We start from the raw sequence: 69,521 nt of genomic DNA on the forward strand, positions 1-69,521 counted from the left end.
AAACAAGTCCTATGGCGACATGGCACCCCAGAAAGAATTGAATCTGATAATGGGACACATTTTAAAAATTCCCTTATAAATACTTGGGCCAAAGATCATGGCATTGAGTGGATTTATCATATTCCCTACCATGCACCAGCTTCTGGTAAAATTGAACGATATAATGGGTTGTTGAAAACTATGTTGAAAGCAATGGGTGGTGGAACATTTAAGCACTGGGAGAAGAATCTGGCAGAAGCCACTTGGTTGGTGAATACTAGAGGATCTGTCAATCGTGATGGTCCTAGTCAATCTAGCCCCCTACACACTGTAGAAGGAGATAAGGTCCCTGTTGTACATGTAAAGAACATGTTGGGAAAAGCTGTTTGGGTCCTTCCAGCTTCTGGAAAGGGCAAACCTATCCGTGGAACTGTCTTTGCACAGGGACCTGGGTGCACTTGGTGGGTAATGCAGAAGGATGGGGATGTTCAATGTGTGCCACAAGGGAATTTAATGCTGGGGGAGTGCAGTCAATAATTTTATGTATTTATATATATATATATGTTTGCATGTGTAGTGTATTTTAGTTATTATAGTTGTACATTTAGTTATGTTACATGTAATTCTACTGTTTAGCTATCATAATTTTACATATGTGTATATATATGTATATATATATTTACCATGATGTAATAATGTAGAATAAGGGGTGGAATGTCATGGTTTTGTAATTTTGTAATTTTGCTATCAGTATTCCACATCATAACATCATGTAAAGTATGGATACTTCTATTGAATGTGCAGTCCACAGAAGAAGACTACATATCCCAGAGAACAACGGGGTTAATGATAAGTCACGGGACCAGGACTCTATATAATCTCGTTTCCAGGCTGGAGTGCCCTCCTTCTTCTCTCGAACTTCTCGGAGAGTGGGAAGCGTTCCAGCCGTGTCGCCTAGAGTTCACAGTAGGCCTCTCGGTTTTCGGGGACTCTCTCTCTCTGTTTCGTTCGATTTGTTAGCCTCAATTATATTATATTGTGTTATCTTGTATTTCGGTATCATATTTAGTAAAATAAGTTTTTCCTCCTTAGATTGTCGCTGTTTTATCCCACTCCCTTTTTCCCCCTCCTTTCCGGGCCCCGGGGGGGGCCCACGGGGTGGCTTCCCCTGTCACGGGCATAGGTAAATCTAAGTAACCCGTGACAGTAATCAATGCTGTTATTTTAAAACCTGTGTTGGCAAGCTGTAAGACAAACAACTGCTGTTGGTAGCTTGGTTACTGCAGAATCAGCTTTCGTGTATCTCATAGATAGGGAAGAGACCCTTAAGGGTCAGCTAGTTGGACTGCCTGGCAATGAACAGGGGCACCGCAGCTCCATCAGGTGCTCTGAGCCCTGTCCAGCCTGACTTTGAACATCCTCAGGCTCACAAATCTTATACCCATGCCACACACTCGCAGTATTTCACCATTCAGCATCGCCACTTGTATCTTCTCTTGCTGTAAACCAGAGCTAGCTGGTAAATCATCTGCTGTGCGGGTCAGCTGTGTCTCTCCCATGGGCATCACGTGGCTGCTGGGAGGCTCTGAAGAGCTGCAGCCAGAGGTGTGTCACCCGCTGGGCCTCGTGCCCAAAGGAGCCCACAGGAAAGTGTTGTTGCAGTTTGTCATGCACTGCACTGCCATGAGACTTGACGTGCCAGACATCCTCTGACACGTGACCTCCTGCATCCAGGCAGGACATCTGAGACGTCTCCTTCAGCCTGACGTGGCTGCAGTTTCACACTGGTTTTACTAAGGAAGGAGAAGGCACGTGGATGAAACTCTTTTCCTGCTCTTCCTGGCATTAGCTCATAGTACAAGTAAAGCTCTGTCAGGTCAAGCCTGGAGGAGTAATGCTTGTCACTGACATGTTCATGTTCAGGGTGGAGCTGGAGGGTAAAATAACACAAGAAATGGTCATTGAAATTCAATATCTGTGAAATTCAGCTGGCTGCATTAACAGAACCTGGCGTTAAGATCTGTTTTCTGGTTTCTATCTTGAGCCTATTTTCCATAACCCAGTCCTCATTTATGAACTGAAGCTCTACTGAAAGCCTTTCGCTGTGTATGCTCATGCTGCAGCGCAGCGCTTGTGACCTTTAACAGCACATTCACATTCCTCTGATCACAGGATCCTTAAGGTTGATTAAGACCCTCTAGTCCGACTGCTCACCCATCACTACCATGATGCTCACCATCAGCTAGCTAAAAACTCAGCAGAGATGATAGATCAAGCACAACACTGGATTTGGGATGGCTAGAGATTCCTAAGATATTGAAGGATTGCTTGCAGGTGGTGTTGGCTCAGGTATTCACCCTGCATCCCACCTCCTGTTCTGTTTGGTTGAGAATCATGCATTCTGCAATTTCACTTTGTAATTCAAAGACCCTGGCTTTATCTGTTGAAAAACTGATCTAAAACAAGCCAAGAAGACTCCGTTGGAACTGGTTGATGCAGAACAAAGGACATCCCCAAAGGACAAGTTGCACTGTTTGATGAACATTATTGGATGAGAGCTAAGCTAAGATTTAAAAAGTTCTGGGGCTGTCTCTGAGCATCAGATACAGAGGAAGCCTGCATGATTCCCTGAGAATGGATACCTCCTACTTTGGTGTAGGGTTAAGGGAACACTAGCAGTAACTCCTATCACAAAATGTCACATGGCTCAGACAAAATGCCATCAAGAGGGCTTAATTAGGAGCACCAAATGGTCACAAGATGGTCTTAGGGCAGGGAAGTAATCTATCTATGTGATATTGATTGATGCTGTTAGTTCTTAACAGCTTGACTCTAGAGGGACTGTTCTTCTTTGGTCACCTAGTTTTAAAAGAATAGATGGCTCCTGTCTATTACAATTTTTAAGGCATTATTTGTTCACTGATGCCATAAATGTGCCTGGCATAGCAATTGGCCTTGGTATATTCAGCTCGGCGTCCAGTCGGATCTTGAATATCTCCACAGAAGGAGACTCCACCACCTCCCTGGGCAGCCTGTTCCAGTGCTACGTCACCCTCACCGTAAAGAAGTTCTTCCGCATCTTCGTGCAGAACTTCCAATGCTGAAGTTTCATCCCATTACCCCTAGACCTGTCCCTACACATTACTGAAAAGAGACCAGCCACGCCACTATGGCACCCACACCTCAGGTATTTATAAACCTGGATCAAATCCCCTCTCAGCCTTCCCTTCTCAAGGCTAAACAGACCCAGCTCGCTAAATCTCTCCTCATAGGGGAAATGCTCCAGGCCCTTCACCATCTTAGTGGCCCTCCGCTGGACTCTTTCCAAGAGATCCCTGTCTTTTTTGTACTGGGGAGCCCAGAACTGGACACAGCACTCCAGAGGAGGCCTCACCGGGGCAGAGTAGAGGAGGAGGATCACCTCCCTCGACCCGCTGGCCATGCTCTTTTTAATACACCCCAGGATGCCATTGGCCTTTTTGGCCACAAGGGCACACTGCTGGCTCATGGTCAATCTGTCGTCCACCAGGACGCCCAGGTCCCACTCAGCAGAGCCCCTCTCCAGCAGCTCTTCCCCCAGCCTGTACTGGTGCATGCAATTATTTCTCCCTAGGTGCAAGACTCTACACTTGCTTTTGTTAAACCTCGTCTGGTTTCTTACTGCTCAGCTCTCCAGGCTGTCCAGGTCTCTCTGAATGGCAGCACAGCCTTCAGGTGTGTCAGCCAATCCTCACAACTTCGTGGCATCAGCAAACTTGCTGAGGGTGGTCACTATCCCCTCATCAAGGTCGTTGATGAAGATGTTGAACAAGACCGGACCCAGCACAGACCCCTGGGGGATGCCGCTAGTTACAGGCCTCCAGCCAGATTCCGCACCACCAACGACAACCCTCTGCACTCGGCCAGTCAGCCAATTCTCGACCCACTTCACCGTCCACTCATCTATCCCATACTTCCTCAGCTTTGTTATAAGGATGTCAAGGGGGACAGCATCAAAAGCCTTACAGAAATCAAGGTAGACTACATCTACCGCTCTCCCCCTGTCCACCCAGCTAGTGACATCTTCATAAAAGGCCTACAGGTTGGTCGAGCACGACCTCCCCTTGGTGAACCCATGCTGAGTACTCCTGATAACCTCCTTTTCTCCCAGTTGTCTGGAGATGGCATCCAGCACAAGCTGTTCCATCACCTTCCCTGGGACAGAGGTGAGGCTGACTGGCCTATAATTACCCGGGTCCTCCTTCTTGCCATTTTGAAGACAGGAGTGACACTGGCCGTCCTCCAGTCTTCAGGCACCTCCCCAGTTCTCCAAGACCTCTGATAGATTACAGAGAGCGGCTCAGCAACGACCTCCAGCAGCTCCCTCAGCACCTGTGGATGCACCCCATCAGGTCCCAAGGATTTATGGACCTTAATGTTTCCTAGGCACTCACAGACCACCTCTTCCCTGACTAAAGGGAAATCTCCCATTCCCCACACTCTCTCATTAACCTCCAGGGCCTGGGATTCCGGAGGGAGAGCCCTTTCACTAAAGACAGAAGCAAAAAAGGCGTTCACTATTTCCACCTCCTCAGCATCCCTCCTCTCCCTGGAAGCACTCAAGGCCAGGCTGGATGTGTTGTGAGCAACCTGGTCTACAGCGAGGTGTCCCTGTCTATAGCAGGTTGGAACGAGGTGATCTTAAGGGTCCCTTCCAACACAAACCATTCTAAGATTCTAGGACAGAAAAACAGGCCAGCTCTCCCACATTGTTTCAGTGTCATTTACTTATAAAACAAGCTCTGGGACAACCCGAGAAGGTATTTGTTCCACGTGCAGCATCACCTGTGATAGAAACCAAGGAAGCCTACAGCAGGCCTCAGGACTCAGCAAGCCTTTTTGGCTCAAAGCAGGGCCAGCTGGAGCAGCTTACCACGAGTGCACCCAGAAGGGCCTCCATGCAGCTGCAGGCTTGCCGCATGTCATTGCATGTCATTGTGATGCAACAGTGGGTGAGCGTGACATAAAGCTGCAGGCTGGAACTCCGGCTGGGGTGGCCTCAGTTCGCTGCTGCTGGAGCGAGAGGTGGTAGCGGAGGGTTGCAGCTCTCAGAGAGTTCCTACCAGGAGCCATGGAGTGCTGTTGCAGTGCTGGATTCCGAAATCCAGATGAATTTCTGAGCAGAGCGGGGAAGAGCGGAAAGGTGAGCGCTGCTACATCAAGAGAGGGCTGAGTGCAGTAGCCTGGGGTATGCAGGGCTGCTCTGGGGCTGTAGATGCTCTCCAGAGGCTGAGGGACACTTCTCCTCATGCTGGTGCTGGAGAAGGCTTGCAGGGAATCGCACCTCTCTGCACATCCCAGCATCGGTTACAGAAGTGGGGAGGGAGCTGCCAAAGGGAGCGGAGGTGGGCTGGAGAGGGGAATGGAGTGTCTGAGTGTCCAAGCGTGTCTTTGTCTTTCTAGCTCCGACCCAGAGGACAGGAAGTTGGAGCAGGAGGTAGCTGGCTGTTGGACCTTCCACTTGGGGTTAAAATCCCTGTGCAGCCCGGCACCAAGCTCCTTTTCGCCAGGAGAAAGCTGGGGGAAAAGGTGAGAGGAGTAAGGAAGCGTCAAAAAGGGCTCTTGTTTCCTGGGGTTGCCGCCATGCCAAGGAGGCCTTGTGTTGGGATGCCAATCCCATGTGTTGGGATGCTGGGGCCAGGCACCCATCAGGCACAGAAATGTGGAGACCGGGTCGTTCCTGGAGGAGGGTGCAACCCTCTGCTCTCCCTCTTGGAGGACTTAGGAAAACCCAGACATGACTGTTTGGGAAAGAGGCAAGAGGCCAGCCTGTGGGTGTGAGCAGCTTGGAAGTGTCTCTGTTTCTTTGCTGCTCTCTCCTTCCCCATTCACACTCTACAACACATCTCTTCCAGCTCCACCAGCCTTCTCCTCAGTTTGACCTGAGAGATCCGTACAGTCGCAATCTGTGCACAGAGTACAACAGCCTGCATGACCCGCATCTGCGGGAGTTCCACAACCGCAAAAACAACCTGCGGAACCTGAAGAAACGGGGCTTGGTCACCGAGGATGGCGACGTAAGTTTGGCTGTTGGGCTGACCAACATGGGTCTCCTCAGGAGGGCTTTCCAGTCTGCCAGGCAGGGGCCTGACACTACAGCCATCTGTCATTGTCTCTTCTGTAGGTTGTCTGCACTCTGAAGGAGTTCAACGAGTACAGGCAGTACCTGACCAGGCTGAAGCTGGAGAAAAAGCAAGCAAAGAGGCGAGAAGAGGTAGGCAAAGCCCAGTATTGGTAGGCACGTGTCAGCAGCATGGCACTGAGGGCACGGGCTTTACTTGATGGATCTGAGGGAGATGGGGAAAGCAGAAAAGGTGAGGGGCGGGCTGGTGGTCTAGGCATTGAGGCATGGAAAGGACAGCTCAGCTCAGAGCTGAGCTAGCACAGCGTGCTGGTGTGAAGGCAGCCTGGAAAGTTGCTTGCTTACAAGCAGAGCACTGTGGCAGCCGTTCTCTTCTGCCCTCATTGCAAGGCTGAAGCAGTGTGCTTGCCCTCTTCTGCGTAAAGCAGCAGTACTTAGGGTGGGAAGCACTCTCTAAGACAAGACCAAGCATAAACCCTCTGTTCCCTTCCAGGATGAGCTTCTTCAGGAGATTTCCAATTTGAAGAAATCGATCCACAGACTACAGATGGCCAGGGACAAGTTCCAGCCCAGTCCCGTGGATTACATTGCGGGTTCGAAAATCAGACCCACAATGCTTCATAAACCAGCTGGCCCCTCTCCTTCATGCTATAATCTTCTGTCTGGACAATGCAGAAGGAATGTGGCTTTGATGGAGCGTGGCCTTCAGGGAGACTCATGGAGCACAGGGCGTGCAATGAAGCTGCCTGAGAAGTCACCCAAACCTGCGTTGGGCAGGGAAGGCTCCAAACTCCCCAGAATCATCCAGACTACTTCTGCGTCAACAACAAACTCCAAACTCCCCAGAAGCATTCGTACTGCTTCTGACCCAACAGCAAACTCCAAACTCCCCAGAATCATCCAGACTACTTCTGCGTCAACAACAAACTCCAAACTCCCCAGAAGCATTCGTACTGCTTCTGACCCAAAAACAAACTCCAGAGTCCCTAGAAGCATCCAGGCCCCAGTGAAGGGAAAAGGAAAAAAAGGGGAAAACAAGTAGAGAGATTGGCCAAAAACCAAAACAGTGGCAACAAATTAGTTTTAATTGGCTTAATTAATTTTAATTTGTTTAATTCGTTTTAATTTGTTTAATTAATTGACCAAAGATGATACCAGAATGCAAGATAACACACTACAGTACAATATATCATAATTAGTATCAGAATTAGAATTAAAACCAATAAAAAAAATTAAAAAAATAACATTACAAAGTGTGTCCGAAAACTGAAGTCCTTATTCTAAAGCCGAGGTGAGACAACCCAGGGAGTTCTCGTGCTGCTGGGATCAAAAAGGAAAGGGGAGATCAAGTGATATACGGATGGCTTTTATCTTTTGCACTGAACATAAAGGGTGACAGAGCAGCAAGCAATCCTCTGGGGGATGTAGTTGTTCTCTGCTGGGGGTACATGCAGTGTTACAGGCTTGGGACAGAATGGCTGGATGACTGTGAAGAGGAAAGGGACCTGGGGCTGTTGGTCGATGCTCTGCTCAACATGAGCCCACAGTGTGCCCAGGTGGCCAAGAAGGCCAAGGGCATCCTGGCCTGTATAAGAAACAGTGTGGCCAGCAGGAGCAGAGAGGTGATCATCCCTCTGTACTCAGCTCTGGTGAGGCCGCATCTCAAGTACTGTGTTCAGTTTTGGGCTCCTCACTACAAGAAGGACATGGAGGATGAGGTCCTCACAGGGGACTTCAACCACCCTGATATCTGTGGGAGGGACAACACAGCATTGCACCAGAAATCAAAGAGGTTTCTGGAATGTGCTGATGATAACTTCCTCTTCCAAGTAGTATGGGAACCTCAAAGATCAGGTTAGGAAAGCTAAAACCCAGGCAGAACTAAATCTAGCTGGGGACAGAAAGGGGAACAGGTATATCAGTGATTAAAAAGAAGGTAAGCGAGGATGTGGGCCCTCTCTGGAAGGCAACTAGAGGCCTGGTCATGAGGAATACAGAGAGAGCTGAGGTGCTCAATGACTTCTTTGCTTCAGGCCTCACTGGCAAGTGCTCTAGGCCCAGAGCCCAAACTGCAGAAAGCAACAGTAAAACTTGGAGAAGGTGGATCTGTAAGTGCTGTAAGTGAAGATGAGGTTCTAGACCATCGAAAGAATCTGAAGCTGCACAAGTCCAAGGGATCCATCCGCAGGTTCTGAGGGAACTGGTGGATGAACTTGCCAAGCCGCTGTGCATCGTATTTGAAAGGTCATGGCAGTCTGGTGAAGTTCCCACTGATCAGAAAAGGGGAAACATAACCCCCCTATTCCGGATCGGGAAAAAAGAAGATCCAGGGAACTACAGGCCAGTCAGTCTCACCTCTGTGCTTGGTAAGATCGCGGGGTAGATCCAACTGAAGGCCCTACTGCACCACACGGAAAAATAAAGACAAGGTGGCTGGTGGTAATCAAAATGGTTTCACCATGGGCAAGTCAGACGTGACAAACTTGGTGGCCCATGTCAACTTCATGAAGTTCAACAAGGACAAGTGCCCTGAGTTGGGGAAATCTCAAGCACAGATAAAGGTTGGGTGGAGAATGGCTTGAGAGCAGCACCGAGGAGAAGGATTTGGGGGTCTCAGATGATTCAGCACGAGGTGGCAGTGTACGCTTGCGGCCTGGAAGGCCAAATATATCCCAGGTTTCATCAAGAGAAGTGTGACCAGCGAGTCGAGGAGGCGACTCTGCCCCTCCGCGCTGCTCCCGTAAGACCCCACATGGAGTACTGCGTCCAGCTCTGGGGACCCCAACACAAGGACACTGTGCTGTTGGAGCAGGTCCAGATGAGGGAAATGGAGATGATCAGAGGGCTGGAGCACCTCCCCTAGAAGGACAGGCTGAGAGAGCTGGGGCTCTTCAGCCTGGAGAAGAGAAGGCTCCAGGGGGACCTTATAGCAACCTCCCAGTATCTGAAGGGAGTGCATAGGAAAGCTTGGGAGGGACTTTTTATAAATGCATGTAGTGACAGGATGAAGGGAAATGGTTTTAAACTGGAAGAGGGTAGATTTAGAATACATACCAGGAAGAACTTTACTGTGAGGGTGGTGAAACACTGGAACAGTCTTCCCAGTGAGGCTGTGGTTGCCTCACAGAATCACAGAATTGCAGGGGTTGGAAGGGACCTCTAGAGATCATCGAGTCCAACCCTCCTGGAAAGCAGGCTCCCTACACCACGTCGCACAGCTCGGTGTCCAGTCGGATCTTGAATATCTCCACAGAAGGAGACTCCACCACCTCCCTGGGCAGCCCGTTCCAGTGCTACGTCACCCTCACCGTAAAGAAGTTCTTCCGCATCTTCGTGCAGAACTTCCAATGCTGAAGTTTCATCCCATTACCCCTAGTCCTGTCCCTACACATTACTGAAAAGAGACCAGCCACGCCACTATGGCACCCACACCTCAGGTATTTATAAACCTGGATCAAATCCCCTCTCAGCCTTCCTTTCTCAAGGCTAAACAGACCCAGTTTGCTAAATCTCTCCTCATAGGGGAAATGCTCCAGGCCCTCCACCATCTTAGTGGCCCTCTGCTGGACTCTTTCCAAGAGATCCCTGTCTTTTTTGTACTGGGGAGCCCAGAACTGGACACAGTACTCCAGAGGAGGCCCCCACCAGGGCAGAGTAGAGGAGGAGGATCACCTCCCTCGACCCGCTGGCCATGCTCTTTTTAATGCACCCCAGGATGCCATTGGCCTTTTTGGCCACAAGGGCACACTGCTGGCTCATGGTCAATCTGTCGTCCACCAGGACGCCCAGGTCCCACTCAGCAGAGCCCCTCTCCAGCAGCTCTTCCCCCAGCCTGTACTGGTGCATGCAATTATTTCTCCCTAGGTGCAAGACTCTACACTTGCTTTTGTTAAACCTCATCTGGTTTCTTACTGCTCAGCTCTCCAGGCTGTCCAGGTCTCTCTGAATGGCAGCACAGCCTTCAGGCGTGTCAGCCAATCCTCCCAACTTCGTGGCATCAGCAAACTTGCTGAGGGTGGTCACTATCCCCTCATCAAGGTCGCTGATGAAGATGTTGAACAAGACCGGACCCAGCACAGACCCCTGGGGGACGCCGCTAGTTACAGGCCTCCAGCCAGATTCCGCACCACCAACGACAACCCTCTGCACTCGGCCAGTCAGCCAATTCTCGACCCACTTCACCGTCCACTCATCTATCCCATACTTCCTCAGCTTTGTTATAAGGATGTCAAGGGGGACAGCATCAAAAGCCTTACAGAAATCAAGGTAGACTACATCTACCGCTCTCCCCCTGTCCACCCAGCTAGTGACATCTTCATAAAAGGCCTACAGGTTGGTCGAGCACGACCTCCCCTTGGTGAACCCATGCTGAATACTCCTGATAACCTCCTTTTCTCCCAGTTGTCTGGAGATGGCATCCAGCACAAGCTGTTCCATCACCTTCCCTGGGACAGAGGTGAGGCTGACCGGCCTATAATTACCCGGGTCTTCCTTCTTGCCATTTTGAAGACAGGAGTGACACTGGCCGTCCTCCAGTCTTCAGGCACCTCCCCAGTTCTCCAAGACCTCTGACAGATTACTGAGAGCGGCTCAGCAATGACCTCCAGCAGCTCCCTCAGCACCTATGGATGCACCTCATCAGGTCCCAAGGATTCATATTCAGTGACTGAAAGCAACAGTTGTTGCTCTAAGAAATGCAATACTAAGCTAGGTCTGCCTGTAGCTGACAGCCATCAGCTTGCTCCTCAGGCAGGTTCTGTCTGGATGGAATGAAGGGCATGAAATACTGATGTGCTCATCAAACGCTGCTTGTTAGCTTAGAGACAAGGTGTTAAATAGGTTTGTTCATGTATTGCAAACATGTTACTTAGCTGCCTTCATTCTAGCTTCAGAAGAACATGTGCAGAATACAGAATTGATTAAAAGAAATAAGAACTGTCTGCATAGAACTTACTCTTTCCTTACACAGGAGAATCAAGCACATGTTTGTATGTGAGTACCTCCAGAGGTGAAACTCGATCACCCAAATGTAATGAGCAGAGACATTACAATCAGTTCTAACTGTATCTTCATGCTGTGCTGAATAAGCCTGAGTCAGGATGTAAACCACTTCCTCTTTTTTTCTTCAGATGAAGCCATTAATTTTGTCAACAAGCCCAAAACAACTCCAGAAATATCAGTCAGTCCTTCTGAAGACCTGGAGCTGGTGTGTGAGGTGTCAGCTGCAAGCGGAGCTTTCATATGGAAGAAAGATCAAACAGAGGTGAAGCAGGACCAGAGGACAACCATCAGCTCCCAGGGGACGCACCGCAAGCTCATGGTCAAAAATGTGACCCTGAAAGACCAAGGGAGCTACAGCTGTGAAACAAAAGATGACAAAGCAACATTCCAGGTGAAAGTCAGAGGTGAGAAAATGCTTGGAAACCCAGAGATAAAGGAACGCTTCATTTGGTGTGTCTTGCATTTGGAGGATCAACTGACAGCCTCTCTGGTGCAAAACACTTTGGCTATAGGACTTTCTTTGTCATCTAGTGTCATAGCAACACTTTTCTACATGTGCTTTTACATCCAGGAATGAATTACTGCAACAAACCATAGGCAAGGAGGGTAACTTGTGCAGCTCTTGTAGTCAGCTGGTGTCTGCAGGGTTACAGTGCAAGAGCACACCAGGCATGCAAGGAGTGAGAAAATGGGAGGTGTTTGAAGAGATCTGGTTACAAAATTTGAATGACACAATGAGGTGGAAAATTCAAATAATCAGACTCATAAATGGCCTGGGTTGCAAAGCCCCACAGTGCTCATCCAGTTCCAAACCCCTCCTATGTGCAGGGTTGCCAACCAGCTGCCCAGGTTGCCCAGAACCACATCCAGCCTGGCCTTGAATGCCTGCAGGGATGGAGCATCCACAGTCTCCTTGGGCAACCTGTTCTAGAGGGCCGTTCCCTTCTGATTTACTGGAAATGTAGAGAGACATGAGAAGAAAAAAAGATAAGGGAGGAGGTTCAGCAGTGCATGCAGGTGTTCTAAATCTCATGTCCAAATCTGCTATCAGACTGCGAAATGTTTAGCTTTGTGATATGATGTGATATGATATGAAATGAAATGATATGCTTATCATTTCCCAAGGCAAAATAGAGGGGAAAGTATTTTCCTGTCTTAATGAGGTATCACAATGCTCCCTGTGAAGGGCAAGTATAGTGAAAACGGGGAACTGGAGTAAGCTCTGCAGCAGACTACAGCAAAACGGTGTGACTGTTGTGATGTCCCTGCAGAGAAAGAAGACGTGTTTACAAACAAGGACAAGGTACAAAAAGAGGTGAAGGCTGTACTGACTCAAAATGCCACGCTGAGCTGCGAGGTGGCCCAGGAGAAGACGGAGGTGAAGTGGTACAAGGAGGGGAAACTGATCACCTCGAGCAAGAAGTTCAAGGTGGAGTCAGAGGGCAAACAGCGTCGGCTGGTGGTGAGCCAGGTGGAGAAGAAAGGTGCAGGGGAGTACAGCTGCGAGGCTGCTGGCCAGAAACTCACCTTCAAGATTCATGTAACTGGTAGGAAACACATTTTGGTTGATATTCTTTGATTATTCCATAGTCTGGCTGTGGAAACGTCTGTGTGAATGTGTCTTGATTCTGCCATGAAACTGTTTTGGGGAGGATGAAAAGAAATGCTTACAAACGTGCAGCTAAAATGATTATTTGTTTTTAACAGTGTTTCATCCAGCTCTTCCCCTACAACTACTTTATCATCAGCTGTCCATGGATGTCCAACTGTGATTTGTACAATGTGAAACACTGCTCTACCAGTTGATATTTCAACAGTAGTAGTTACAGATCTCTACTGTGGCTGCGCTGAGGTTTGGTTGTTGGTGTCCTAAGAACTTTTAGTCAGAGGCATTGCACTTGCCTTTGGTTTGTTGAATCCCACGTTGACAACCATTCATTCCATGTTCTGTAAATGTAATGACCAGTCATGAATCCATTGATACCTTTCTAATTGTACGTTTCTCATTAGTCTGAGGGTTTAGAACAGAGGCAGATCTCTCACTCCAGCTGCAGTAGAGATTGCTCTGGTGTCAGTATATTTTGCACATGATCCGGTAAATTTTAACTTAGACTCCACATAGCCTTGAGCACATCAGCTGCATTCTGAGTGACCATTAGTGAGCTGGCTGATGACGAGGGTTTGTCTTCTGTTTTATTTGTAGCTGCACTCTACTGGTTTTTGCTCATAAGTCAACTTGTTCTCTGTTAACTTTACAGTTCTCGTCTTGTATTCTGAGCTGATCAGGACAGGGAATCTGTTTTCTCCTCTTCTTTCTTATGGCAGTGAACACATTGGAGCTTAATCCTGGTCAAGGTTTGGCATTTGATCAGCTATGTGGAGGAGCAACTGTACTGGGAGTCTACTGCCTTTCTGCTCACACAGACCTGGTGTCCTTGCAGGGCATAGCTTGCGTTCTGTTCCCTTGTAAAGGTTGCAGTCTTTGCTCTCTCCATCTTGGGGCATTCTGCTCCTTCAGTCCCTGGTGTGCAATATATCTCTGCTCCTGTAGTAGACAGTTTTGCTGCTGCCTGTGGTGTAGACTCTAAACTATCAGCTTTTACGTTTCCCACACCACGTGGATGTGATTCTGGGGCCTTTGGATCTGTTCCGTGAGTTGTGTAGCTCATGCTTTTGGCTCAGGAAATTGGCAGTTTCAGCAAATAGTGGATTACAGACAGGGTAGATTTGGGAGGTATCTGTCAGAGAAAATGAAATATGAACGATTACAGAAAGACTATGGCAACAGCTGGAATCAACCAAGCTAATCCTCAGCAGCCAAAGCCAGCCCACATCTTATTGCAGAGGCGTAGGGAGAAAACCCAGCAATGTAGTGCTTTTACACTTGAATTTTGCTAGCTGAGGGCTATTATTAGCTGTTTGCCTCAGAAACCAAAGGTTTTCTGTTCTCTTTCAGACCGGATGAGCTCATGGCTGCACAGGGTAATGTAATACCTCCTCCTCTGCCATATGTGGAGAGTGCTTGCCTAGCTACCGTTGCTGTATTTCTCATGTTTACCACTGTAACATGACGTGCAAGTCCAGCACTCACTGCAAAATGATGTGGTGTGAAAGTCAGGAGGGATTATGAGTACTCTTGGAGTGGTTGGCTCTTTCACTACAGAAATCCTCATCTTACTAGCTTCTCCCAAAGTGCAATGGCTTCCTGAGTCTTAATTTGTCCTCTTACCATTGCACTCAGAAAGCTTTTCAGGGTTCCTCTACCCCAGGGTTCCACTGGTAGCACAGAACAATCCCATTTTAAGGACATGTTGAATGTTAGGTGCTCAGTGTTGAGCGTTATGGGATGCAGATTAGACCTTCTTGCTTAAAAGAAACAAGTGCTGCACACCTTGGAAACCTATAGAAAACTAGAGTAAAAAGGGCTGATTCTGCCATCTCATTATCTCAGTATTTGTGGTGCACGCTGAAATCCTTATTTGAAGTGGGCCAAAGCTCCATTGCATTTGTGAGAAGTTTTGCATCACCTGGTTGGTCTAGGCCATGTTTGTTGTCTTGCTAATAAGCAAGCCTTCTGATCTTCATCAAATCATTGTGGTTGGAAAAGACCACAAAGATCCCCACATCCAGCCTCAACCCATCCCACCATGCACACTGCCCACGTCCCTCAGTGCCACATCTCCATGGTTATTGAACACTCCCAGGGATGGTGACCCCACCACCTCCCTGCAAAGCTGTGCCACCACATCACCATTCCTCTTCAGAAGAAGTTTTTCTTAACATCCAACTTGAACCTTCCCTGAAAATCATCAGTCAGAACAGGGGCTGTTGAAGATGGGCGGAGAGAATGATGCTTCTGCAGTCAATACAAGCAGGGAGGTCAAATGTAGAGTGTATCAACTGCATTCTTGCATTGGCTTGCTGCCCTGCTCCCTCGCCTTCAGTGGACTGCAGTGCTGGTGGTAGAGCTGTGGTGTGAATCCTGGGATTGCACGTACTGCAACGGTCAGCAGCACAGGAACTTGAGCTGAACTTACCCTCCTGGGCAGCTGCTGCCACTCAGAATTCAGACAGCATGCAGAGGAGAAAGTCATGAAGGAAGGGAAAGGGATGGCAGCAGAAGGCTTCACAGAGTGACAGCGGGGAGGAAGGAGATAGGGGACAGGTCCTGGAAGGGTTTGCCATGACTGCTGGGGAGCAGGAGCCTTCCCGGTCACCTGAGCTGGGTATGCCTGAATATGCTTGCATGAATGATCTGAATGAGTGGTCTTCCATGTCTCCACTGCAAATAAAAGGCAATGTCAATCCCCCTCACACCTGCTAGTCCTGCATTCATGCTTGGAGCCTCTGTCTTGGTATCAATATCAGGACCCTGGGATCTTTCCTGGGACCCAAACAAGCATAGGAAGCTTATTCAAAATTGCTCTGCTGTTAGAAGCTGGCTAGCACTAGAGAAGTCCATGATGTAAGTGCATCATAAATATTCTGCACTTCTACAGCCTTTTGTAGGGCAAACCATGGAATAGAAATGGAAGCCCATTTATTTAGGGTTTATCTGTTCTCCCACGCCTCAAATAGGAGCTAGCATGAACGCTCTCAGCGACCAGTTGTTGGTAAAAGGAGAATCAGATAAAACAGTCATTAAAGTAATCAATAAAAGATTCAATGTATCAATCGATCCCACTTAGCAAAGTGATTAACTGAATCCCCTTAACTGAAGTGTGTATGCCTAACTAATTACACTTGCTATCTTTCTGATGCTAACTCCATTTGTTGACACAAAGGGTAAGGTGGGCTTTAAACACTTTATTCTATATGTGTTAGGTATTAAGAGGAGATGACCTCAGCCAGTTCTCTGAAGAATCAGGGGTTGCTGAGAGTAGAAAACCATGCTTTATGCATAAAACCGAGCTACAAAATCTAATGTAGGCCAAGTATTCACAATATTAAGGGCTATATCACTGCCATATGGTAGAGTCAAAAGATGGTTTTCTGCTCTTAAATTTCTATGGTTTCCTGATTTTGAGGTCTTCATAATTGAGCTGTATTTGGCTGCTCTCCAGCGTAGAGTGGAGCAATATCAAAAAGACACACAGATGAAGATCTGTCGTTGTCTTCATTAAAAGAAATCTGAAAATTAGGAGTCCTAGCTGATAGTAAAGACTACCCAGAGGGATGGGATGACCATAGGGACTGTGCTGAGATGCATTATAATGTGTGATAAACACTGTGAAGCAGTGTTGCTCCAGGAAATGGTCCAATACAACATAGAAGCAACTTTTAATGTCTTCCAGTCACAAGTTGTTCATATGTAATGTATATTTTACCCAGTGTTTTCCAGTTCCAGAAGCAGAGGATGCCTTTATCAACAAGCAGAAGGTGCAGAAGGAGGTGAAGGCTGTACTGACTCAAAATGCCACGCTGAGCTGCGAGGTGGCCCAGGAGAAGATGGAGGTGAAGTGGTACAAGGAGGGGAAACTGATCACCTCGAGCAAGAAGTTCAGGGTGGAGTCAGAGGGCAAACAGCGTCGGCTGGTGGTGAGCCAGGTGGAGAAGAAAGATGCAGGGGAGTACAGCTGCGAGGCTGCTGGCCAGAAACTCACCTTCAAGATTGATGTCACAGGTGAGAGAAATTGTTTTGACTGTATTGAACCCCCCAACAAAGAAGGAGGGGAAAGTTAAGTGGTTTGACACATTCAACCCCAGCATTCAGTGATGTAGACGGTGCTTAAATTCTGTTTAATTTGTGTACATTCCTGTTTGCCTTCTGAAGCTATGAACACAGAGGACTTGGGTAGTCTCAGCTTAAGACAGGCTGGACATAATTCGGGAATTTCCCTGGGGATCTCAAGTAGATGCAATGATAGCAAAATGAGAAGTCAATAATTACAGGGGAAATTAAAGAATATTAAAGGTATCTTCAGGGCACAAGCACACCCCTGCAAATGCTTCTTCCTAAATAGTCTCAGAGACAGCATTTGGTCACAATGCTAGACAGCAGCATTGGTGGTTTCTATTAAATTAAAGAAACCTGCAACTAAAAAGGTTTTCCCGTATTTTCTTTTGTTTTCTTCTCTATAGCAGGTACAAAAGAAATGCTTAAAAATAGAAAGGCTTCAAGCTGGTGCTTTTCTTTCCAGAAATGGAGGAAGACAGGCGTTCATTTATTAGGAGAGTCTGATAAGAAAGTGGAAAAAGGCTATTTACCAGGGTCTATAGCAACATAACAAAGGGCAATGGTTTCAAAAGTGAAGAGGGTAGACTCAGTTTGGACATGAGAAAAGTTCTTTATGATGAGGGTAGTGATACACTGGAACAGATTGTCCAGTGAAGGATGTGGGTGACTCATCATTGGGAGTGTCCAAGGCCAGGCTGGATGGGGACCCTGGGCAGCCTCATTTAGTGAATGATGTCCCTGACCACGGCAAGAGGTTGGACTGGATGATCTTTAAAGCTTCCTTCTATACCCAAACCGTTCTATGATTCCATAGGGGAAACCATTTTATTACTGCCTCTGAAAACTCAGGAGATATTAGAATTGTTTTCAGAAATAAGTAGGTGAGAAAAATACATTTCCTCACTATGACTTAATCACAAACAGAATTTAACCTTGACCCTCACCTGGCTTTTGCTGGCAAAGCAACTTACAGCTGTCAGCTTGTTTGGACAATGTAATGCCTGTCCCCTTGTATGAAACAGACTTTTCAATGACTGCGTATGCTGGTGTGCTGCTGGACAGTGGGGAAAGGGGTGTTTTTTAATTTTTGAAGATTTTGGAACATGATACTGGTGGAAATGAAAACAAGTTTAGGGCTATCTAAGCTGTTTTGGTCTGGCAGGGAGGAAGTTCTTCACTGGCAATTGATATAGTTCAGATGTTGGCATTCAGTTCATAGCACTGTCAGGAAATGTGAGTGGGAAAGCTGTCCTCAACAGTACAGTCCAAAGACTAATTTGGGCATTTGGGGAAGGCTGTGTAGAAAAGATTCATGTCTTAAATGTGCCCATTTGCCTTCAATTCCAGAAGCAGAAGATGCTTTTATCAACAAGGAGAAGGTGCAGAAGGAGGTGAAGGCTGCACCAACAGAAAATGCCACGCTGAGCTGCGAGGTGGCCCAGGAGAAGACGGAGGTGAAGTGGTACAAGGAGGGGAAACTGATCACCTCGAGCAAGAAGTTCAGGGTGGAGTCAGAGGGCAAACAGCGTCGGCTGGTGGTGAGCCAGGTGGAGAAGAAAGATGCAGGGGAGTACAGCTGCGAGGCTGCTGGCCAGAAACTCACCTTCAAGATCGATGTAACAGGTGAGAAAGGGCACTCTTTGACCTTTCTATTTCTAGAATAATTTCTAGAATATTTAGAAAAATGATTATTCTTTTATAAGAATGTTTCCTATTGGGTGTCATGTTTTTGGAAACCGTGACTGGTATTGTTCAGGTCTGCTGGGAAAATGGAGAAAAGCGTTCTGAATATATTTCGCTTTGTATCTCCTCCATAAAGCTTTAGGAAGTCCTTAGGACAGTCAGCTCCATACTTTAAAAACTCCAGATTTATCCATTGCTGTGGGAGCAGATCCATATACAAGAAGGTTGTACTTGTGCCTGTCTATCCCCACACACTGGTACAACTGGAGAACTGTGAAGGTCAGCTGATTCTCGGAATGATTTAGAAGGGGGGCATCACGGTGAGCATTTGGGTGTAAGCCCAATGTCTGATCACTTTTTATTCATCTTGGAAGGTCTTGTCCCATGCTATGGGGAAGATATAACTGAAAAGTTTTATGTAGATTAATGTTTCTGGGGCATCAAGTAGTTGGCAGCAAGGGGAAGAAAGTGGTGTGGCGAGTCATCCAAGATTCATTGCCATGTTGTGGCTCGAGAGTAGGAAAAACAGTTTTGTTTTCTGACCTACTCTGCCTCCCAAGTGACCTGACTAATGTGCCTCCAGTAGGATGAGGATATTCCACCATTTGGATGCAATAGAGCGTTTTTAGTGTTAGGGTAATATGGTTAGGCTGCGGTTGGACTTGATGATCTTCAAGGTCTTTTCCAACCTGGGTAATTCTATGATTCTATGATTCTAAGAATGTGAGATAAGCTTGGCTTTTCTCAGGATGGGATGGGAAATAGTGACATGGCAGGAGAAGCAGGAACTTCTCCTAGTAGTACACTGCCTTTTTACTATGCCTTTATGTTGGAGGCTGCATCTGGATAGGTGAGTCTGCTACTCACAGTAAGAGACCTGGTAGAGCTGACTATTCCCAGAGCTCAAAGTAAGATAGATATCTGCAAATCACACACAAAGAACAAAGGACTGCGTTGGTGAGCATATTTCCTTTGTGCCTTCGACAGTCACAGTTGTGGCAATGGTAGAGGCCATGAGGAGTCTGTTCAGGAAGCCAGGAGTACTGTTCTGGGTCATGAAAAGGCAGCCAGTGGTTTGACTATCGCATGTTTATGTGTTTTGATGTTTCACAGTGGGTCTTAAGTAAAAGGAACTCAGGTTTTTGTTGCCTGCAGGACAGATGTTCTTTTGGGTTCAATATGTTTGCATAGTGACTTGCAACCATGGGACTGGTGTTCAAGGACCCTTTTGGTTCCTTCAGTTCCTAGGTTCTTTCTTGCCTAGATTTGACACTTTGTTTCAACAGAAGAGCTGATATTCTCTATTGAAGGCTATTAGTTTGGGCACAGGTGGTAACCTAAACCTGTTCCAACCTGTACATAAAAACCTGCAAGATGGTCTCATTTCAGTCCTTCTGTTTTTCTTTTCTTCCCTCAGAGCCAAAACCTGTGTTTATAAACCAGGAGAAGGTGCAGAAAGAGGTGAGTGCTGCCCTGGCAGCAAGTGCCTCCCTCAGCTGTGAAGTAGCACAGGATCCAACTGGAGTAAAATGGTTCAAGGATGGAAGACTGCTTGCCTCCTCCAGAAAGTTCAAACTGGAATCTGTGGACAAAACACGGCGTCTGGTTGTGGAGCAGCTGGAGAGGAAAGATGCTGGAGAATACATCTGCGAGGCTGCTGGCCAGAAGATGACCTTCAAGTTGGAATCAACTGGTGAGCATTCAGAAATTCTCAGCCAGGATTTTGTAGCCTTGTTGTGAACTGGGTTTTAGGGTGAAATCTGAGTTTTCTTTGCACCTGACAGTGTGAGAATTTGCTCTGGCCCTTTGTGTACCTCCCCGGTGCTCAGCTGTTCCTTCCCTTACTTGGGGATAACGTCATTTATTCAAGGTGATGTCCAAACGGGCTTGTTAACAGTCCTCTGCAGTGCTTTAAGCTGTCATACGTCAGCCAGAATTTATGCAAGTTCTATAGCCATTCCTACATGTTGAAAACACTGCACTGTGCTTAAGCTTCAGCATATGTTCCAGTAAGTACAGTTCCATTAATTCTAGGGGAGTGGGTGAATTAAGCATAGATCTGAAGGCTCCCTTTGCTGAGTGCAGAGATGGAAGGACTAATGTAGATTTGACTTGATATTTTCCCTTCTATGATGGGAAGGAGCTCAGTCAAAGTAAAAAAGTGGGCATTACTTCCCAGGGAAATAAGAGAAGTCTCATTATTCACAGGCGGTGAACTCTCATTTTCTCTCTCAGTCTGCAACCAGGTTGGGTTGCTGTTTCAGTACAGGCTGTTTTATGCAGGAACTCTGCTCCTGAGGTTAATCCAAGTTGTATCCAGGCCCTTCAGAAGGAAAGGGAAATAGCAGCACAGAAATATGGTCTGATTCTGACATAAAGAAGTGCAGACCTGGACAGTTAAAAAGGATTGTGTGATGTTCAAGGGACTTTGAATCAAAGATGTCCCCTAGGTAAGATTTGTGGCTGACATTCCCCATACACTGTGGGCACACAAGCTAAGGAGAGACTAGTGATGAGCATGCAGAGAAGCCAATCATTCAGACAGGTTTGTAGTGACACGACATTGTAGAGTTCTGTCTAGTTCTCCTTGGCATAGTTTGGAAAATAAAGATGAGGTGATTGGTGGTAACCAATATGGCTTCCTCAAATTCAAGCCATGCCTGACAAACTTGGTGGCCTTTCATGATGGAGTAACAGCATCAGTGGATAATGGGAGAGCAACTGACATCATCTACATGGACCTGTGCAGAGCATTTGATCCCGTCCTGCATGCCATCCTGGTCACCAAACTGGAGAAAAATGGTTTTGATGGATGGACCAGTTGCAGGATAGGGAACTGTCTGGATGGTCACACTCAGAGAGCTGCAGTCAATAGCTCAGTGTCCAGGTGGAGGGTGGTGTTGGGAACAGTGTTATTTAACATTTTTGTAGGCAACATGGAGAGTGGAATCAAATGAACCCTCAGCAAGTTTGCAGATGACACCAAGCTGAGCGGTGCTGTTGATGTGCTAGAGGGAAGGGATGCTACCCAGAGGGACCTGGACAGGCTGGAGAGGTGGGCCCTTGGCAGCCTCATGAACTTGAGTGTGGCCAAGTACAAGGCCCTGCACCTGGGTCAGGGCAATCCCAAGCACAGGCACAGGCTTAGAGGAGAATGATTTGAGAGAAGCCTTGACCCTGAGGAGAAGAGTTGGTGTGGAGGGAGGTGTCCCTGCCTATAGCAGAGGGATTAGAACTAAATGACCTTAAAGATTCAGTCAGTTCTATTGTTTTTCTACCCTTAATTTTGCTTGAAAGGTTTTAGAATAAATGAGATTCTGGTTTCCATGAAAACTGTTTGCAGGGAGCTCCATTGTAGCTAGTAAGTCTATCTTTAAGTTCAAGGGCAATAATGCATTGACTGTGTTGAAGAGAGAAATGACTCAGGAATGGATGATGGTTTAGAATAAAACATAATCCTACTTATTTTCTATGCAAATATGTGTAAGGAAAAGATGCTGCACTCAGTTCTGGAAATATCCTGACAAATATATCTCTACTGTTTCACAGCTGGAGATATCAAGATTGTTAAAGCACTGGAAGATGTGGAAGTGAATGAATATGGGAGTGAATCTTTTGTCTGAGATTTCACACGATGAGGTTCAGAGCCAGTGGTACAAAGATGACAACAAGCTGAAGGCTGATGACAACATCAGAATGCGGCAAGATGGTAGGGTGTAAGAGGGGGATCTTTCTCCTGAGTGGGGGGTGGGTTGGAGATCAAGCATATAAGACATCTGAAATGAAGTGAAGAGGGTTCAGAAGGGAGTTCCCCTTTTGTTTTGGGACTGAGGTTAGGGTGGAACAAGTGACATGGTGGGATGCTTAGTGTGGGAAGCGTGATGCTATCCCACCATCCCACACTGCTGGGAGCAAGTAGGAAATGAGTGCAGTTATTTCCAAAGTGGGGGTGAACAGGGCAGTCAGTTCACCTCTCCAAAGAGGTTTTGTCTGACAGTGAGTGTGATCCTTCTGTATCAGGTACTTTGAAGGTGACGACAGCCACATTTGGTCAGTCCTTGTAGAAGCCATAGTTTAGATTACACTTTGGTGGGGATGTGGACGTGGGGGAATGGGTGGTTTCATTGACATGAGAGAACAGGCAGTGATGCTGTGAAACCAGATGGATGATGCTCAGCCTGGCCATGTGCCTCAGAGCTCTTTGCTCAAGGAAGCCAAGTGTAGTTGTGGGGTTGCTCTCAAGAGCCCAGTTTGGTAGGGATGAGCTGGCGGTTGGACTAGATGACCTTAGTGGTCTTTTCCAGCCTTAGTGACTCTGTGGTTCTCTGCTTCAGGAAAGAGCTACTCGCTGACTTACACACGTGTCCAAGTCAAGGATGCAGCAGAAATAAAATCTGTAGCAGAAAAGGCAGAATCTCGTGAATCTTGTGCCCATCTTAAAGTTAAAGGTAATTATGCTTCTGATGACGATTTTGATTAAATTATGTTATAAACGAGCTAACATCCTTTGATTTAATGTCAAGGAAGTTAAACACCACCAGGACCTTTCACAGAAATAAAAACTCCTACCTACCTACCTTTCTGCCCACAAAATATCCAGCTTCTCTTTTGGAATTTACTTTTGCTAAGTAAAACAGATTATTTTCTTAGGAGGTTGATTTTCTACGTTTAGACTTCAGATTTGTGTTTGAACGTTGAGGGATAAAAAACATAGCTTGACTTTTTCTTCATTTTCTCTTGCTGTTTGAAAAGAACACAGGGATTTTGTTTTTTTTTTTTAATATATACAATGTTAGGGTATATATATGATGTTAAGTGTGATAAAGAAAACGGAGACATTTGAGTTAGCACACTACTCAAGAGTTCAGTCCCCAGCTTTGCCACTGTTACAATTATAAGGGCAAGAACTTCCTGGAAAATGAATTTCTCCTAAGTAGAGTCATTACATTTGAGCTACAGAGACCTTTACTAGGTGAAAACTTGTTGTTCAGAGCTAAGTTGCTGTATTTAACCAAAGTAATTATCAATGTCCGTGTTTCATTGAACCTCTTTTCCATTTCGTAATGCGAGGAGTTTGATATTGGGCTGGGAAGGTCATGGTTTGATTTAGATGTTGGACTGGGAATCAGAAGATCTGGGCACTTTTCAGATTGTCAATCTTATTGTCTGACTTCTTAACAACATTCTTTTCTTTCTATTATTTTTTAATGATGTTTCAAGGCATTCTGAGCTGATAGGTGTAGTGTTCATGTGCAGTAATGCTGGTGTGAGTAAGTGGGGTGATAATGTAAGGGTTTTTTACATTCCTTCTAAATCTCTGCTTTCTCTTGTTCCATCCTTCTTAAAGAGCAATCCATTAATCTAGTAAAGGAGCTGTGTGATGAGGATGTGACTGAGCCTGAAGAAGCCAAATTTGAATGCGAGATATCCATTCCATCTGTGAAACATCCCAAGTGGTATTCCTACGTGGGGAAGTCTTACAGGCTGGCAGAAACTTGATTATGCAGCAAGAAGGCACCATCCACCAGCTTGCCATAGCGAAAACCACCACTGATATGACAAGCATGATTCAGTTCTCAATTGGCAAATCAAAATCCACAGCCAATCTGCTTGTCAGAGGTAACATATCCAGGCTTGGTTTACATCATGAAGATGAAGAATTAATTAACGTACAGCCTTCCTTCACTGGGGTCTTTGAAATATTTTGTGTGTGTCTGGAGGGTCTGCTCCATTTTCAGTTCAAAGTCGTTGGACACTAAATGAGACAGCTGCATCTCAGTAAAAGATGTGTTTGAATAGCTGTGATGTGCTTACTATTCAGATCTACAGAGCTGAGGTTTTGTCCTTGGCTATAGCAAAGAAGTCAAATCAGGTGAAATTAATTGTATTTCTGAACTAGACAAGTTTAAGTTTGGTAGCACCTAAATTTGATGCAGTTTGTCATTGATTTCATCTGAAAGAAACTTGCAGGCTTTTTATCTGCTGTTGTCCCCAGCATAAGAGTCTCCATTCACATCCTGAAGTATTTGTTATATTTTCAACTCACTCTTCTTTGAATAAAAGCCTCTACAATTGGGAGCAATTAAATAAGCACAGAACAAGAGCTGGACCTTGCATTTGGTAGATAATATACAGTATTACTTTATAGAAATGTAGTCAATGCCATTCCCTATAGACAATCGTTTGTTTTATCTTTAGAGTCGTTCAAAGAACCACTGTGAACTTGACATTAATTGGAATGGAATACACGCAAGAGACTTTCCTCTTCTTCCAATTGTCCTCGTCCTTTCTTCTCTTCCACCCCTGCTTTGCAGATTACCATATACAAATCACCAGGCAGTTGGAGGACAAGACAGCTTTGGAACGTCATTCTGTCATCCTGTCCTGTGATTTCAGACCTTCTCCAAAGGTTGTGAAATGGTTCAAAGGCCACACACTCATCAAGCCCTCTGAGAAGTACAAGATCAAGAGGGATAAGCATTCAGCAGAGCTCAAGATTCTGAAGCTGAAGCCCGATGATGCTGGTGTGTACAAGTGCAAGGCAGGAATTGCAGAGACTGAGGCCACGCTGACAGCTGAAGGTATGAGCAGGGAGGGTGACCTCTTCCATGTCCTATTTCACCTCAGATTTCTCTTCTTGAGGTTGATTTCTGCCGTTCTCTCCTGCTAACTTTATAAATGTATAATCTTCATTGAGAAGATTACACAAAGATCATCTAGTCCAACCATTCTACCACATCCCAGTATGATTTATAGTAACAGTGGTAACCGTTCACCTTGTTTCCCCACAGCCCGCAATGTAGAAGTAACGAAGCACCTGCAGGATGTGGAAATTGAAGAAGAGAGCTCTGCTGTCTTCTCCTGCGAGCTGTCCCATGATGACGAGGACGTGGAATGGTTCCTGAATGGCAACCTCCTTTACACCAACAATTACAATGACATCAAGAACGTTGGCAATTGCTGCACACTGACAATGAAGCAGGTTAAGCCTGAGGATGCTGGCACAGTGACAGTGAAGTCAGACAAGGTGTCAGAAAGCGCACCTGAAGGTGATAGGTGGGTCTGATCACACCCCTCCTGGATGTAAGAGATGCTAAGGAGCTCCAGTTCATTCTATTGTGCAGCAATCCTGCTTCTAAAGCTCACCTCTCTGGGGCTCAGATAGCCACCAAAGTCATGATGGGCTTTCTTCCATTGATTTATGGAATTAAGGATTTATGACTGCAGGGAGAGATCATTCAGTGTGTGTTTTGCCTCTGGGATGACTAATGAACAGGCTGTGAGCAACCTGATCTAGCTGTGAATGTCCCTTTTTATTGCAGGGGAGCTGGGCTAGATGGCCTTTAAGGGTCTCTTCCAATTCTAAGGGTACTGTGATTCTAATCTGCTCTCCCCAGCAATTAAGCTCTTTTACTCTATGCGCTCAGAGTTTGAAGGATTTCCTCTTTCTCCTTTCTTTTGCATTTGGTGGAAGTTTTTCCCCAGTATAAACATCTGATGTGTGAAATAGAAGACAGATAAGAGGAGTCAATAATACAGGAAAATCAAAAGTGTTCCTCTTAATCCTGTGGCCTGCTGTATGAGCTCTGCTCCATGTGAGGGCAATGCCAGCTCTCCAGCTTTAGAAGAGCTGCATCCCAATTACTTCATATGATATCCCACCCAAGGCAATGCAGGCTGTCCCTCCTGTTCCCTGTATTCTCCTACTGATTAGTTCAGAATTCCATAAAGTGCATTCAGTCAACAGACATGAAACCGCTTTAGGTTCTATCTTGGTGTCGTCAGTAGTGGTGAAGATTTATTTATCCCTCTTTAAAAATCTGAAAGCAACTGGAAATGTCTCAACTTCTGTATCACATTGTTCTGTTTTGCCTGTTTAATTGCAGAGAAGCCTGCTGTCTTCATGAAGTCCTTGGATGATGTTTTTGTTGAGGAGCGGGGTGTGATTAAATTGGAATGCGAAGTCTCTAAAGAGAAGGTCAAACCAGTGTGGAAGAAGGACGGTGTTGTGCGCCCTTCTGGCAACAAGTATGAGCTGGTACAGTCTGGGAAGACCCTATGTCCCCTTATCCATGACCTCGAGATGTCAGATGCAGGTTTCTATACCTGTGATATTGGCAGTGATGTTGCCAAATCAAAGGTCGGCATTCAGGGTAAGTACTGTGGAAAGTAAAGGAGTGCTGAAAGCACATTCAGTGTGGTCACTATGTCTTACACCTATTCCCCCACGAGCCTTAATAGTTTCTACAATAGAAGTGTATTACTGCAATTTAGTGCAGTGATGTCTGGAAAATTCCCATTGCTTTTAATGTAAATGTATCTCATTTTGCCATGAAAATCACCAAACACATCAAGAATGTCCTGGAAATATTTCCTTTCAAACCATCCCTAAAATGGAGAAATGGTTTGAACACCAGTAGGGGTAGGATGGTAACAAATAAGCTAATAGAAACAGTTAATTTCTTGTCATAGGCAAAACCCTTTTTCTCACGCAGCATCCTAGAGTTGTCCTCTCTGTTAGGTTGTTCCCTCTGTAGCTCATTGAATCTTCATTCTGCTCCATGGACTGAGCTGCTCTAATTGTAGCTCTTCCAGAGCAAAGACAATAGATTCACATCTCTTTTTTTTTATAGCTTTCTGGTAATTCTGAGTGGAGAATGTCTTAGAGAATACATCAGTAAGGAATGCAGCCATGTTCTGCAAATCCTGAGTTAAAACACCAGTACTGCTACTCATGTCAGTCACAAATGCCTTTTCTCCATATAAACCTCATACTAACGTATCTCTTACCTTCCAGAGCTGAATAGTGGCATTACCAAACGGCTGAAAAACACTGAAATCCAGGAGGGAGAAGATTGTACTTTTGAATGCATTCCGTCCCATGAAAGCATTGATGAGTTCAACTGGACACTGAATGGAAGCAGAGTGGAAAATGGTGGGCGATTTAAAGCTTCTAACGTGAGTCGGAAATATACTCTCATTATCAAAAGTGTGACTCCTACTGACGCTGGGGAAGTCGTTTTTACTGCCCGTGGTCTAACCTCCAAAGCCTCTCTGTCTGTGAAAGGTAATGAGATGGGAGAGATTCTGGGGTCTGATTCCTTCAACTGTCTTCTGATAAGATTGTCGTGAGAGCTAACTCATAATATGGTTAAAGTGAATACCAACCTTCTACTTGAACCTCGAAGCACTGAGAATTTCTCTTAAAAATAAGTAAAAGGACAAAACATTTTACACAAATGTGAGAACTACCCAAAGCACTGGGGTAGTGTTGGCAGTGGTCATCTCACTACAGCTTGTTCCATTAACAGTAAATCAGGAATGCTCTGTTGAGGGAACTGTGGGAGCAAATATCCTCTAAGTATAAGCTGAAGGGATGGCCTTCACATCATCTAGCTGTACAACAAATTCCTATCTAGAACATGTGCATCTGAGAGCATCATCCGAGGCTCCCAGTGTGATGAGTGGAGAGAAGAAAGAGGCAGATTTCAGACATGGTTCATCATCCTCAATTGGGTAGATTTAAGAGAGAATAAATGCTGCCTGGAATTCTATTGTCTAAACTTTGCAGATTACTGCTGGCTGTAGGATGGCGTCTGTTGCAAGTGCCTCTCTAACTTATCTCCAGCATGTAGATGCATGTATTTTGAGAGAGGCATCTTACCCTAAGTGTATGTTACTCAAAAAGCAATGTCTTCTTCCAGGAAAACCTACTGAGGTTTCAAAACAGCTGGAGGATAAGACAGCAGCAGCAGGGCAGGACATCAGCCTGAGCAGTGAGCTGTCAAAACTGGATTTGAACATCAGGTGGTACAAGGATGGCAAAGCAATCAGAAAAAGCCAGAAGTACGACTTGCAGCAGGAGGGAACTGGGGCCATTCTGATCATCCATGACTCTACTGCCAAGGACAGTGGGGAGTACCGCTGTGAGACAGAGGACTCCATAACAAAAGCCAGGGTCACTGTGCAAGGTGAGTTGAAAAGCACACTGGGGATGGCATGTAGAGAAGTCGAGGTAAATATCTGCAGCCTGTGGGTGATGTTTTTCTCTTCTGTTTCCTTGAGCAGGATCAATTCTTAGTTTTCAGAAAATATGATGGATTAAAATCTTTTCCTTAAAATAATCTGGAAACTGAATGATTCTCCAGTGTGATGTGGATCTGGGCAGCCTGGTCTGGTGGTTGGTGACCCCTTGGAGGGGGTTTGAAACTAGATGATCTTTGAGGTCCTTTTCTACTCAGGCCACTCTATGATTCTGTGATCATTCTATGATTCTATGATCTTGGGTGTTAGTGAGCCAAGAAAAGATGGCAATCTGAATTAGTCTATATTGTATATGTGTAATCAAAACTATATGCAGTTTATCAGATGAGATCCTACCAGCGCATGTATAATGGTATTGAACTTTCCAGATATCTACTGGAATTATCAAACCTATGTAAATGGGTGGACTCTGTGGTCTTCTTAGACTCTTTGCATCTCTATGTGATATTCTGAAATGAGGGCAAAGGAGATTCAGGACACCTCTGTATGCTTGGGACTTGTTGGGGTAACAAATCCCTTTGTCCTACACCCTCATCCTTTTTTTTTTCCTTCCAGAAAAACCTAATTACTTTATCAAGGAACTTTCAGATGTGAAAACTGAAGAAAGTGGAAGTGCACTTTTTACATGTCAGAGCGAGAAAGCCGCATCCTTCGTCATATGGAGGAAAGGCATTGCTGAGCTCAGGGCTGGCAGGAAATACAAGAGGGCACAGAAAGGACGAGACCTGCAGCTGAGCATAAAAAATCTGGAGAAAAGTGATAGTGACATGTACACCTGTGACATTGGTGATGCCCAGTCCAGAGCCAAGCTGGTTGTACAAGGTATGTGTGAGAGCCATATGACTGCGCATCCTGTTTCTCCACTACCAAGACATTATCCTGGTAGAATTTGTACATTTATGGCAGGTCTCTGGGGCTGCAGCTGTCTGGCCTGAATAGCAGTTCACAAGCCATGCACAGAGCAAGCTGCATGGAAAGGGAAAGAACTACCGACTAGAGCAGTGCCATTGAGAAGTACTCTTTATGTATCATTTAAAAACCAAAAATGCAGATGTACGGTGAGGCTGGTGACCCAGAAATCAGTGTGAACTTTCTGTCTCTGACCTTTCTGAGTTAAAAATAGTCCTCCAGAGTTCTAGGCAAAAATTCCCTTATGCTGCATTCTGGGTAGTTGTCACGGTTTAAACAAAAATCTACCTGTGTCCGTGACAGGGGGGCCACAGGCAAGCGAGGTGCTAGAAGGAGCTGAACCTCTGTCCCAACTACTTCAGAAGCAGCCCAGACCCCCTCGTACATGGCTAAGATCTCCTTCTCAGTTGGAGTGTAGCACTCCTCAGACCCTTTATATGCTCGACTCCAAAGTCCCGGGGGTTGGCCTTGGGTTTCTCCTAAAGCTCTTTGCCACAAACTCCAAGTGGGACCTTTCTCTCCAGCAGCAGTGTAGAGGATGTTCTTTACATCCTGTCCCGTCCGTACTGGCCCCAAGGCCACGGCACGGGCTATCTCTTGTTTTCTCTGCTCAAAAGCCTGCTGCTGCTCAGGACCCCATGAGAAATTATTCTTCTTCCGTGTTACCTGATAGAGGGGGCTCACTATGTGGCTGTAGTTTGGGACATGCATTCTCCAAAAGCCCACTACTCCCAGAAAAGATTGGGTCTCTGTCTTGTTGGTGGGAGGAGACATAGCAGTGATTTTTTCAATCACATCTGCTGGGATGTGTCAATGCCCATCTTGCCATTTTACACCTAAGAACTGGATTTCCTGGGCAGACCCCTTCACCTTGCTGCGCTTAATGGCAAAACCAGCTTGCAAAAGAATTTGGATTATCTGTTTTCTTTTCTTGAAAATCTCTGCTGCTGTATGGCCCCACACGACAATATCATCAATATACTGCAAGTGTTCGGGAGCATTACCCTGTTCCAAGACAGCTTGGATCAATCCATGGCAAATTGTTGGGCTGTGCTTCCACCCTTGAGTTAAACGGTTCCAGGTATACTGAACAGCTCTACAGGAAAAAGCAAACTGTGGCCTTCATTTTGCAGCCAATGGGATGGAAAAGAAGGCATTAGCAATGTCAATGGTGGCATACCACCTAGCTTCTTTTGACTCCAGTTCATACTGGAGTTCTAGCATGTCTGGTACAGCAGAACTCAATGGAGGTGTGATTTCATTTAGGCCACGGTAATCCACCGTCAGCCTCCATTCTTCACTGGCTTTATGCACTGGCCATATGGGGCTGTTAAAAGGCGAGTGAGTTTTGCTAATCGCTCTCTGATTCTCTAATTGGCGAATTAGCTTGTGAATGGGGAGCAATGAGTCCCTGTTGGTGCGGTACTGCCGTCTGTGAACCACTCTGGTGGCAATTGGTACCTCTTAGTCTTTTACCTGGAGCAATCCCACAGCAGAAGGATCATCTGACAGATCAGGTAAAGCTGACAGCAGATAAACACCATTTGTATTAACAGCAGCTATCCCAAAGGCCCATTGATACCCCTTGGGATCCTTCAAATATCCCATCCTAAGGTAATCAATACCCAAAACACTTGGAGCCTCTGGACCAGTCACAATAGGGTGTTTTTGCCAGTTTTTACCAGTGAGGCTTATTTCAGCCTCCAAGATAGTCAATTCTTGGGAACCCCCAGTCACTCCATGGATATATATTGGTTGTGTCCCTTGGTGACTTGAGGGCATTAGGGTGCATTGTGCATCAGTGTCCACCAAGGCTTTATATTTCTGTGGTTGAGATGTGCCAGGCCACTTAATCCACACAGTCCAGTATACTCTATTGTCCCTTTCCCCCCTGGCTGGGGGCAGGGCCCCTCTATTGTTTACCTCGGTGGCTTGCAGCAACTGGAACTCTCCCCTTCTTGGAAGAGTTCACCTTGGTAGTTGTTTCACCTTGTAATTCTTCCACTCGTGCCTGAAGTGCAGAAGTGGATGAATTACACCACTTCTTCATGTCCTCCCCATGACTACAGAGGAAAAGCAACAAGGCAAGACGTGTAGTCTCATCGTTGATTCGAGGTGACTTATCATTGTCATTATTTGCCTACAGAAGATTACTGAGACATAAGTGCTCCTTTTGTTAAGCTTCAATGTAACTGATCTTATATCAATACAGGAAAAGACTACCTACCATTTAACTACCATTAAAGCAGAACCGGCAGAGGAGAACACTAATAAAGGAACTGAAAGCAGCCAATTTTCAGTGCTTTCAGTTAAAGCACTGAAACAAGAGAAAACTGAGTTGGAAGTGGGAAGAAAGCGCAGTACTGATGAAGATAAGCCTACTGTGGAAGAGCCATCTCCAAAGAAAGGTACAGTTTCTTCCATCGTTGAACAGGGTGTCTTCCAAAACAATAAATTGCTTCCTATTCCGGATAGGAAGCAAAAGGCTGTGAAGCGCGTACCTTATGGTATAAGGAGAAAAGCCACTGTGTTAAACTGTAAATAGAAGTAACTGTTATGTAAATATCCCTTTTTCAGAAGGTCCTATGCTGTTCATTTTTGAATGCCTAAGAATAAATTTTTTTGCACTATTTTTTTCCTTTTTGCTGCTTTTTCCTCATCTGTTGATGCACTTGCAGATTTGGTAATAGTTTTAAAGCAGTTTCTTTAGGATTGTTTCAACTGCTGTTGCTGATCTTCTGAGTAGCATCAGCTGCTCAAGTGCTTTTTTTTGTTTGTTTGTTTTGTTTTTCCTGAAGCAACTATCAAAATTGTTGACGACCTGCTAATTGCTCGCTCATGGGCAATATTTGAGCAAAATGGTTTGGATAAGCTCTGATGCATTTAACTTCACTTCTGGGCACAGCTGAGCATCAGTGTTCCTAGAATTACGGAAGGCGTATACAATGTAGAAGGGAAAATTTAAAACTTAGCTGTATTCCCTTCCTTTCTTGTATTCCTCTTGCAAAATATGTGCAAGGGAGAAAGTCAAGGCCTTCTTTGGATGAGATGCTGTTCTTGGATAATTTGTCCCTGCTGCCTTTATTTGGCATAAATATTGAATCCTAATGTGACCACTGAATGGCATCACATATAAGCATCTTACCAGAGACTGAGGGAGGGATGTGGACTCCTCCATACTCCAAATAGTAGTGGGTTTGTTCTAATCATATGACCAAAGCTCTCATTTAAAAATTAATGACAGCAATGCTCCACATAGGAATTAAAATGGGTAGCTGATAGTCACAATGTCAGCATGAAGTTTTCTGTTAAGAAGTACTGAGTATTCAATCATGTTAAAATTTTATTCTATTTGTGAGTATTAATAGCGTCCAATTTCAAAAACTGCTTAATATATATTCTTTAGCTATGTTAAATATACACAGTAGAACAATGAGCACAGGTATGTTGTGCTGGTTCTTTTGTAGAATTAGTTATATAAGTAGCACGAGCAAAAGTGTTTTAGGAGATGCTAGGTTATCTCAGCTTCAAGTTCAGGGTATTTACACCATTCTCTGTGCTTTTAGGTCTTGTTTCCTATGCTCTGTAATAATGCTTTTTCCCTACTTCCTCTGTAAGGAGCTTCTAGACTGAACATTACACATCTTCTCCCTAGTCTTATTTATCTTGCTTTAGTGCTTGCTTGTTGTTTTCAGCATAAAGTGTTTAGATTACTTATAAATCATATTCCCCTCACTAGTGTTGCTGGGAGCAGCAGTCAAAACCCAAAACCTGGTTTGGGGTGGAATATGCCACTGCTGTTTCTTCAGTATGACTTTTAAATGAGTTGAGGGCTGTATATAAAACTCCTTAGATGAGTTAAGAGGCTGTTTCCATGCAGTACATGTGAATCTGTATGTAATGCAGGCTGCACATGGGCGCTATAAAATTCTGCATTTCTGTAGTTGTAGTAATAAAAGGACTGTACAAGAATCACCATGGAATATATTGTTGTGGTGACACAATCCCTAGTAAGTCTTGACTTATATTTATTTTTTTTAATACTTAAAGTATGCATATTATGGAATGGACGTAACTGGATTCTAAAGCAATGATGAAATACAGCAGAAGTCGCTTTTGATAGAAAGAAAATGCATGTGATTTTAGCTAATTGCTCACCAGTTAAAATAAAAAACAGCCCCAAGAAAATGGAATACTTATGGAATCTTGAATCTGCAAATTTGTACAACTTTATAAGTGAACTTTATATGCAAAAGAGTAAGTGTGGACAGAAGTAGGAATCCTCATATTTTGTTTAGAGATCAACTGAATAAGAGAGACAGATATCAACACTTAAGTGATCAACTTGTCCAGGGTTTTATCTTTCTTTTGAAAGTAAGAGGACTGTGAGTTGGAATGAAATTTCTTAGAGAACTGTTTATCTACCATTTAGATGTAGATGGAGTGATTCCTGGCTGCCTTATAGGGATTGCTGAAGCACGGAAGATAGAAAGAATATAGCTGTGAATTATCTATCTCGTTCCCATGTTTCTTAAATCTAATTAGATTTTCTACTGGTGTGGAGTGGAAGGTTTGAGTAGTGCCATGGTAAAAGTGTTCTTCCAGACTGAAAACCTTTTGCTGTTAATTCTGTATAGAAATCTGAGGCACCTGATTACGTGTCCAGAGGACTTTAATTCCTTCACTAGTATCAAATACTATGTGATGTGAGGGCATGGCTTGCATATTACGACAGTTTTTCACTTAGAAGTTGCTACTTGGTGTTGTGAACTGCTATGTAATAATGATTTTAATCAATCTGAGCTACATTCCTTTTCCCTTTTTTTTTGGTTTGTTTCTTTGTATGTTTTACAGTAGTTGTAAATGAGAGAAAGAAAAAGAACACTGTAGAGCAAAGGACAATTGAACACATGAAACAAAAGTGCTCCGCGTACCGAAAGGAAGTACTAACACTGAGGGAAAGAACTGAAATCTTGGAACGTCATTTAACTGTGCTTGAAGAACAATGCAGAAGAGAAAAAAATAAAAAAGAAGATTTCAGTAAGCAGGTAACAAGCCTGCGTATTGAGCTTTCTTTTTCTGAAGAAACAGCTGATGCCCTCCGTGAACAAATTCTGCAGGGTCAAGCTGACTATCGGGAAATTGCTTCTGAACTGGATGAACAGAAATCTATAAATATGACACTTGAAAACAAAAATGCCCAACTAACTAACAACATAGAAGTTGCCAAAGAATATATAATTGATAAAGTGTCACAAGTAAAAGAAATGCGGACCAAATTAGATGAATTATACAAATGTCACTTAGAGTTTCACGCCATCGGTACTGACTTTGTCAGTGTAAAGGATTCCTCAGACTCTGAAAAAGATGAGCCAGGGACATCTCAAATTAGTTCTGCATGCATTCAGTCACAGACTTCTTCCATCTCAGATCTTGTGCAGGACCTCTCCTTTAACTATAGTCTTGAAAGGATTTGGGAAGTATGCAGAAATATTGTTGATGTTTCCTCACAAAAAAGTCAGCACATCAAAGCACTGCTTCAAGACAATGAAAACCTAAAGGCGGGACTGAATAATGCTGAAAATCGTAATCGTCAACTTGTAATGAAGCTATGTGAGATTACAACTCACACTAGTCAGGAAGAAGATCTTGTGAATCAGTTACATGAGCAAATAGAAAAGAAAACTCAGGACTTTAAAGAAAAGACTGCAGAAGATCAGAGAGTGATTGCACAATTTCAGGAGGAAGTTGCCAACTGTGAGGTAAAAATAAGAGAGCTTGAATATCACCTGGAGGCTTCCAAGACAATGGAAGACAATGTGTCAAAACTCAATGAATTACTTAAAGAAAAACAATCTATTATTGTTAATCTGGTCTGCAAATGCAGACAAAAAGGTTGAAGAGTTAAGTAGCAAAGAAGCAAATCTGATTCAAGAAGTTATGCAGCTTAAAAACAGCTTGGAGCAGATGAAACATTCTCTTCGGGAAAAGGAAAAGAGTGAAATGGAGAAAGTGCAACGTATAGAATCGTAAGTAACCACTGAGTTAACTTAGAGCCCTTTGAGAATGAACTAGAGTTAAAAATAGTTAATGGGAACATCCCTTCGACTTAATGCATCTGCATGCTTATCAATGGCCAAACTACTACTTTAGGATGCTTTGGTATGCTACTTGAGTTCCAAGGGAAAACAGGAGTGTGCAAGGAAGTAAAGAATAATATGGGGATTTCTGGTGGTTTTGTTGTACATCCCTCAGAATAGCATCTGAATAATTTATTGCTTCAGAATCTGATTATGAGAAGCAAGCTGAAATTCGAAAGTAATTGTTTAAATCTTGTCACTGGTCTAGATAGATTTAAGAGTCTATTTACAAATAGAAACCAACAGGCAGGGCATGGATTAAGCTGTAATTGCTGTTTCCATGAGATGTGTAACAGTAATGTTCTTTGTCTCTTTATTTTTAACATAAGGCTAGAAAATATTCTTTCTGAGAGTTCTGCCCTTGTACTGAATTTGAAAAAAGATTTGCAGAGGAAAGAAGAAGAGTATGCAGATCTAAAAGGCAAACATTCTGATGCCGAGAAACAAATTCAGCAAGTACAAAGCGAGGTTTGTAGTCAACTGAGCTATTTTTTTCTGTAAGATTATGCTTGGCTTTCTGCTGTTAAAACTTCTCAAACTTTAACTATGAAGCTGGAAATTTCACACTAGTGTGGCTAGCAGCAAATCTTAGGTAAAGTTGCCATTGAAGCTCTAGAGGGGACCAGAAGTTAAAACATGGTTTCGCATAGATAATGAACAGAGGAAAGTAAAGTTGGTTGGTAGTCTGGAATAAGGTTTGTGAAGAGAATAGCTAATCTGCCTCTGGAGGGGACTTGTTATTATCTCTACGTTACTGGTGACTTGCCATTGGTATCCGTGGTAACTCCAAAGCCTAAAACCTAAGTCTTGTGAAAAAACGCTGATAACTGGGAAGAAGAATGCTATTTACTTGAAGAGAAATAGACTAATTTCCAGAAGCCCTTTAATATAAGCATGTATATTTTTTTTCTTCAATTTCAGCTTCAGTGATGTTAATAGTTAAAATTTAATTATTAAACAAGAAGATATCTTAAAACCCATTTTGCAGGATCTTAGTCTGCAAGTTTATTGGGTGTGCTTGGGGTGGAAAATTGAAGCTTAAAAATGAATTCATGTCTTCCTTGGTAACCTTGCACTTGCTGTCGTTTTCCTACTCAGCACTTGTTTGTGAATTCCTCTTTATTTAACAAAGAAGTATTTGGCCAGGTTGGATTACAGAAGTCTTTTAATTAACCGTGAGCTGTGCTTACATTACACGTGTCCACGATGTGTTCTGTGGAGGAATCCCTCATGGAACAGGATGGAAGAACTTGAAAGGATTAATAACCAGTTTAAGGATGAGCTGGATTATAAAGACTATACTATCCAACAACTTAAACAGGTATTTTTCTTGCTCTTAACTTTTATTAAATGAATGATGCAGGTTTTCCAAGCAACAGGGAAAAGGTGAAAAAAAAAAATTGGAGCAAAATGAAAGTGGCCAACTGAGATTAGCGGTAGACCATGAAAGATATTCAAATAATTAGTCACTACAGAGCACTGGCAGATTGCTTTAAATACAATAATCTGCATAGTAAATACATATGTAATACATGCATGTAACCTGATCTTGTTGAGTGACATCACGATATGTTAATTGAAATGTCTTACCATAAACTCTTTCTATCAGCTTGAGTCCTTATTTATGCTATATGAAAAACTTATTAACTCTAGGCTGTCTTAAAGATTCTGCTTGTTTCTACTGTGTATGCTTTTCTTTCAACATGAAATATAGGAGCTGGAGGAAAAGGACCATAATATTCAAAAGTGGCGTGAGGAGAGAGATCAGTTAGTTGAAGCTTTGGAAAAACAGCTCAAAACTTTGGCTTCTAATGTCATACAAAAAGAGACAGAAATAGCAGAACTGAGACAATCTGCCTTAAAGGATTCAAGCAAGGTCAGCTCTCCTTTCCTCCTACCTGATTAGCTACCCATAAATTCTGTAAGACTCCTGTACCTGCTCTTTGTATTCTGGGTGTGGTTCTGTTCTTGAACACTGTCGTATTGACATCATGTGCGACTAACCAAAAAAAGCACCAGCTTTTATTTTTGTTCTTCAGAAACAGAATTTCTGTTAATTACTAAAATTTCAATTTTTTCAGTAGTTCAGATAAGCAGATGTCAGTTTGTTGCTTATGATCCTACAATCATACTGGACATCTGTAGCTTTTTCCGATAATTCACAGCATTTCCGGATCCCAAGCTAGGCTCAATACTCAGACAGTAGTTCTGTCTCAGGTTTCTTACTTTCTTTGCTTTCTCTGAGGTAGTATCTACAATGGCATGAAAAGACAGAAGGGGACGTGGAGAGAGATTAAGGGAAGCATCAAAAAGCAGAGGGGGGATGATCTCTGGAAGTTGCATTTCTTATTTCAACATCCAGCTTTTAATCAGGATAGCCTATCTAAGCTGTAGCATAGAATTTCAGAAGCTAAACAGAAGACTAAATGAGTTGTGCTCTTTTGAGAATGTTTGGATTCACTTTCTCTGAGAAGAAAGATGTTCTCATAGCAAAACTTCCCCTACAACTGCCGACTTTCTCACAGTACCGAGGATTTGGGAACAAATAAAAGCTCGGGTTATTATATCTTAAGAGAGATGAAGGCTGAAGCACATAAGTAAAATAGAAGAATCAAAATATATTGTATTACAACTTCCCAGGCAATTCTGTGACTACTGCACTTGTAACAGTGACCGTACAAATCCGTGAAATGTTACTGTTCTTGAATAGTTAAGTGTTCTAGCCTGTAATTCTAAAACTGATGCTACTAAGTAATTGCAATACTGCTTGTGTGTGTTAATTCCTTTTGCCAATCCCACAACTCAGCAGTTTTTACTGTTTATTAGGATAATGCAACTGTGATAGAAGAGTTAAGAAAAGAACTGGCTGACAAAGATGACTTTATAAAGGAATTAAAACAACGCATTAACCACAGTAGCCCTCAGTGTTTGCCAGAAATACCTTTACTTGAAGAAAGACAAAGTAGAAGGAATGACTCTGTAAATGAAAAGGTATGATTATATTTATAGAAAGTCAGTACTTAAGATCTTGTTAACCCCTTTTTGTTCTTCTGTTTTCCTAGGAGATACTGGAGCTAGAATCATTTTTCTTAGCATATAGTCCTTTAACTACATATTCAGTGATGAGTACTTGTTGGTTCTTTTTGTCTTCCACTCAAACATGAGCTCTCATCTTCTCAAAAATATTTTATTTACTAGAACACCATCTCTCTGTGTACATTATGGAACTTTTCCATGCAGTTTTCCATGTATTCATATGTGGATGCTGAAGATTAGGCAGAGGTATAGCCTTTGGTGTTCTAACATAGCAGCTGTGAGCGTGCAGAGTATGGGGGGAATGGATGACAAAACAACCAGCGTTACAGATTTTGTCCCTAAATAATGTCTCGCTTTCTCTCTTTTGGAGGCAGAATACTGCCTGAGACTGTTAGTGAGACCCAGTAGGGTGTATCTGAAGATCATACAATGAATAGATGTTACTACCTTCCCACACTTGTGCTGTGTTTCAGCTTACGTGTTCATGTGGCATCTGAGCTTGAGGTTTTACACTGTAACTTTAGAAAACTCGAGATATTTTGGAGGTCTAATGCATAGCCTAATCTTTACTCCTTTTAAATATTTACAGCCTAGGAAACAACAAAGCAAAACTAAGACTGGAGAAAGTATTCCATTAAGATGCAAAGCTGAAGACAATTATTTGTCACGTCGATGTACTAGGAGCCTCACTTCATTAAATGAATCTGAGGTTAGTATGAAACTTCAGATCTGAAAATGTTGTGATTGTATTGCTTTTGATAAGGAATGAGTAGGAAAAGATCTCATGTTCTCTAAACAATTCCCAAGTTTTAATTTATTTATCCCTTTCAAGGTGATCAGATCACCTGTTTTTATAGCCTTTGATAGGAATAAAAGCTGTTGAAACAATTGTGTGATGAATTTTTGTCAGGTGCTGTTGAAAACTCTCCTCATGTTAATGCTTATGAAGTGGCTCATGATTAGATAAGTTACTTGGAAAAAATTCATGGAGCCACTGAAACGGGCACAGCAAATTGAACTTATTTTCTTCCTCTGCAGGATTTCTGGATATTGTTTTGTTAGCAGATGATGTTAATGATTCCTATATAAGTTTTTAATTGCTAACTTTCATAAAATAGCAGTTACATATATTTTAAAAACAAAGTATTTATTAACCAACTTAATTCTTGGAAATACAGTGGGTGGTGATACTCCATTCAGATTCTTAGCAGAGCCTGATAAAGTGGCTCTGACTACTTTTTGTCTTTCTACAATTAAAAAAAGCATTAAAAACAAGCATTAAAAAATGCTATTTCTACCTCAGTAAAGTAGTTGAAGAATTTAATCAATGAACTGCTTTAATGAACAAAACCAATATCCAAGCTCAGTGATAATGGTTTAAGAGAAGGGAATTTCTCTTAACTCCATTGTGTATTTTCTTTGAAACCTGTAGACATAAATCAGCTTTTTAGACATCATGAGATGTCTAATACTGATATCTTAATGTCCTGTTTTTATAATTGAATGCTTATTTATTATTTGATTTACAGTGGAATAGTTACCACTAGCAAATACTTCCCTACTATTAGCAAAGGTGTTTAAAGTGTTCACTTTTGTGACATCAATTGTTCTTTCCAAAAGAATCATGGCTGAAACTTGTCTTATTTTCCCAGGATTTTGTGAAAAGTGAGAACACGAAAAATACAAAATCTGTCATGGCTTTTAATTCACCCTCTGCAAGTGACGAGAAAATGGTTGGCTTTTGTTCTAGTTTTGAAGCTAGCTTGGGACTTCCTGTAATTGTGTGGTCACACGAAAGAAGCAGTGTCTTATCCTTATGTGTATACCTGAATGGGAATCTTACATGCTTATGAGCTCTTCCTATTAAATTCCATAAGCTAACCAAAGGGCAAGTCAGTCTGTCCCCAGAGCGTGTAATGGCTGTACTATGTAATGATTTGGAGGGAAGGATATTGCACACTGAATAGTTGGGAAGAGAAGCTTTAGTGTATTATCGTGTGCTTTTGTAAGTGAAGCCCTTGTATTAAACTAAGGTTCATATCATTAATATGCATGGCAGTTATTAAAAACAGATGTTCACATGTGATAGCAGTATCCTTGGCGTGGTCAGAGTATGAGTAGTAGATTTTTCCCATCTGTTGTCTTCTGTTTTGTATGTTTGTTTGTTTTATGTAATTAGAACAGCTTATGTAAGAAACAACTCCACAGCTTGGGAGCTACTTTTAAAGAAACTACTGCCTTATTAAGAAACTGTAAGAAACGTATGCCTTGAAATAGCTGAGATTTTGACAACTCTCTAAAGGGTATAAAATTGTCTACATTACTTGCCGTTGTGGTATCATCAGCATAATGAACAGAGGTGTCAGTAGTAAAGCTCAAAATGTCAACTTAAAATAACGTTGAACTAAAATGAAGTTTAAACAATGCTCTTGTTTCACATGTTCACATCTCTGTTGAACAGAAATCCGGAAAAGACTACTTCCTGAGAAAGCGAGTACATGCTTCAAGACTGACTAAAAAGAAGGATGAAACACTGCAAAAAGTTGGAGATTTTATTCAAAGCTCTCCTTCTATTATACACTCTAAAGGTTGGTGTAGAATAAGTTTTATTCCATGTTTTCTAGACATTGTAGAATGGCTTGTTTCTGCTGTAGGCTATTAATATATGTGTTCTTAGAGAACTTGTCTGCCATGTTAAGTTGTCCTTTGATTTATGAAGTAAATGCATTTATTCGTCTCTTCAGAGATTCATTATTACATTTGTGAAAACCTACAAGTATACAGAGAAAGTTGGTTCTGTCTTGTGCTTCTGTCAGCACGAAAGTTAGGCCTGTTGTTTAACTCCTGCTGAAGTTTCTGACTTCCAGTGACTTCTGAGCCATGATTGTCTTTCATACTCCATTTTAATGCGTGCTTTAAGATGCCGTACCTGAACCTATAAACTGTTTCAGCTATAGAAGCAATAAAGAACCTCAATGAACAAATACAATTTCTGAGTATTTTCACTTAAATTTTATGTGTCGTTTATTAACCAAGTTTGTTACGAAGCTTTTTTTGCATTCAGTGATTTAAAGACTCACAAATCCATTAAGTTGATTGGTTTATGTATCAAAACAAATTTCTTCTAGCCAAGAAGCTGATGTCAGCAGTAAGTTCTCCTAAATCAAACGAACCTGAAAGTCTCGAAGAAGGAGAGACCAAGCCAAAACGATGCAAAAGGAAGCTGTATTCCACTGTCGTTTCTGGCCCTCTAGATATACCTGCTTCTTCGGTAAGCGATTATACTGTAGTCTTGGCTTAAAATAAACTACTAAGGAGTCCAAACAGACTGGAGGTTTCATCTATTTCCAGGAGGAGGTTGAAAGTACTGAGGTATTTCTTTATTCTACCAAGTCATTCTTGTTGGTCTTCCTGCTGTTCTGTTTTAGTTTGTCCTCAAAGATCTCTGTGTTTGGCTGGCTTACAGTTTACTAAGTAGGTGATGTAGCAATCACGGAGATGTCTTCTAATTTGGAATCATAGATAATTTCAGTGTGTTGGAGTGGGATTATTCTACTACACGCTTTTCTAGAGCACAACTTAGACAGCTTTTTAGGTATGCTTAAACTATGATCTCCTGTCTAAGCCAACTTGCAAAGGATCTGATGTGCCAGTTTCATGACTCTGTCGGCAGCTATTGTGCTAAGAACATTCTTGCTCTGTTGGAACTGCATCTTTTAATTATATTAGAGTCCTTTTTCTGTTCAGCATAGTGATCATTTGCCCATACTGTAATATCCCTCTGAATTTTTTGATGATTTGACGAATGATAGGGGCAGAAACCAAAATGTTATATTTTTTTTTGTTAGAGGATGAAGAAGATGAGACAATTTCTTCTCTCCCTGTAGTACTGAGAACATGGAACTGAACCGAGAACTGAAATTCTGGGCAAGTCATAGCTACAGGGATTGAGGCTAAAAATGTTTTCTGAACGCTTCATGTTTCACAAAACAAGTATTATAATACTCTTTTGAAGACAAGTATTTCAAAATGAAAGCTGCCTTCAGGCTTTCCTCAGATGTGTGTGCTTTTTTAAGATAAACAGGATTTTGTACATTCTCCATATTTGTTCCTTGTGATTAAGCTGCATTAAAATGATCTCGGTATCCCATAGTTTTCTGAATAAAATATAATAAGCAAATGCCATTCTGAAATCCATTTAGGGGAAGAAATATGTTTGCGTGGGTCAAGAAGAGCTTGTCAGTCTTGTGCGAAAAGATGAGTAACTTTTGAAATGTTTTCTTCAGGAATCTGAGGAACAAAAGAAGGAAAGTGATCATCTGATCATCAAGCGACGGCTGAGATCCAGAACAGCTAAAAAACCTTGAAGAAGCATGTTTGTTCACCTTTCTCAGGACATACTTTTATCGTAGTATTAAAACTGGTTGTTAATAAACAGTAACAGTTACTCCGTTGTGTTCTTAAATTTGTATATAGGTGTACCGTGTCTCTCTGACAGTTTCAAACTGACTCCATTGAGGCTGAAATAAATACAAGCTTTCTTAAACTGGGTTTGGATTTTATTGTGGTTAAGGGTTTATTTATTTTTGTCTTGCCTCCCCTGTATAGGAACAGTATCTCTAGGACTGATTGCTTTTATGATTGCCATTGTGCAGTAATAACTGTACTTGTTCAGGATGGCCTGGCTTGCTTTTTTCACGTGACTGGTGTACTTAGCAGAACTCTGGCAGAGAGAAGAGCATGAATACACATTAATATTTATGTATACTTAATTTTTGGGCCTTTTTAAAGAATTTTCTTTGGAGAGAAGATGGTGCCAATTCCTCAGTGTGGAAGAAAGGTGCTTTCCCTCACTTGTGCAAATTCAGCTTTAACTTAATAAACTTAGAAAAATAAACCCAATACATTTGGGGGGAATTCTAATATCCCAAATACTGTTCTCCCCCTCAGTGAGCTTCGAACCATTAGATGCTGTTGGATGAATTAGCTGAAAGGTTCTCAGCTGGCAGTATGTCCTTGTGTTGTCTCCAAGTCCAATAGTTCCTATAGATTCAATTGCTCAGGAGGTAAAAACATGGATGAAAGCCGACTTGGGTGAATATTTGAGAGTTTGATGGGAGTGAATTGCCTTAAAAGCAGCTGGTGATAGAACAATATACTGATTGTATTTAAAAAAACCCACAATCGTACTATGTGTTGCTGTGCCGATAAGCTTTCTCCTTGCTTGTAGGCTTGTGAGATCCAGGTTTGCAGAAAACAATCTGTGAAAAATCATGGGAATCATGTGGTTTTATGCTCAGCAATCTCATTAAAAACTTGAACTGACTTTTAGAAGCTTTTCTCCATGGTGTTAGCTGGACAAATCTGCATGTGGATGTCAACATGGAGGCTTTTATTGACCTGGAGTAGAAAACAGCATTCGTACCTACCAGGTGAGATGGGCAGCTACTGCACAGGTACACAGAAGAAACTGATGGAAGCATAAGTACTTGAAATCACCCTCCCTCCTATTTATTGACCTATGTATGTGAATGCCGTGCATGAATGCCTCATAGCCAGATGTCAAAATGGAACAATGCTGCCTGAAGTGGTTGGTGACAATATGGAAGACGGTTCTGATTAGCTGCAGTTTGCAAATTACTTGCAAATATTTCATATCCAGAAGACTGCAATTTATCAGCCATGCGATATTGGAGGCAAAGTCATTGCAGGGGATGGGAGTGATCTACTTGTTCCAGAAGCTGTTAATAGAGCTCTTGTTGCTACTGGGTACATCATGATATACACTTAATTACACTACTTTTCAAATGGTATTTTTATTATGAGAACAGCCTCATTGCTGCCTGCTGCTGCATGGGAAAAGTAGTTGCACACTTGGTATAATTATATGTGGTTCTCTGCTGCAAAACTGACCTTTTACAAAATGTCACATGTGGTGTTTGGTGAGTCTCAGGCTTGCCTAATTTCTGTGCATTTTCGTAAGGCACAGCAAGTGCAGAAAACAGGTTGCTTTGTTTAGGGAAAAGAAAAACCAACCACAAATGTTTAGCTGACTTGCGGAATCAAACTCTATAATCCAGAGATGGGTTGTAAAGCAGGTATGTTTATTCCAGCGTTGCGCAGCGCCGGGTGCAAGGGGGATAGCTCCTCCAAACCTGCACACCGACTTGTAAAGCCGTGATACAGAAAGCAGGCAGAAGAAACATCCTTCAAATCCAGAAGGTAAACTCCACCTATTCATTCCTTAACTGGGTTAATAAAGTGCATGGATTTGCCACCACTGAGTGTATGCATTCAACAATTCTATTACTTGCCTTCAAGTGTTGTACCAAACTACAGCACTTGCTATCAAAAATTTTTGCAAAATTGGAGTCCAAACTCCAGAAAGTCTTCTATCCTTCTACAGTTATGTATCCTTATAGGGTACCACTTTACCCTGACTGGGCAATCTCTTGCTTTTAACTTCTATTCAGGGCTTCATGTTTGGCCCTGATGCCCACACCCCTAAGTGCATCATGTTTGATATTGCTGTGACTCCTGGGGTACAACATTGTTTTTCCCCATTTGTGCTAATGTCAGACTTACAGTTTTTAAACAGTCAATATTGTTGGACCCTTAGCTCCAGTTTTATTAAATTTCTTGCCAGAGCAACCTGGCAGGTACAAGAATTTCTGTATTCCTACTTAGTTTATATTTAATTAATCCAAAAAAAACATAAACCTTTTCTTGTTGGGCAGTAGCTTCTATTACTGTTACAAAACCATCTATGAGTAGTAAGAAGCACCCATATCCACCAGAAAATAAATCTCTTTATCCTGCTTCCCTAGATGCAATTTCCCGTTGCAGTTTGCACACTGCTTTCCTTTCAGTGGGGCGGAGCCCTCCCTGGGCACTTCAAGCCCCCATTCCCCCCACCTCTCCCTGAGGGGATCTCTGGGTCCTACGGCCCTATTCTGGCACCACAACAGTAACAGCTGTTATTATCACCAATTCCCTTACTATCTGTTTGTCAATCAGTTTTGTTTTGTTTTCATATCGTTCACCTCTTTTCAGTCCTGACATCCCTGTTATACCTTGCCAGTCCTTACTCCTCCAGCCTGTGTCTGTCCCAAACTTTCTCACTTTCCAAACTCTCATCATTACAAAAACTACTAACATCCTATTTCAGTTTCACCTCCTTCTCTCCAGGTGTCCAGTGCTAACACTGGGATTTCAGGTTTCCTACATCTCTGCACATGAAGGCTATTCTCACTTCCATTGCCCCCTCCTCCCCACCTCCCCCCTTTGCTGCTTACAGCAACAGTCTCTGTACCTGGCTCTCTCTCACTCCAAGAGTTCTTGCAACGGGGGGGAAACAATACAGGGGGTTGCTCTCATACCAGCACACATAAACTCACTTTCTCTTTAACCCTTTTTCCTTTGTACACAATTTCACTATTTGTACCTTCAGTTACACTTTGACACACCCTCAATTATACTTTCTGTATACCAATAGCAATTACACTTTCTTATACCATCAAAGCAGTTTGTCCCATTCCCTTCAAAACCCACAGATCAAACAGTACAATTTTTCAGTTTCCACAAACACCCTTAATACCACATAACTTTCCCTTAGCAATCCATATCATTCAGTTCCTTGGGCTGTTCCACCCTTATCTTTATGGCCTTATTTCATGTTTTTCTTGATTCCCAATTTCATCTTTATCCCCTAGTTTTAATACAGTATTCTCAAAAAGTGGTACTGTCATCCCGGTTCTCTCTACCCCTGTTATCTTTAAGGCCTCATTTGTTAATTTGAGTCCTGACACCTTACAGGCCAGTGATGAACGAGCTGTCCCAGTATCAACTAAAACCACAACTTCTTCCCCCTCAGGTCCCACTTTTATATTTACCAGGGGGTCCTGATGGGACCAAAGTTTTGAAAGCCCCAGAAATTGATCTAATTGTTCTGCTACTCTTATAGAATCTTCAATTAAAGATTTCATTTCCTTCTTAAAATTTCTAATTTCTCCACTAGTGAGTGGAGAGTTTACATAGCATATTTGTCCTTGTCCCAATGGGACCTCCCATAAGGGGTACACTGAGGTGCTGGTACAGCTAGTGTCTGGGAAAGGAGAAATTTTTATGTCCCTTTTACATTGTTTTAATTCTCTCCTGAGCCCAGCATGCCCCTCTTTTCTGTGAAATGTCCCTGTGTGCTTTACCATTTCCTCTTACTGGGGCAGTGCCTGTCTCCCTTTGTGCTACATTGGGGTTATATGGGGGGGAAATTCTCAGGAGGGTCCCATTGATTAGTTCCTTTTTCTAATTCCTCTCCTTCCTGGTCCGGGCCTTTTTCTTTTTACTAATAACAGGCTGATTTCTTGTATCCAACAGGCAGCATATTCTGATTCCTCCTTTGAAAAGGGGTTTTGTTCTTTACATATAAATTCGAGATCTGACAAACCCAACCTTCATCAGATCCATATTTTGGCCAAATACTGATTTTCCCTGTAGTGGCTCTCTAGGCCATATCTAACACAATATTTAAACATCTTTTCCCTATCCTTTTTCCTGGTTTTGGGATCATTTTAACCCGTCCTCCAACTTATATACTAACCACCAATGATTACATTATTTGATGAGGGTGTTCTTGCTTAGAGTCCCTCCCGGTTCCCCAGCAATATCCCTCTGATATGCCAATATACATCCTAAGAGATTTTCTTAGGTATCTCTTTCCCTTATGTTCCTACACACACGAGGAGGGGGAGCAATGGTTCAAAAACAAATTTTGTAAAGTTAACATGTTAAAGCGGAGGTAACACAACCCTATTGTTTCTCTAATCTGGATCATTATCACATTTAAACCGCTGTATTTTCTACAACAAAAGCAACAGGGTCTCGGTATTAATTGTGGTTTGCCTTTTGTGGGCTTTTACCCCGCAGGGTCATCTGCTTCTGTCTTTAGTGAAAGGACTCTCCCTCAGCAATCCCAGACCCTGGAGGTTGATGAGAGAGTCCGGGGAATGGGAGATTTCCCTTTAGTCGGGGAAGAGGTGGTCTGTGAGTGCCTAGGAAACATTAAGGTCCATAAATCCATGGGACCTGATGGGGTGCATCCGCGGGTGCTGAGAGAGCTGGCGGAGGTCGTTGCTGAGCCGCTCTCTGTAATCTATCAGAGGTCTTGGAGAACTGGGGAGGTGCCTGAAGACTGGAGGACGGCCAGTATCAGTCCAGTCTTCAAAAAGGGCAAGAAGGAAGACCCGGGTAATTATAGGCCGGTCAGCCTCACCTCTGTCCCAGGGAAGGTGATGGAACAGCTTGTTCTGGATGCCATCTCCAGACAACTGGGTGATAAGGAGGTTATCAGCAGTCCTCAGCATGGGTTCACCAAGGGGAGGTCATGCTCGACCAACCTGGTGGCCTTTTATGAAGATGTCACTAGCTGGGTGGACAGGGGGCGGGGCGGTAGATGTAGTCTACCTTGATTTCAGTAAGGCTTTTGATACTGTCCCCCATGACATCCTTATAACAAAGCTGAGGAAGTATGGGATAGATGAGCGGACAGTGAAGTGGGTCGAGAATTGGCTGACTGGCAGAGTGCAGAGGGTTGTCGTTGGCGGTGCGGTGTCTGGCTTGAGGCCTGTAACTAGCGGCATCCCCCAGGGGTCTGTGCTGGGTCCGGTCTTGTTCAACATCTTCATCAACGACCTTGATGAGGGGATAGTGACCACCCTCAGCAAGTTTGCTGATGACACGAAGTTGGGAGTATTGGCTGACACACCTGAAGGCTGTGCTGCCATTCAGTGAGACTTGGACAGGCTGGAGAGCTGGGCAGTAAGAAACCGGATGAGGTTTAACAAAAGCAAGTGTAGAGTCTTGCACCTGGGTAGAAATAATTGCATGCACCAGTACAGGCTGGGGGAAGAGCTGCTGGAGAGGAGCTCTGCAGAGAGGGACCTGGGCGTCCTGGTGGACGATAGATTGACCATGAGCCAGCAGTGTGCCCTTGTAGCCAAAAAAGCCAATGGCATCCTGGGGTGCATTAAAAAGAGCGTGTCCAGCAGGTCAAAGGAGGTGATCCTCCCCCTCTACTCTGCCCTGGTGAGGCCTCATCTGGAATATTGTGTCTGGGCTCCCCAGTACAAAAAAGACAGGGATCTCTTGGAAAGAGTCCAGCGGAGGGCCACTAAGATGGTGAAGGGCCTGGAGCATCTCCCCTATGAGGAGAGACTTAGGGAACTGGGTCTGTTTAGCCTTGAAAAAAGAAGGCTGAGAGGGGACTTGATCCAGGTCTATAAATATTTGAGGTGTGGGAGCCATAGTGGTGAGGCTGGTCTCTTTTCAGTAGTGCGTGGGGATAGGACTAGGGGTAATGGGATGAAAGTACAGCATGGGAAGTTCCACACGAATGTGTACAAGAACTTCTTTACAGTGAGAGTGACAGAGCACTGGAACAGGCTGCCCAGGGAGGTGGTGGAGTCTCCTTCTCTGGAGATATTTAAGACCCACCTGGACGCCGAGCTGTGCAACATGGTGTAGGGAGCCTGCTTTGGCAGGGGGGTTGGACTCGATGATCTCTAGAGGTCCCTTCCAACCCCTACAACTCTGTGATTCTGTGATTCTGTGAAGTCACCTCACCACCCAGGCAGGACCGCTGAAATCAGTGGGGTGCACCTCTCCTGTCCAGGAACCCGAAAGAGGTGATAATAATCCCAGGCCAGCAATTGTAGTATTGATATGATGATTTTATTCAAAGTCTTTGTTAAACAAAGAGGGAAGGAAGGGAGGGGTGCGCTGGGGGGGGGGAATGGGAGGGGTGGAGGAGGGTTGATGTCAGACTGTGAAATCAATTTTTTTAATCTTAATTCTGCTTCAGAAACAACATCTGATTCCCACGCTCTCTGCTTGGTATTTTGTCTTTTGATGCAAACACGTAAGCCCCATTGGTGCCTGGTTCAGCAGTTCAGCTTCCTTTGCGCCCTTTGCCTGGTTGTAGGGAAGGTGGCAGGCTCTGATTCAATGAGGGTGTTGTATGGACACAGTATTTATCGCCATGTATCCAAAGGTGCAACAGTTTCTGGAAACCCAGGTGGGATCCTATAGGTGATGGTTCTCTAGCCACCAAGCATCCAGTTGCCAGCAGTGGGTGAGTTCACTGGGACTTTGGGGATGGGAGGTGCCAACTAGCAAGCCTTCAATATCTGCTACTAAAATCAGACTTGGAAGCATGTTACACGTGGGAAATACACTTGGTGCAGGAAAGGGGATTTCCTTAGCCATCAAAAAAAGATGAAACTGCAGATCTATCAACAAAAATGTAAGCATGTGACACTCGACTTGGCGGGTCTGTGGGAAGGTCAGCTTCTCCGTGTTTGTATTTCAGCCATCATCCTCCACACTGGAGAGGATTTATCCGCTTGGCTTGCTTAATTGCAGCACGTTTCACACGCGTGGATAACCTGTGCATATTGCGTCACTACCCCTGTGGCCTGAGGTGTTGCACCAGGCTGGAAATAATGCCTTCTTGGGGTTGTTGAAGCTCTGCAAAAGTTTGCCAAGCAAAGTTGTGGATGCTCCATCCCTGGGGGTGTTCAAGGCCAGGCTGGATGGAGCTCTGGGCAGCAAGACTCTGTGGGTGGCATCTCTGCCCGAGGCAGTGGGGCTGGGGTTCTGAGTTCTTCACTGTCCCTTGCAAGCCAAGCCATTCTATGATTCTGCATTTCTATGATGTAAGCACCAGCCCCACACAGCCCTGGTGCAGTGCATCACAAGAGCAGCAGCCTGCGGGGAGCCGCCACCCGGAATCACAGAGATGTGAGGTCACAATGCCCCATCCTATGACTGTGCTGAGCTGCGTCATGAGCTCACAAGGCCTGGCTGCAGGCTTGGCTCAGTGCGACACTCACTGTGGCTGCAGCGGTGGTGTTGGAAGCGTGGTGCAAGTGTGGGGGCGGCCATGGACCCTGCCCGCCTTGTCCTCTTCCTCCTATTGGTGGCCATGAGTTTTCAGGAGAGCTGTGCTGCTCCGTGGCGAGCACGGGGAGCAGGTGAGTGGGTAGAGATGGGACCCAAACTGAGCAGCGCTGGGAGCAAGAAGTCAGGCTGTGTCCCCACGGCCCTGTAGTACACTTGCCTGGGGCCTGCCTTCCATGGGGGTGTTGCTGGGTAGGGGGTGATGGGCAGCACTGCAGGAGCCGGGCAAGAGCCCGTGGCTGCGCTGCTCCCCAGGGCTGGCTCCAGCCATGCCAGGCTGTAGCTCTGCTAATTGCTGGCTGCAGCACAGCCTTTGTCCTGGGAGATGCCCGGGGAGAGTTCAGAAGAGGCGTGCTGGGCGTGCATGAGCATTTCTGCTTCAGGCTCATGGCACTCCCCAGTTTCCAAGCCAGAGCCCCAGTCCACAGCCCAGGGGAAGAGACAGGTGTGCTTTCCTCCAGTGCCTCAGTGTGACCTTGCTGTCCATCAGAGGCCTCCCAGTAAGAAAGCCCTGGGGGGCTGCGTCTTCTTCCACGTAATCTGTGAGAGATGTGGCACGTGGCCCGGAGAGAGCACTGCATACGCTGCCAGGTGCCAGCCTACGGGTCATCCCGTCCACCCTGCAACTTTGGAAATCATGACCTGAGTTATTCTCCCATGCCCCACATCCAGTTACTGAGGGAGAAGGAGATCACACCATATAGTGCATATAAGTGGGAACTTATCTCATCTGTTCTTGATTCTAGATGATGAGCTTCGTGCTCCCTTTCCGGATGCTCCTTTCGATCCGGACTTCATGCCTGTGCCTGGGGGACAACCCAGGGGTAAGTTGTGAGTGTCTGTTTCCTTGGAGGCTGAAACGTTCATGCTCTCATGGTTTACCTGGGTGCAATTTTACTGGAGATCCTCTCCAGGTCTTCCAAGCCTGTTTGTGCCCGGAAGGGTTTGCACAGATGAGCCATGAGTATTTTTTCTCTCGGAGAGCTGCCACGTTTCAGTGGGAAGGTTACCGCTGCCCCTCTGCAGCTGAGGGAGCCCAGACCTTTGTATTCGGGCTGTGGCATTCCCCAACCCCGCCAGACCCTACAGGTCACTCAGGGAAAAGGAGGCCCCCACATGTGCTGGAAGCTCTCCTCACCTGTGTCTGATCACACTTGTGTCTGCAGGCCCTGTCCCCTGTATGCTCTGCTACTCGGTTGATGCTGTAGTGTGTGACTAAAACTTTTCATGGGTCTTTGGTTGCAGAAGTGCCCCCAGTGTGGGCCTTGCCCGGTCATCGGTTTCTTCCTGTGCTGGAGCCCAGCTGGAATCCCAGCAGTGAGTACTCTGTCTTCACTGACTTGGCTGACTCGCCGCTGATCTTCAGATCTTCATGCACATGATATTTAACTTCATACATTCTGTTAAGGTCCGGAAAGAGAAGAGGATGAATCCAATCGAGGAAAATACTCTCAGGGCTCATCCCGTCTCCTGAAGCGACTGCTGAAGGAAATGGAGAAGGCAGAGCGTGGTGGGTATACACCTTGCACAGGAGCTGATTCCTCAAGAGGTGTGAGGGAGTCAGCATTGTCCAATAGCTGGGAGGGCCCAAATGCCCTTGGGTAACAGAGGGGCTCACAGTGTACTTGGGGGGGGGCTGGACTTTACCTGAGCTCGGGATTGGAGAAGCTCAGTTTTTGATGAGGGCACGTGACATCCCAATCCTACTGCCCTGCTTTCTTTCTAAAGGAACAGACCAACAAAGTGAGAGGGATGCACTCCAGGAAGGTGGATATCCCACACTGCCCGTCCCGGATGCACTGCAGGAAGGTGGATATCCCACACTGCCAGTCCCGGATGCACTGCAGGAAGGCGGATATCCCACACTGCCCGTCCCAGACAGAGGAATGCAGGCAGCACCAACCGGCATGCCAGGTAATTTCTGTCCTATGATCACACGGTGTCCCGAACCAGAGTCACTGCGTGCCTGCAGGCTCTTGCTGCCAGCTCTTGCACACCAGGTCAGCAGCCAGACCTGAGCGTGTGAGCATAGAGCACATGTAAAAGAAGCCAGGGGTGGCTCTCTGAAAATGGCTGGCCTTCGTGGGGTGTGGAGAGTTGTTCCAGCAATGTGCCAGGGAAGGTACTTGCAGACCTCTGTGACCCTGCTCAGCTCCCACCGCTCCCAGATCGCAGAGTTTGCCCTTTTGGAACGAAGCCACCTGAGGGTGATGAGCAGGGTCTTGCGTGGTAGGAGCCTGCAGGAGTGTTTCTCCTCTGGGCTGGCTCTGGCTGTGCCCTGTGCTGGCTGAAGTCTGACCTTCAGCCTGGGGGGCGTCCCACAGGGGGAGCTCAGGACACGCATGCCGGGAAAAGCGTGAGGGATTCTGCTCTGTAGCTCTCCCCACGGACCAAGCCCAGACCCCAGAGTACAGCCCCAGCTCTCGGCCCAGAGGAGGACACGGGTAGTGCCTGTGCAGCCTCTCCGTACCCAACGAGAGGTGGAAGCAATCCTTCTTGTCCTCCGGTGCTTCGGCACCAGAGACGGAGGCACCCACTGACAAAATGACCTCTTGGGTCCATGAAGCACACTGAGAGATTATCTGTAGTGCAGCTGAAGGTAACGTGGGACATTGTCTCATTTCTTCCAGGGATGAACACAGGCAAAAGCACAGAGGCTGCTGCTCACACATCTGTGCGGAAGCGCCGCATTCCGGTGACGGTCTCAGCGATGCTGCTGCCTGCGCTGGTGCTGGCCGTTGGTTTTGGGATATGGGTGCTCAAAGACTACCTGTGAGTTGGCCTTTCCCCAGAACACCTTATTGCTGCATTTGGCAATGAAGCATTTGTGGTGCCAGGATCCTGGATGGCCAAATCAGCTGCTGGCAGTACACTGCCAGGACTTAGGTTGCAAAGTCTTTCAAGTTTCCCCTTATTTCCTGTCACTGAGTAGTGCTTTCTGAAACTCATTCTCACAGAGCGCGCAAGAGGGAAAAGAGAGCAGCAGAAGCAGCAGATGGAGCTGGGGAAGGCAACGAGACAGACTCTGACCCAGTCAAACAAGAATCTCCGTAATAGCTCCAGTCCGTTCCATTCTGCCATTGAAGAGGCCCGAAGTCTTCAAGGTCATCTGGAAGACCAGGAGCTTGAACTGAAAGCCATGAAAGAGATCCTTGGGAACAGTCCTGAGTGCTGCCTTCTGTCAGAGGATGGCCCTGAATGTGAGAGCAGAGCTTTTGTCCTTCATCCTGCATACTCCAGGACAGGTATCACCAGCAGTTTGAAGATTCTTAGCTCGACACAGCTACATTCTTGTTGAGGGTCCTAATGAGGACCCAGAAAACGAGCTTCCTCTGACTGCCGGACAAAACGTCATGTCTTTGGAGATGTGGGTGAGAATGGCTGGTTTCAGGGAGAGCTGACAGATGGCACAAGAGGACTGGTCCCTTCCAATTTGGTTGCGGAGCTTTCAGATGATGAACTGGATACACCTGGAGATCCTGTCAGAATTCCTGCACTGCTCCATCTGCAAGACTACCATTGCTCCACTCAATGGAACAACTCGATGTTGAGCAGAATGTGGTTGAGCTCCTTCAGGAACTCTCTGAGGCGACTGACAGCGGAACTGCATAGCTTTATTGTATATTAAAAATAACCAAACAACTGTCCTATCCCTCTCCCTTCCCCTTGCACCCCTCCACCCCTTCCCCCCCCCCCCCCGCCAAAAAAAAAAAAAAAGACAAAAAAACCAAAAATAAACCCTAAAAAACCAACAAAAAACAACCCACCCCCAATAAAACAAAAAACCAAAACCAATTAAAATCTCAACGCTGTTCTTTTTCTGGGATACACTGAGGTGACGCTTCTTCTAGCTTAGACTTTGCAATGAGTTTGTGTCACGGAGTTCTCTCTAGAGCTCACTCGGTGACAGTGGGAACAAACCCAGGGAGAGAAGGAACAAAGAACCTCCCCTCTCTAACAGCGCGGTGCGGCGCGGCTGAGAGGGGAAGGGAAGGGAGATTGTGAATGGGTCTAGGAGGGAAAAAATGAAAAAAACCAACGATCTGAGAATGAACAGCAGTTTAACGAACCCAGTGACACTAAACAACAACGATGTTGCAGAACGGCGGGAGAAAAGCAGACGACCACACCTGTCATTGACATGATCAGCGAATCTCGTTTATTCCTTGGCTGTGTGTACCTTTATAATACGGATAATCAGCTCATACATATTGCAAAAGTGGAGCTCATCATTGGTTCCCAATTACATACCATCCCCGAGTATCTTAACAGCTTGTTGTTATCATCCTGAAAGATACTCCCTTGCTGAGTTCCCAGAACCATGGCTAGTTTCTCACCATCACAGGGCATCCTGATGTTCTCACTGTCCTTGCAGGTGTTATGGCTGCTTGATTAACCGCACCGTGTTTACGACCCTTCTCAGCTAACTAGCTGTAAAAAACACTCTCTACAGGACCCCACAGATTACCTTCAGAATTCAACAGTTAGTTCTGTTTCCTTTCTGAGTGCATAACAACCTGAGCAAATGAATTGAATGACGTGGCTTGTTAGTCTGGTACAAACTCTGCTGTACACTGGAACTTGGTCCATTTGTAAGCAGGACTTCGTCCATCTCTGCAGGACAGCAGAAAACCCTTTGTGCTAATCATGATGCCAAGAAGCAGAATGCAGCAAATGGCAGATGATCCAACTGCTTCAGGTGTTCATTTCCTTAAAACTGTGAATAGTTTTGGACTGAGAGTTTGTAAGCAGAACGGAGCTCTTAAAGCTGTCAGAGATTATTTCTGCACTGTTCAATTCTATCTGCATAACATACACAGGATCTCAGAACTGCGTTGCTTGAACTGGTGGAACTTGTTGAAGTGAACTGGGATGAGCAAGTTTTAGAACTTAGTCAGAGTGCTGTAAAAAATGGATAATCTCATGAGTATTAAGGTACAGGATTGCTATTTCTGCACTGAATTTGTTTTTATTTTACATGGCTGTGATCTGAAAGTTGCTTGAAACGCAGGCACCTAGGCACTGTTGTGTAACTGAATTTCACACATGATAGGTCCTGAAATATCCTGGAATCTAAAACTCTGACTTGTTTTAAGTCTGCTGCTTGAGTCTAATCAGGGTCATAGTGTCTGTGTGCAGTTTCTTTCCCTGTAATGCTCCACATCATTTCATTTTGGGAATATTGAAGGAAATGGACTATGTGCCATAACTGTTGTTAGAACAAAGTATGCCTGGTGTGATCTTATGCATAGGTTCTGTAACTGCTCTTCACAGCTCAGGTGTTTGACCTTCCTTTTGGTGAAGTGATGAAATACTGCTGGTTTCTATTTGTGCTTCTAGGCACCTTGAAGCTCTTAGGAATAGAACAATTGTCTCCAGTTCTTTTCAATGATATCAGTAACAGCTCGATTGTTGCTGCCCACTAGGTAGACCCAAAGAAGCGGATTACAGTGAAACAACACACGAGCTGGACCTGCATGAGGATCACTTTCAAGACAGTGGCTCTGTTGCTTGAAGCCTATTTGCTTCTTCCTGCCGCCACTCTATTACCAAGTATCAACAGCCTCTTTCATGATTCAACTTGCAAACGTTTGACACTAAACCTTGTGTTTCTATGCCTTCCTAGGTGATTTGAGCCCTTGTCAACCCCAAAGATCCAATCCAAGTAGTGATGTGCAGTGTGTTTCCATCAATGGAGAGTTCTTATTAAGCACGAATCGCTGCAATTCGGATGACAGCCTTCCACATGGTAACAGTGATGGACACAAGGGGCTCATCCACGTTCATGCTCTCATATCTCCTGGCTCTGCTGAAGATGCTGACCTGAGCCTGCCAGACACAGCAGTCACCTGCCTGGATTGTGACCCAGCGCCTTTGCAGTGCTGCCCATCCCAAGCACAGCCCGAGTGCCCCAGCAGCAGCACCACCATGCAGGAGCTGGGCAGCATCAGTGAGGTGAAGCTGAGCATCTTAGATGGGGACTTAGAGTCAGGCTGCCAGTCCCAGGCACCAGGCAGCAGCACAAGCTCTGAGCCACTCTCATCTTGACAAGAGGAGTCCCATCTTCACCCTTGACCTCTCAAGCCCTCCTGTCTTTTATTGAATAAAGTCACTCATGCTCAATCATCGCCTTGACTGCATTCCGAGTCTTCATTCACAGGGATTGGGATGAATGCAACAAACAGCAAGGCAGCTCAGCTTGCAACACTCTGGCTGTGGGGTTCGTGCAGGCAGAGCTCTGGGTTCCCATTTTGCCTGGCTTTGGGATGTCTGCAGCAAGATCTCTACCATTTTGTATGGGAGCAAATAATCTCTAGCATCCAGGTTGCTGCTCATGATAATCCCAGTCTTCCTGGCTGTCACTTTGTGATACCTTTCAAAGCCTTTTGATACTCTTTGATGCCTTGGCTGCTCCCTAACACCTCTGTCCTCCTGCCATGTTGACTCACGTCTCCCACTTTTAAGCTGGCTTTGCAGATCATCTCCAGCCCTGTCATCATCACGCTGCAGCAGGAGGTGCTCACCTGGCTCAGTGTCTGGCAGTACTGCTTGTTCTGCAGATGAGCAGCTGCCTCCTCATCTCTTCAGCTACAGTAGTTTTTCTCAGGGCAGTTAGATGCAGTCATGCTGCTCTGGATTTGGTGTGTTAAATCCATGCTGCATGGCAGCAGTCAGTGCAATACAAAGGTGTTCTGTGTGCCACAGCATTTCTCCAGGGGCTGCCAAAGGTAGAAGCACAACACAGCACCATCCTTCTGACAGTAATGTCTGTGAGTGTTAGACATGTGAGCACTGCATCATCCCCAGCGTGTCAGTGCTTTTCCACACCAACCTGACTCTCACACTCTGCACTGAATGTAACTCTGCTCTTGTGGAGACAAATGCTTTCTGTCACATCCTCCATCCCTGCAACCATTTGCCGGTAGGCAGCTCTTGCAGAAGAATCAAGCAGCAGAACCTTTTGCTCACCCTACAGCATGCAAATGCTATGAAAGCAGAAATAACCTGGCATGCTCTGGGTCTGCAAGGCTGCACAGATGGGAGAGGTAGATTGTGTTTTTGCAGTGGAGGTTTCCAGTATTTTCAGTACATAGTGTAGGCCCTAACTGAATGTATAACCCTCTTGTAAAACAGCTGTATAAGTAGTTTTTCCACCAAGAAAGTTGCTGAACAGAATTAAGTTCAGACTGGGGGCATTCTGACATGGGTAGAATTGAGACAAGCACAAGATAAATACACAGGGTGGGTAGAGCCCAGCACAGGACAGAATGAATGTACTGACTTTTGGAAACATTGCCCTTCTCTCTCCGCAGAAAAGTACAAGGCAGACCTAAAAACAAGAGGTTGGTAATTGACCTTATATGGAAATGAATCCTAGCAACAGTCTGGAGGAGTCTGTGAGCCTGAGATGCTCAACCAATGACAGCCATGAGAGCATCACCTGCATTGGGTTTAGGGCACAGAACAGAATTGATTTCACTGACTGGTGTGCAATTTCTCCCTTGCCAACAGGGGATGTGCGCGCAGTATTGCAGTAATGAATAAGCACTGCTGCTATCGCTGCCATCTTTGCCTAACTAGAAATCTTTGACTTTGAGAGTTTCTCACACAAGGGGAGAGGGTAAGAAAGTAAAGAGGCACAGAAAACTAAGGGAAACTGCTCTTCTTATCTATAAAAATTGATACAATTGATGCTGTCATGCATTTATTTATTTATTTTTAATTTTTTGCCAATGTCAGTTAGATTGTTTTAAAATATCCACACACCAAAATCTGACTACCAAGCAAATTTAATGAAAATGAAATGAAGGTGAGTTAGCGGAAAGCACAAGGCCATATTATATTAGGCTTCAGCAAATTTACAGGCAGTCACTGCACGAAGTGGTAGATCTGAGTTGCACATTATATGATTTCCACAAAGATTAATGAAATCTGAAGCTTTCAATGTATTTTTTTTATGCTTTTTTCATTTCATTTTTTAAACAACTGACCCAGACCCCAACCCTCACAGGAGCTGTAAAGATAACAGCATTAACCCGCAATGTAACTCTAATCCTAACCCTTACCCTTATTCTAAAATTGTCTCTAACTCCAAATGTAACAACAAAAATGATGCTAGAAGTTTGTAGCAAAAGGAACCTTAACCCTGATCATAATCCAAAAAACAATCATTAAGGTAACAATAATCTTTACCTTAAAAGTAATATTAATCAGAGCCCAGATGATACCTGCATCCAATCAGAAGCATGCTTTGTATTATTTAAGAGTTGTATTTTTTCCAATGAACTCTCTCTATTATCACGTTTATAAAGTAACAGAGTCTGTTCTTTTTCTCCTGACACTGTGCCTTACTCCAGACATCCCCTGGAAATGACCCAGATAGGGCACCATCAAAGTAATGCTAATAGTAATGTCAATCCTAAGGGTATCTCTAGCCTCAGTGTTAATGGGACGCTAACAACAATCCCAACAGCCTTAAACATTCTGGTGGTGTGACAGAGGTGCTGCCTTGCACATGCTGGGCAGTCCCATTGCCTGTTAAATGCAGGCGGCAGCGTAGAAACATGATGCCCGTGGTCAGAATGCCCTGTGGCAGATCCTGGCACCGGAGAACTGACCGGAGAACCATGAGAGAACTGACAACAAATCACTCGACATCAGAACCGACCCAGTGGTTATTTACAAGCCTTGGGTGACCCAGACAGGATCTCAGAGTGCTGAATGTAGGTACAGAAGTTGTTACTACTCTGTTTTCTTCTAAAAGCTGCTCAGCTGCTTTGCGTTTCAGACCATCCCTGGCTTCACTGTGTGCATCTGTCCAATTGATACCAGGTGTTTCTTCATCTCGGAAGTTGAGGGGGGCGGGGGAGAGTGGAAACAGAAATCAATTCAATTACTCATTTATTTATTGACAGACATTCACGTTTGCTACGTTTGGAGAAGTTTTTATTTGTTTGCTGTGGTTTGGTTTTTTCTTTTTTTCTTTTTTTTCCCCCTTCCCTCCTCTTCCACCTTTGTGTTCTTCCCCTATAATCAAAAGAGAACGGATCCCCAGGGTCTGTCCCGCAGACGTTCTTTCCATGGTCTCTGCTGCCACCTGCTGGCCAATACACGGAACTGCCACTGTTGGGCGTTTGGTGCCGCAGGAAGCACAACGCAGATCTGAGTTCTGACCGGTCTACGCAGCAAATCCGCCAATCTTTATTGTGATAAGCCCTCCACATGGCATTGCGCATGCACTCGAACACGCAGCAGGCACAGATTTCTCCTAACTCCTTGAGGAGCAGGCAAGCAGAACAACTGAGCGCACCACTGCTTGTGATTGGGCCACCCCCATCATAGAGATGTGTGTTAGATCTTTTACCCACCCCTGGACTGGCCTTGTTGTTTAACGATAACCTCTGAAATCTGAGTTACTGGTTCTACCACCTGTAGTGTAGAATAGGTAGCCAATAAATGCTTTTCAACTGTGATGTATCTTTATTCTGCTCCATGCCAAACCTGTGACCAAAACCTCATAGGGGTTCACAAAGAACTCTGGCTCTGCCAGAGCCCCCATCCAGACCCTTCTTGAGTTACATTCACATCTAGTTTGGCTGAAAAGGTTGGACTGAAAATACTCAGTGCTTGGGCCTGTTTAACAGATATTTTTTCCTGATTATGCTGTCCATCGATCTTTTTAAACTGAACTCCTGCATTAATCTGGTCTTTAAACATTTGGTGTCTCAAGACGCTAATGGGTCCAGACTGGATTACCTTAGGGGCTGGACGCCTAAGTCATGGCAGCAGATGGTTCTCTGACCTTTCCACCACCATTCAGAGCCTGCATCTGGCTGCAGGCACTCTTGTCTCCCCATCAATTGGGCAGCCTGTTGTATTACAGCACCTGAGGGCCACTGGGGGGTTCAGTATGGATAACATAGACCCACCCTGATGTAAAGGTGATGGCTGTAGGATGAGATCCCTCGTTCCTGATGAAAAATTTATTGACTGGGCTCTCAAAATCATCTTCATAGATTGCCTCTTTCATGCCTAATTCTCTAATATAATTTTGTTAGTCCTCCATAGAGGACCACAGGCTCGTATTTAATGGTATGTCATTCTTATTTGGCCATGTTATATGACACACAGCCATAAATCATTCACTGATCAAATGGCTATCCTCATTATGTTGGACAGAGCATACAGTCTTTGCCTGAGGGCAGGGTGAGTAGTAATGGATGTCAGTTTTGAAATTTCCAGTCCGTTCACCACAGCGCTTTCTGCCTCCATGTCCCATAACCAGAGCAGCTATGCTGGCATGCTCTCTTGGTTTCTATCTAAACCACTGTACTATATCCATCAGTTCAGCTGCTGTATTATGGGCAGCAGGGTTTGGGGGGCTGGACACTGGTCAGGGCACTCCCACCAGCCTATCCTGCATTTATTTTTTCATTTTTGGGTTACAATCAGTCAGATCTCAAATAGATCTAGTCCAAATGGAACCTCAAAATCTGACCTTTTAGTGCCTTCATTTACAGAGTCCATTTTATACAGATTCCCTTGTACAGGGTCCCCATGGTCTTCCAGAGAGATGTTCCTGATCTTCCATAGGAGAATGATTGAATTAGGTTTTTTCCCCATCAAAACTGCCACCTGTCTTTCCAGTTTTTCAACACTGTCATTCAATAGCTGATTTGCATCAGCCTGAGCCTCTTCAGTTATGTTCAGACAGTTCAAGATCATCAGCAGTGGCCATGCCACCATGAACGCAGCTAACTGTCATTCTCAAGTTGTAAGTATGTCTTTGCTAAGACCATGGAAATACTCAGTCAGGTGGGCCAGGGACTCATGGACCCTCCCTCCGTCCCACACAGGGACCCATTTTTCAGTGACAGAAGCAATGCTGCATTTTGAGGATCCTAGGAATCCCAGGACATGCCCTGACAAAAGGTCATTCAAAGGGGTAGTCTTTCCCCATCCAAACCACCCCATGATATTCACAGAATCACAGAATTGTAGGGGTTGGAAGGGACCTCCAGAGACCATTGAGTCCAACCCCCCTTCCAAAGCAGGTTCCCTACACCACGTTGCACAGCTCGGCATCCAGGCAGGTCTTGAATATCTCCAGAGAAGGAGATTCCACAACCACCCTGGGCAGCCTGTTCCAGTGCTCCGTCACCCTCACCATAAAGAAGTTATTGCACACATTAGTGCAGAATTTCCTATGGTCCAGTTTCTGTCTGTTTCCCCTTGTCCCTCCTCCACACACTGCTGAAAAGAGTCTGGCCTCACCACTTTACAACCCACACCTCAAATATTTATAGACCTGGATCCTGTCCCCTCTCAGCCTTCTTTTCTCAAGGCTAAACAGGCCCAGTTCCCTAAGTCTCTCCTCATAGGTGAGATGCTCCAGGCCCTTCACCATCTTTGTGACCCTCCACTGGACTCTTTCCAAGAGATCCCTGTCTTTTTTTGTACTGGGGAGCCCAGAACTGGACACAATATTCCAGATGAGGCCTCACCAGGGCAGAGCAGAGGGGGAGGATCACCTCCTTCGACCTGCTGGACACGCTCCTTTTAATGCACCCCAGGATGCCATTGGCTTTTTTGGCTACAAGGGCACACTGCTGGCTCATGGTCAATCTGTCGTCCACCAGGACGCCCAGGTCCCTCTCAGCAGAGCTCCTCTCCAGCAGCTCTTCCCCCAGCCTGTACTGGTGCATGCAATTATTTCTACCCAGGTGCAAGACTCTACACTTGCTTTTGTTAAACCTCATCTGGTTTCTTACTGCCCAGCTCTCCAGCCTGTCCAGGTCTCGCTGAATGGCAGCACAGCCTTCAGGTGTGTCAGCCAATCCTCCCAACTTCGTGTCTTCAGCAAACTTGCTGAGGGTGGTCATTGATGAAGATGTTGAACAAGACCGGACCCAGCACAGACCCCTGGGGGACGCCGCTAGTTACAGCCCTGCAGCCAGACACTGCACCGCCAACGACAACCCTCTGCACTCTGCCAGTCAGCCAATTCTCGACCCACTTCACTGTCCACTCACCTATCCCATACTTCCTCAACTTTGGTATAAGTATGTCATGGGAGACTGTATCAGTTATAGAGGTTATAGAGTTCAATTCCTGTAGTCAATTTGGCGGCCCAGGTGGGACCAGCTCTGTTCGCTGCAGGACCAGCTGAGAGGGAGACACTTTTGGCGCACCCTGAGATTTCTCTGAAGGACTCCCTTCCTCACCTGATCACTGCAGGGACAGACAAGGACCACCCATAGGTGGACCAGGTATGTGTATGGTAAGTGGAGCCCATATGTCTTGAGGAGACATCCTACACAGTTTACAGCCATACGTGCTGCTCCCAGGAGGTGAGCTCATGGCTTTGGTTGCCAGCTGGGGTAGGAAGACTCCTTGGGTGAGTTCCTATGAAAGGGAACTGTATGTCATATGAATGGAAACAAGAATAAATACTCTCTCCCAGGTAGTTGACAATAGGAGGGACCTAGGTTGGTGTCTCCTACGGGTATGGGATATAGTGGATAGCCTGTCAAATGGTAGCCTGGGTTCTCCAAGTTGTAATCATGGGGCTTATAGGTTGTATGTTCAATATTATCATCTGCTTTAAGTGTTTGGTACCATGTGTCAAGACGACTCTGGGAAAAACATTAACGTTTGCAACTGGTCGACCAGAGTATGAGTGTTATTAAGATTCCAGCTAGAAAACGTTGTCAGCATTGTGTAGTATGAATAAACCACGGTTTTTGATCTAAATGTCAGAGTGAGTGTGGTGTGAGTGAGACACAGAACAGCTGCAGGGTGAGTGCCGAGTCCCGATCCATGTTTCCTTCCTCCTGTGAGGGAAATGGCCAGACACGGACAAAGTGAAAGACTGTGTTGTCTGTCCACTCATATGTACTTTCTGCTTGTATGTAAGAAGACAGGAGTTTGTACTCTGTAGATTAGTAAGATTGTCCTGAGGAGAGGTGTACATTCCACCACCAATGAGTGTCAACCCATTTATGTAATACTATGTACTGCTTGCGAGGAAGTGTGTGAAGGAGGTGGTTCAATCAGTGCTGGTTCTGTGGCACAGTGTTTATAACTGAAGAATACAGACTGTATTAAGGGAGTTTATGTGAACTGAAGAACTGTACTGTTTGACAAACTGTTTTGATGGTATAAGAAAGTGTAATTGTTAATTATATATGAAAGTGTACTTGAGGGAATGTGGAAGTGTATCTGAGCATACAAATAGAGGAAGCATTTACAGAGGAAAAAGGGTTAAAGCGAGTTTACCTGCACTGACATGAGAGCAACACCCTGCACCGCTGCCCTGTGAGCTGAGCAGAGCAGAGCAGAGACACAGTCCCCGTGTATCAGGTAGTGTTATTCTGCTTACCAAATGAATGAGTTCACTACAGAAGAGGCAAATCTTCCCCTCTGCTCCATCTGTGGCATACTCTGGAGTTCAAGGCATTGCAAAGCTATGGCACATCTACTTTCTTTCAATGATGACACCTTAGTGTGCTCTGGGCTCTCATTTCAATTGCATCTAAAGAAGTCTAGGGTCATGCCAGCTGACAGGAAGCTGGCAAATGTTGTCTCGTTGTAAGGAAGAGCAAGAAAGATGACATGGGCAATTATGGACCTGTCAGTCCAGAGCCTGGTAAAATTATGGAGAAAATGATGGTGGGAGTTATGGAAAAACAGCTGAAGGACAATTCTGTCATTGGTCGCAGCCAACACAAGTTTGTGAGGCGAAGGTCCTGTTTAATTTAAGCTCATTCTGTGACACAGTTATCCGTTTAGTTGACCAAGGGAAGCCAGTTGATGTAATCCTTGAGGATTTCAGTGGAGATTTTGACACTGTTTCTCACAACAACCTTCTGGACAGAATGTTCTGCATATGGCTGGACAGAAACACAACGTGGTGGTTGAGCAGTTGGACAGTAGGTCAGTCCCAAAGGATTATAGTCAGTGGGTTCCATCAGGCTGGTGGATGGTCACTGTCGGGGTCCCCAGGGTTCCATTTTGGGGCCAATTTCCTTTCATGTTTATGCAGATGACTTGAATGCAGGACTAGAAGATGTTCTCAGCAAGTTTGCTGATGAGACCAGATGAGGAGGTGCTGTTGCCTTGACTGAGGGTGGAGAGGACTTGCAGAGAGATGTGGACAAGGCAGAGAAGTGGGTACCAATTGGTACTAAGCACCAAGTGCATAAAGTATAACAAGAACAAGTGCCTGATTGTGCACCTGGGTAGGGGCAATGCTGGACATACACACTGACTGGATATGGGACACTGGAGAGAAGTCTGACTGGAAAGGGTTGGGGTGCTGGTCAGCATCACACTGAATGTGAGTCAGCAGTGTGCCAAGGCAGCCAGGAAAGACAACAGTCCCCTGGAGTGCATGAAGCAACTTATTGCCAGCTGGGTGAGGGAAAGGATCGTCCCTCTCTGCTCTGCATTGCTACTGCCTCACTATGTTCTGGGCACCGCAAACATAAAGGACATCAAACTCTGGGATAATGTGCAGAGGAGGGCACTGGAACCGAGAGATCTGAAGTTCAGAATTTCACAGGGATTGACTGCTTGTTCACACTGGGCCCTTCTCACATCCCTTCTCAGATCCTGCAATGAAACATAGGTCTCATATGGGACATGAACCTCACAGCGTCCTTGCACCACATGTAGAGCCTGGGATCTTCTGTCCCCATGTCTTTCATTTAACATCATACAGACCTCCAACCCATTGCCCCAGGAAATGCCAGGAGCCAACATGAGAGACAGGATCTCTCTACCACTGGTCTTGCAATCAGGGCTTGACCTGTCTGCTTCATAAGGCAAATGGAGAGGTTTCTTAGCATGCCAGTGCCTTTGCCTGCCTGTAGTCATGGCTTCCAGTTATCTTCTCTAACAAGTCCCTTGGGAAGCTTGCTTGTTAATGTTCCTCAGTGGGCCCATTAATACTCCAAGAAACTTCACTGTTACTTCTGACTTTGTCTTGTTGAGCACTTTGTGCAAACTTCTCTCTGCACTGGAGGCTGATGGGTTAAAACATTTTCATTGAATTCTTTTTCTTCAATTCTTTGTTTCAGTTTTATTGACATGTATGTTCATCTTTTAAGCTTACAGCCTCAAAACAAACAAACAAACAAATAAATAAAGAAAATTAGATCCATTTGTCTTTTTCACGTGGCCTGATGCCCCTCTCACCTTCACAATTCCCACCAGGCCATCATTGCCAGAGAGTATGAGATCCAGCAGAGCACCTCTCCTCTTTGGTTCCTCCACTGCTTGGTCAAGAATCTGCCATCTGTGCTCTCCACGGATCTGCTGGATGCCACATGCCCTGCTGTGCTGTCCCTGCACAGATAATGGAGTGAAAAAGGCACCCAAAGGGGACAATGGCCTGACAACATGAGACTCCCATCTGTTTGCAGAGGGCACTTTCTACTTGCTCTCCCTGATCAGGAAGACAGGTACAGACACTGTTGGCCTCCTCTGTTGGCCATTTCCATTAGCTCTGACCTGGCTGCTCTGCCATCCCCAGGCAGAGCTCAGTGCACTCTCACAGAGGACAGTCGCCCTTCCTTGTCTCCTCGCCAACCCATCATAAAGAATCTGTATCCCCCTTGTTCTACAGTGCAGTTGTGGAAGCCATTCAACTGTGCCACTGTGGTCCAAATAAGAGCTCAGGCATGTAACTCTACAAAGATTTCTAGCTCCTCAAGTCTTGTTGTTCTCATTAGTGCAATAATACAGAAGTAAACATACTCATTGGAAAGCATCACTGGACAGAGCCTGACTGGATAGCTCATCTATGGTATTACTGTGAAGAAGGTGGCACACAGGCTTTAGATCCATTGTGGATCTTGGAGTTGGCACAGCAGCACAGATACACCATGGGCATGGCTTTCCTGAAGGCCCTGTGCTGCATTTACAGCTGCATGTGAGTGTGTGGTGGAGCCTGGAGACACTAGGCTGCTTCTGAAGCCATTCACTTGAGAAACCACCGAAAACTGAGGTTATGTCTGTTGAAGAATAAAGACGTATGTTTTCTTTGTATTCCCTTGAGCTCCAGAATATGCCTCAGATGGAGAACAGAAAAAGATCTGGCTCTTCTTTTGTGAGCTCATCCATTTAGTCAGCTGTGTAACTCTGCATTCTCAGTGGAGTTGGAGACAAAGGCACCATGAAGTGCCCTAAACGCTGGGGTCTGCTGTCATTCAGGATGGTCGATAATACCTCTGTTCCCTCTCTGCCCCGCAGCTGATGTTCAGGAAAGAGGTTTCTGTCCCAGGGATTTTCCACACATTTTATAAGCACTGACACACATCAGGAGCAGCCCAGGCACCTTGGGCATCACCCAGTGTCTGTGTGTGAGCAACTGCCTCCCTGCTGAAGGACCGAGGACTCAGAGCAGGAGCTCACATGCAGGCAACTTCTTGTGCACTTCTGAACTGAACCAGAGGAATCCCAGCTCCTGTGGGTGTGTAGGGAGCTGAATCCCATTTCAGCTCCAGGATTTCTGTCAACAGATGACACTCCAGCACTGCCTCAACTGGATCACTGCCCTGCACAGGGAAATTCCAAACCTCCTCGTCCTTGTCTGGGTGCCCTTTGTGCTTCATCAAATGAACTCTGGTAGCACTCTCTATATGTCTCCAATCAGTCACTGACCACTGGACATGTGGTAGTTAATTGAGCGAATTTCAAAGCACAGTCATGATGCTGTTGTATTTCAGGTGCTGTTGGCCATGAGGACCCAGAGACATGTCAGGGGAGATGAGTAAGAAGGTCAAAAATGTCATCATCTGCTGCTTGCTTGTCCGGGCTCCTGGGACACAGGGAGCTCATAAAAGTGGGCAGTGCTGCACAGAGACTGCTGTGCCCAGGAGCAGCTCTTGTGCACAGCACAGCCTGCAGGTGACAGAAGGAGAGGAGAGAAATTGGAGTGAGCTTACAAGATATGTACTGTGTGAGCGGGCTGCGAGCTCTCTGCAGGAGCATTGCTCACAGACCACGACACGGTAAGTCTCATGCAGTAGGCAATGTAGCTGCTTTTAATTGAGGGTTAACTAAATCTGGGACATTCCATAGCAGATTGGCTGCAGGTAATGCATGTTCGTTACAGTGGAAAAAAAAATTCTGCTTCACCTGAGGGCTTCTGTGCTGCAGCATAAGAGCTGGGGGGGAGAGCTGCGTGTCCCAGCACGGCTGCAGGCTGTGCAGCCAGGGCTGCAGGCGGGTGCCCAGGGCTGTCCTGCAGAGCAGGGTCCCTGCTGTGCCCCAGGGGCTGTGTGCCGGGTATGGGACTCTGCCGCCTGCCAGGCTCAGCACTCAGCCTGCCCGGGGAGCTGCCCAGGGCGCTGCGGGGAGACATGTGGGGGGAAGGAGCCCCCGGCAGGGCTTGTGCTGCCACAGCTGCTGCCTGGGGCAGGGGGATCACAGCTCCACTGCACAACAGTATGATTCTGAGGTTGCTTTGCCGGAGGAGAGCCAAGTAGAGGGTTTCCATTTCCTGTTCTGGGGGAACGTAGAAAGGATTGGAGGCAGAAATGTAAAAGGGGCTGTCACAGCTCTGAGAATTTTTCTTCACTCAAATGATTGTTTTCAGAACAGTCACACATGATGTGCTCTCAGTCTCCTATTTCCTGAAGGATGGAACCAACAGAAAATATCTTCATTTTCAGTAGACATGAATAATTCACTTAAAATGCAAACAGGCAGTCTTTTAGAATTCACACTGAATGGCACAGAGGCTGTTTTGGGGGCTCTAAGAGCACCTGGAGTAAAGATATGAGACATGAAACAGATGAAAATATCCAGGGAGAAGGGATAAGATAATAAGAAGAGGAAAGTCAGAGCTCCATATGCTGCTTCTGCTTAAGGAATGCTAAAATACATGAAATTAAATGCAAGTAATGGTGCTAAATGTACACTGTTGTAGGAGAATTAAAACATTTCATATTATAGCAGGAGGAGTGTCTCTGAGAATGGTCTGGACTTGTCATTATCTTCTGCACTCTGAACAGGACTCCAAGCCCAGGAACAACAGCAGATGCCCAACAGCAGCTCCATCAGCGAGTTCCTCCTGCTGCCGTTGGCAGACACGCGGCAGCTGCAGCTCCTGCACTTCTGGCTCTTCCTGGGCATCTACCTGGCTGCCCTCCTGGGCAACGGCCTCATCAGCACAGCCGTAGCCTGCGACCGCCGCCTGCACACCCCCATGTACTTCTTCCTCCTCAACCTGGCCCTCCTTGACCTGGGCTGCATCTCCACCACTCTCCCCAAAGCCATGGCCAATGCCCTCTGGGACACCAGGGCCATCTCCTATGCAGGATGTGCTGCACAGATCTTTTTCTATGTCTTCTTCATGTCAGCAGAGTTGTTCCTTCTCACCATCATGTCCTATGACCGCTACGTTGCCATCTGCAAGCCCCTGCACTACGGGACCTTGATGGACAGCAGAGCTTGTGCCACCATGGTAGCAGCTGCCTGGGGCACTGTGCTTCTCTATTCCCTGCTGCACACTGCCAGTACGTTTTCACTGTCTTTCTGCAAAGGCAATGTTGTCAACCAGTTTTTCTGTGAAATCCCCCAGATCCTCAAGCTCTCCTGCTCAGCCTCCTATCTCAGGGAAGTTGTGCTTCTATTTTTTAGTGCCAGTTTAGCCTTTGGGTGTTTTGTTTTCATATTGGTGTCCTATGTGCAGATCTTCATGGCTGTGCTGAGGATGCCCTCTGAGAAGGGACGGCACAAAGCCTTCTCCACGTGCCTCCCTCACCTGGCCGTGGTCTCCCTATTTCTTAGCACTGCTTCTTTTGCCTACCTGAAACCCCGCTCCATTTCCTCCCCACTCCTGGATCTGACAGTGGCACTTCTGTACGCAGTGGTTCCTCCAACACTGAACCCTATTATCTACAGCATGAGGAACAGGGAGATCAAGCACGCTCTCAGGAAGATGTTGCAATACGCACTATTCCAGCTT

At 45.1% G+C, this 69,521-nt stretch overlaps 5 protein-coding genes and 1 long non-coding RNA gene across 6 annotated transcripts; all 6 read left to right on the plus strand.

The window, feature by feature from the left end:
* Positions 1-3,979: 3,979 nt before the first annotated feature.
* LOC146753087 (fibrous sheath-interacting protein 2-like) lies at positions 3,980-6,158 on the plus strand. The gene is made up of 3 exons (XM_085531085.1): positions 3,980-5,161; positions 5,422-5,547; positions 5,874-6,158. Exons 1-3 carry the CDS (start codon positions 5,090-5,092, stop codon positions 6,156-6,158), a joined length of 483 nt encoding a protein of 160 aa, XP_085387211.1. The 5' UTR covers positions 3,980-5,089.
* A 17,652-nt stretch (positions 6,159-23,810) lies between these two features.
* On the plus strand, positions 23,811-25,682 carry LOC146753088 (obscurin-like). The gene is made up of 3 exons (XM_085531086.1): positions 23,811-24,080; positions 24,776-25,042; positions 25,603-25,682. The coding sequence occupies exons 1-3, from the start codon at positions 23,879-23,881 to the stop codon at positions 25,680-25,682; spliced, it is 549 nt and encodes a 182-aa protein (XP_085387212.1). The 5' UTR covers positions 23,811-23,878.
* A 669-nt stretch (positions 25,683-26,351) lies between these two features.
* On the plus strand, positions 26,352-36,077 carry LOC146753089 (obscurin-like). The gene is made up of 7 exons (XM_085531018.1): positions 26,352-26,614; positions 27,259-27,528; positions 28,166-28,432; positions 29,061-29,327; positions 31,627-31,822; positions 34,269-35,443; positions 35,884-36,077. Exons 1-5 carry the CDS (start codon positions 26,365-26,367, stop codon positions 31,656-31,658), a joined length of 1,086 nt encoding a protein of 361 aa, XP_085387144.1. The 5' UTR covers positions 26,352-26,364; the 3' UTR covers positions 31,659-31,822; positions 34,269-35,443; positions 35,884-36,077.
* Positions 36,078-36,789: 712 nt separating this feature from the next.
* On the plus strand, positions 36,790-39,294 carry LOC146753090 (uncharacterized). Its single transcript, XR_014940340.1, has 3 exons — positions 36,790-36,875; positions 37,269-37,430; positions 39,180-39,294. It is a non-coding gene; the product is annotated as an uncharacterized LOC146753090 (long non-coding RNA).
* Positions 39,295-40,155: 861 nt separating this feature from the next.
* On the plus strand, positions 40,156-43,136 carry LOC146753091 (kinesin-like protein KIF20B). Its single transcript, XM_085531195.1, has 4 exons — positions 40,156-40,323; positions 41,052-41,178; positions 41,719-41,861; positions 42,877-43,136. Exons 1-4 carry the CDS (start codon positions 40,285-40,287, stop codon positions 42,955-42,957), a joined length of 390 nt encoding a protein of 129 aa, XP_085387321.1. The 5' UTR covers positions 40,156-40,284; the 3' UTR covers positions 42,958-43,136.
* An 8,369-nt stretch (positions 43,137-51,505) lies between these two features.
* LOC146753092 (uncharacterized) lies at positions 51,506-54,146 on the plus strand. The gene is made up of 6 exons (XM_085531087.1): positions 51,506-51,509; positions 51,791-51,862; positions 51,954-52,055; positions 52,274-52,459; positions 53,176-53,317; positions 53,503-54,146. Exons 1-6 carry the CDS (start codon positions 51,506-51,508, stop codon positions 53,597-53,599), a joined length of 603 nt encoding a protein of 200 aa, XP_085387213.1. The 3' UTR covers positions 53,600-54,146.
* Positions 54,147-69,521: the final 15,375 nt, after the last annotated feature.

Source organism: Coturnix japonica, unplaced genomic scaffold, assembly GCF_054131305.1.
Source record: "Coturnix japonica strain WE unplaced genomic scaffold, WE-NBRP24 Scf040, whole genome shotgun sequence".
NCBI classification, from domain to species: domain Eukaryota; kingdom Metazoa; phylum Chordata; class Aves; order Galliformes; family Phasianidae; genus Coturnix; species Coturnix japonica.

What these genes read in the sequence shown, in the direction of transcription:
- LOC146753087 (XM_085531085.1), top strand. Translation starts at nt 5,090, where the DNA reads ATGGAGTGCTGTTGCAGTGCTGGATTCCGAAATCCAGATGAATTTCTG. An exon ending in GAGCGGGGAAGAGCGGAAAG is followed by an intron (nt 5,162 to 5,421) that starts GTGAGCGCTGCT and finishes TTGTCTTTCTAG; the next exon opens with CTCCGACCCAGAGGACAGGA. An exon ending in GGAGAAAGCTGGGGGAAAAG is followed by an intron (nt 5,548 to 5,873) that starts GTGAGAGGAGTA and finishes CATCTCTTCCAG; the next exon opens with CTCCACCAGCCTTCTCCTCA.
- LOC146753088 (XM_085531086.1), top strand. Translation starts at nt 23,879, where the DNA reads ATGCGAGATATCCATTCCATCTGTGAAACATCCCAAGTGGTATTCCTA. An exon ending in AGCCAATCTGCTTGTCAGAG is followed by an intron (nt 24,081 to 24,775) that starts GTAACATATCCA and finishes CCTGCTTTGCAG; the next exon opens with ATTACCATATACAAATCACC. An exon ending in GGCCACGCTGACAGCTGAAG is followed by an intron (nt 25,043 to 25,602) that starts GTATGAGCAGGG and finishes CTGCTTCTAAAG; the next exon opens with CTCACCTCTCTGGGGCTCAG.
- LOC146753089 (XM_085531018.1), top strand. Translation starts at nt 26,365, where the DNA reads ATGAAGTCCTTGGATGATGTTTTTGTTGAGGAGCGGGGTGTGATTAAA. An exon ending in AGCCTCTCTGTCTGTGAAAG is followed by an intron (nt 27,529 to 28,165) that starts GTAATGAGATGG and finishes GTCTTCTTCCAG; the next exon opens with GAAAACCTACTGAGGTTTCA. An exon ending in AGCCAAGCTGGTTGTACAAG is followed by an intron (nt 29,328 to 31,626) that starts GTATGTGTGAGA and finishes ATATCAATACAG; the next exon opens with GAAAAGACTACCTACCATTT.
- LOC146753091 (XM_085531195.1), top strand. Translation starts at nt 40,285, where the DNA reads ATGGCTTTTAATTCACCCTCTGCAAGTGACGAGAAAATG. An exon ending in CTGCAAGTGACGAGAAAATG is followed by an intron (nt 40,324 to 41,051) that starts GTTGGCTTTTGT and finishes TCTGTTGAACAG; the next exon opens with AAATCCGGAAAAGACTACTT. An exon ending in TTCTATTATACACTCTAAAG is followed by an intron (nt 41,179 to 41,718) that starts GTTGGTGTAGAA and finishes AATTTCTTCTAG; the next exon opens with CCAAGAAGCTGATGTCAGCA.
- LOC146753092 (XM_085531087.1), top strand. An exon ending in AATGGAGAAGGCAGAGCGTG is followed by an intron (nt 52,056 to 52,273) that starts GTGGGTATACAC and finishes TTCTTTCTAAAG; the next exon opens with GAACAGACCAACAAAGTGAG. An exon ending in AGCACCAACCGGCATGCCAG is followed by an intron (nt 52,460 to 53,175) that starts GTAATTTCTGTC and finishes CATTTCTTCCAG; the next exon opens with GGATGAACACAGGCAAAAGC.